This window comes from Chenopodium quinoa, unplaced genomic scaffold (assembly GCF_001683475.1).
Source record: "Chenopodium quinoa cultivar QQ74 unplaced genomic scaffold, ASM168347v1, whole genome shotgun sequence".
In the NCBI taxonomy this organism is placed as follows: domain Eukaryota; kingdom Viridiplantae; phylum Streptophyta; class Magnoliopsida; order Caryophyllales; family Amaranthaceae; genus Chenopodium; species Chenopodium quinoa.
In genome coordinates this window covers 934,788-1,006,251 of record NW_018742577.1, presented here as the reverse complement: position 1 = coordinate 1,006,251, position 71,464 = coordinate 934,788, and the positions used below count along the sequence as shown (strand labels likewise).

Genomic DNA, 71,464 nt, shown 5'->3' with positions numbered 1-71,464 from the left:
ATTAAATGCAGTCATATCATGTGTACACACACAAAACTTGTAAAAATTAAAGTATTACGATCTTAAAAAAATGAAACAAATCATTTACTGGTAAGGGTAGCCTTACTTTATCCATAATAATAATAACTCCAATTATCAAATACTTACAAAAAAAGTAACCTCATTTATTGGTAAGGGTAGCCTTACTTTATTCATAATAATAATAATAACTCCAATTATCAAATACTTACAAAAAAAGTAACCTCATTTAATCAACTAATGTTATGGCTGGCCATATATAGGAATTTGTGAAATTTTTATATAGTACGAAGTAATTTTATTTTTTATTTTTTTTTCTTTAGGCTAGATTTTTTTTTTTTTTTTTATTATTGGTTTTATTGATTAGATACATTTAACATACTACGTGGTATTATTTTAAAATACTTAATACTATACTTTGACCGGGTTAATAATACATAGTTAAGCAATATGAAATCTTGTTAGATTTGTCTTGATTTATACTTTCATATTATAATTAAAGTTTCACTTATAAATTTTACATATTTGTAATTAAGATATATATGGATAAAATAATGCATTGTTAAGCATGAAAATGAAAGGTGTTGCAAGTAAAAATAAACAGAGGAAGCAAAGTAAATTTTTTGTCGAGTAACTAGGTACCCAAATAGTTCCGATTTCAGGGATTTGTTTCAAAAAAAATAATAGGAATTGAAACCGAAATCGGTTGTAATCGGTTGCTAATTTTATTGCCTGAAATTGAAAACAAGGGGTCCAAATGTTCAATATTGATTTCGAACCCACCCGTTCCTAATCAATTCTAGTACCATACTAATTTAGTTGTGTAGAGTGGAATAAACAAAAATTGTAAAGTAGAAAGTAAATATATTATATTGATCAAACAAAAGTCAAACATAGACAAAATAATACACTATGTGATCAAGTGTACAAATACATTGATCTGACTTGCCACTTAGATCGAGTGCAGTACATGTAGAGGTGTCTAAGATGAAGTATTAGATTTTGTCATATAAGAATTATTCACGCATCTATATCTATGATATATCGTCATACAACCTCACATGATAAATTTACTCTCTTATGTATAACAATAAGAAAAAGAAATAATAGAGGACAATAGTTCAATACTTCAATTTAGAGTAAAAGAAAAGTCCATTGATATTCAGAGTCAACAAAAACGAAATATAAGTGACAACACAACAAACTCTGAGCTCAAATTCAAAAAGAAAGAAAAGAGTTTATTCGAAAAAAAACACACACACAAACATTAGGAAAAAGAAAAATGAAAAATGAAAAAAGAAACACAAACATTAGGAAAAAGAAAAATAAAAATTAAAGATGACGACGCTCTTCATGTAGTCCGCATCGAGCACACGTAAGCAATTGCGAAACACACATTCCGACCATAAGCTTCAATAGCATTAAGCACGTCCATATGGCCCGTACTTGTCAACCTTCTTGTACTGAAAAATATTGTTTAAAAATGATCTTAATTAGAAAGTTATACTAATTAATTTTACAATAATTATAGCTTGAATAATGTTGGATGGTAAGTTATTACCTTGTCAGAAATTCCAATTGAGTTAAGGTAAATTCCATAGGATCCATTAAAACCAGCAATAGTGCCATCTAATGGCACTGGAGTTGCGAAAGGCTTAGCTTCTGTGACCTGCTCATCACGTCCATATGGTCCATATGAACGACCTAAATTGGTATGGATCGTTATCGAACCAATTTTGATATCCTTCTCAAGGTACTTTCCATACTTCCCGCTTATTTGTGTTATAAACTCGTTTTCATCCAATTCAATCTGTATGTTTACCGGTTAGGAATATAATACTAATTAGATTAATTTCGTGTGATGCACGAATTAATCAAATAAAATTTTCTACATTTATTTATTTTTTCTTACTAAAACTAAATATAAAAATATTCCCAAAATAAATAAAACATCTAATATTCAAAAAAAAAAAAAAAAAAAAGAGCTCATAGAAAAATTGATTGATGAAAAGGGTACCCAAGGAACAAAAATTAAATTATTTTGTTAAAGAGAATATACCTTTTTTCAACATCTATTAACTTATACTAAAAGCAAATCCTTCCATGACACTTGACATTACCTTGTGAAAAATTTTACCGCCTTTTTCGTTTCTCACTCTCGTTTTTTTTTTTTTTTTTTTTTTTTGTGTAAAATCTTTAAGTAAACTAGTTATACCTCGTGATATCTTCTTTCCACTTTGACAATCATATTCCATATATACCCAAATGAAATATTTCTGAATATCTTTTAAATACTTTATTTAGTATTTTGTAATATTATTGTCAAAAATATTTAACAACCGTGCATTGCACGGGATTTTAACCTAGTTTGATACTAATAGTAACGTAATTGACCAGAATATTAATAAAATAAAATAAAAATCACAAAACAATGACATCAGTTATAGTTTTGGAGGGAAAATTTTTAATGACAATATGACATGTGTCTAATTTTAAAATAGAATGATGTCAGCGATTATTACTTGGAAAAATTAACAAAAATAATCCCAACTATTGACATCCTTCTCATTTTAATCATCCCAACTACAATTTAACTTAAAATAATCCCAACTATTATGTGATTCTTCTCAAAATACTCCCTTTTACCTATTACCTGACCTCTCTTACAGGTTAATTGTTGAGTTGACTCCCTTAGTATTTTGATGATTGACATAACAAAATAAACTTTGACTAATGATGTGTGTTAAGTCTTGGTAGAACAAAAGATTCAGGTACAAACAATATGTTCCGGAGTAGGACCAAAGGGATTGGAAGTCTTGACATTGATATGCAAGCTTTCAAGAAAAACAAGCAAACTCCAGTACTTAGGATTCTATGTAAGCACAAGAGAATTTAAGTGTGGGAAGGAACTTATATTATAATGAACTTAGTGTTGCAAAAGGAACTTAATGTTTTAATCAGAAAATGATTTCAACGTAAGTTTTCAAATCAGTTTTAAAGTCCTTGAAATAAGGATAGAATAAAATCAGTTTTGAAAAGATATGTTTTGCAAATAAATAAAAGATAAATAATTCTTTAATTTAAAAGATAAGTTTATTATTTTTAAAAATAATTATTTAAAAGTTTTATCTTTTTTTATTTTAATAATAATTATCTTTTTAATAAATATCTTTAACTGATTTTTGACCAAGTAAAATTGGTTGCCTGATTTTAAGGAATCACGTTGAAAGCCTTGAGAGAAAAGTCAGGGAAACCTTACTTCCAACTCTCTAATCAACGTTCAACAACTTCCTAGTTGAAGTGAACGTGGAATATGGGAAGAGTGAGGAACAAGGTTGAGACTTTCCATCTCACTATAAAAGGCTTGCAACGTACTCTGATTTTGGAAAGGAGCAACAACGAAAACATTCAGTTCATAGAGTTTCAGAGCTTTCACGTTTTAATATAAAAGAGTGATGAGTTCCTTCCTGCCTTAATCTTCTCTAGTGCATTAGGAAAAGTCTTGTAATTACTTTTGTAATTGGGATTGGGGTTTGTGAGAGTTGTACTTGTGAGGCTTGAGTGAGTCTATCACAAAGTATAAGTGATTCAGAGTCGAATCACTGAGAGAGATAAGTTACGGTTGAGGGACCGTAGTTGGGATACTTGAGTTCCTAGAGGAACTTAAGTGCGGGCTGAATATTCATAGTTGTAAATGAGTTTTTGCATAGTGAAATGATGGTCATCCGACTTTCCGGTGGCAGGGCTTGGCTAGCTGGTTGTTTTGGTGGCTGGGTTTGGCTAGAGTGGTGGATTTGGTGGCTGAGCTTAGCTAGAATGGTGGTTTCAGTGGTTTTTGGTGGCTAAGAAAGTGGTTTTGATGGCAGGGAATGAAAATGTTGACTTGTTGTCAAGAGGGTGTTTGTTGGCTTCCAAGAAAAATATGAAACAATACCTCATTTTTCTGTTTCTAAAAATTTTCAAATTTGCGTCCAAGAAAAACAAGTGACAAATTTTAATAATATGCCAAACTGCCGATGTAGGCAGTGATTAGAGAAGAAAAATGAAGGGATGTTTGTTTAATTTTTATTTATGAGTATTATTATTAAAAAAAAGCACTAACTAATAGTAGCTTTACACATCACTCTTTTTACTTGAACAATAGGTTAAAATATGAGTGAAATTATTTTGAGAAGGCTCACCTATATTATTCTAGGTTAAACGGTAGTTGGGATTAAAATGAGAAGCAACATAATACTTGGGATTAAACTTGTTAATTTTTCCTTACTACTTTAATATTATTTATGGATATATAGTATATTTGTATGGTCAAAATATAGTACACACGAGTAATATAATTGCCAATTTCTTGTAACAATAAAATTTTTACCTCTGTAGTTTCCCCGCCAGGCCCACTAAACATTTGGGTGTAGGTTTTTCCGGTAAGGCTTGATACTTCAAACCCAACTCCATCGACAATGAATCCATGTTTGATAAATACTTTGGAAAATCGCTGACCATCATTAAGCTCAATGTACCAGTTTGTTGAACTTTCTTTGTTACCATATGGCCCATATTCTTTGATCATTTTGCGCTGGAATTAAAAATAAGATAAATTATGTAAATATATACTTCTTTCATTTCTATTTATAAGTCTCATTTAGAATATTTTGACTATTAAAAAATAGAGGAAATCTTTTCTCTCTATATGTAAGAGCAAACATAATCATATGAGATTTAGTTTTATTCGTATACTCTTTCTGTTTCTATTTCTTAGGCCCTGTTCACTTCACCTTAAAAAAAAAATATTCAGTAAAAATAATTTCGGATCAGCAAATAATTTTAGTTCTGTAAAAATAATTTTAGTTCGGTAAAAATAGTTTCAGTTCAGTCAAAATCAGTAACTTTAAAGAAGAAATATAACAGAGAGTAAGCAAAATTAAATTCAGTTCAGTAAAATTAATTTCAGCTCAGTGAAAATAATTTCAATTCAACAGAAATAAGGTGAAGTAAACGGGGCCTTAGTCTATTAAAAAATAAAAGGAATCTTTAAATTTCTATATATATAAGAGAAAACATAATCATATGAGATTTAGTCTTATTCATCTCAATGATTATACATAATCTTGAGTTGGTTTGTTTGTTGCCTATATAAAGGCTTCTTTCATATTTAATTAATGCAATATAGTGAAATATTTTTTCTCATTATAATTTTAATATTATTTATATCTAATTTTTATAATTTTTAGTAGTGTAATATTAAAAATATTTGCGATTAAAATATATAGCCCTATACATAAATGGGAGTATGGGACTAACAATATGAAACGGAGGGAGTATTAGATTACAATACATACGAAGATTAGAATTTTATCTAATACAAATTCTTGATGTGGTATTGTGGGAAAGATCAAGGAGAAAGATGATACCAACATAGAGGGTTACTCCACCCAATTTCATATCATCAGTTAGTTATACGATGAAAATTCATTTAGATACCCCGTTATAAATCATCACATATGATCATATAATTGAAAATTGTATATTTTTTTACGTACCCCGTTATAAATTCCAATAGAATTTAAATATTCTCCATTGGATCCGAGAAACCCAACAATAGAACCATCCAGTGGAAGAGGAGTTGAAAAAGGTGTTACGTCATCGGCGTCCTTGGCCTCACCATATGGTCCATACCCCTCTGGGCATAAATTGGTGTGTATCCTCATCGCAGTGATGCATATCTCCTCTAAGTACATCCCGTATGTCCCGCTAATATGGGTCAACTTTTCACCAACACTTAACGGAATCTGCATTATATTATGTATATTTATTTCTATTATATCATAGTAAAATCAAATTAAATAATAGACCCTTTTATGAATGACTATAATTATCAAACAGAGATATGAAAGAAATGTTACAACAAAAGCGTTAAATTGCTCTTCTTTTTTTTTTTTTTTTTTTTTTTTTTTAAGAAAAACGTTAAATTGTATTCTTTGTTAAAGGATCAACTCAATCAAAAACTCAAGCTGATGGTTAAAGCTCAAAAAATGTTTTATACTGCCCCCTCATGCTGACTCTGATACCATATAAGAGGATCAATTCAATCAAAGGCTTAAGCTGATGATTGAAGGTCAGGAATTCGTTTTATACCCTATCACTCTTAATACCGATTAAGCTCGACTCTAAATTGTTATTATAAAGTTATAAACTATAATACCTCAGAAAGTGATCCACCGGGGCCTGTAAACCACTCTATAGTTTTCCCACATAGACCCATAATTTCAAAGCCAATTCCATCGACAATGTATCCATGATTTATCATAATTTTCGTGATGACTTGATCATCTTTAAGCTGAAAGGACCACTGCAATCCTCGCATAATAAACACTTGTTAAATCAAAGAAAACAAATTTAAAGGAAGAATTTAAAGGGACAGGGGAGTACTATATATATGTAATAAAACTTAATTTCAAAGTTAGTGACTAAAAATATGTACTTTTTTTATCTGAATTGCCATTGTGGTTGATAACTTGGTATTACTACCGCGTGAGCAAGAAATTAACTGGACGATTTTTGGTTGAGTATCAAATAGAGGATGATGGTTTAGTTGGAATGAGGATGAGGAAGATATTTGATACATATATAAAATCGAGGATATGATATGAGAACATTCAATATTTTACATAAATTTAATCGATCTGAACGTACGATATAATTAACAAAGAAGTCTTCATTCAATAAGTCTATGAAATATACATTGAAAATACTGCTTAGTAAACTAATAAGCTAACTTTTTTATTCAGAAATGCATGATAATGTCCAGGTTACCGATTAAGGCATTATATTTAATAACACAATGGTCATTTTTAATCATTACTTGATTGTACATGATCCATCACGATTTTATTAACCAAACTTGTCTTGGTCAACTCAACTATTGTGCTTTCTTCATGATTTTATATATGATGAAATCGAATGAGTTCATTGGAATGAGTTCAGGCCATTGATTAATGATAGCGAGAGGTTAGAACATTTACATGCTCAATAAGGTTAAAACTAATGACCAAGGATCAGACGAGCGAATAAGGGTGAGCTAGGCTTGTTTTTTTTTAAAAAAAACAAATGTAAAAGATACAAATTAATCTTAAAAAAGTGGAAATCTTAATATATCTTATTCAAAGATATAAATCAGATTTTCCTTTAACTAATATATTTCACGCAAGGAAGTAGTTATAAAACGTAACACTAATTCTATTAATTATGCGTAATTTTCGGATTGACACTCACAATTAATAGAGGACTCGAATAAATTTTGAAAGGTAAATATCAAAATAGCAGATGACTCTTCTCATGTATTCCGAATTGGGCACACGTAAGTAACTGAATAACGTCTAGTTCATTAATGAGTTCGAACACTGGTATTTTAGGAGAACAGTGGGAGTAATATAATTATTTATGCTTACATATAATTAATGTATACCAGATAACCTAGTAGTCCTTTGCTTAGGGTTTCGTGCTCTCGTCCCTGGTTAGGGTTTTTCCGTTTGTTGCATCGTTGTCACCCGATTCCTGTTCGTTTTCTGGTAATTTTTCTCATTCTTGACTCAATTTCTGGTTTCGATTGGTGTTAGTATGGACTCGAAGGTTTTAGAGGACTTAGGTAACCTAAAACTTACAGAGGACGAAAGCAAGATTATTGGGGAGAATTTTGAAGCTATTGATGAAGAGAACATGAAGGCGAAAATCTCCTTGACTCTAGCTGGAAAACTCTTGACAGTTCGCCCGTATAATGTAGAGGCGATGAAAAGGACGCTTCGGAATGTATGGAGGGTCAAAGATAATGTAGCGATACGTGTGGTCGAAACTAATCTGTTCGTTTTTTTCAGTTTTTCAGTGAAGAGGACAAAACTAAGGTTATGGAGGGTTGTCCTTGGTTCTTTGATAAGAAATTAATGTTGTTAACAGAGATAATGGGCGATGAACAACCTTCATCAGTTTGTTTCTCATCATCCCCCTTCTGGATTCGAATTAGGGATGTGCCCTTCAATAAGAGAAATGCGGATTTTGCATATGAAATTGGCGAACACCTGGGGGGATTTTTGGAGTATCATGATTCTGACCCTTTAGGCTGGGATGCTTTCCTCCGCATTAAAGTTTCGGTGGATATTAACAAACCGTTGAGAAGGGGACTAAGGATTGCTAATGGTTCTTCTTCCCCAAGATGGTGTGGGATTCAATATGAGAGATTAGCAGATTTCTGCTATTACTGTAGTCGGTTGAATCACACTGATGTTGAGTGCCAATTTGTCGAGAAGGATGTGGCAAGAAAAGAAGTGGTATACGAGTATGGTCCTTGGCTAGGGGCATCACCCAAAAAGCAAGATCGAGGATCAATGTTTGACAGGGAAAGGGAGAAGTCTTGGTTGTCAAAAATTAAAGAATCAAGCAAACCAAGATTGCCAGGTTACTCTGATCCTAAGGTCGTCCGCAAAGGCCCACCTGGTGTTTCACTTAAACTATCCTTTACTACTCCTGAGAGCCATAAAGAACAGGAGGCTGCTGCCAAGAAGGTGGGATTTGACAGTCCTCGTACCTTCTCTCTGCCAGAACACAAGTCAAGAAAGAATGAAGCCTTGCTGCATGATCCAGTTGCTCATAACCCGTACTCTGAGGTCACTGAAATTTCTACAGTGCAACATGCTCAATGCCCCCCTGCGAAAACTTGGAGAAGAATTGACAGAGACGTTGATGCATCGATGGTGGAGTATGAACCAATTGCTGGCAAACGCAAGTCTAATGCCCCTAACTCTCCAACAACTGTAGATGAGTCTTCGGTTGGGAAACGGCCCAGAGTTAGCCCTGAGTTGATTAATCAAGTTGTTTATCCGGCGGTGGTTGACATAGAGCAACCACGCCCTTCACAATGAGTACACTGTGCTGGAACTGTCGGGGGATTGGCAACCCCCGAACAGTTAGAATACTACAACAGTGGTGTTCTTCTATATGCCCTGATTTTCTGTTTTTGTGTGAAACTAAAGTTAATAAAAATATTATTGAGAATAATAAATTTCGCTTTGGTTTTTCCTATGCTTTTGGTGTTAGTAGTATTGGTAAGTCGGGTGGTCTGTGTATGTTTTGGAAGGATGGTACGGATTTTGACTTGATTTCTTTTTCTCAAAATCACATTTGTGGGAATGTTAAACCTAGCTCGGGTGAAGGGTGGAGGTTTGTTGGCATTTACGGTTGGCCGGAAGCAGAAAATAAACACAGGACGTGGGCTTTGATCAAACAATTGTGCGAGGGGTACGAGGGTCCGGTTCTGATGGCCGGTGATTTTAATGAAATTTTGAGCTATGAAGAGAAGGAAGGTGGAGCTGATAATATTCGTCGTTCAATCCCTGAGTTTAGAGAAGCCTTGCAGGAGTGTGGGTTACGTGACCTTGGCTATGAGGGGCAATGGTTTACATGGGAAAAGGGCCTGACGGTTCAAACTCACATCAGAGAAAGACTGGACAGATTTGTGGCTAATGCTGCGTGGTTTGCTACCCACCGCTGTTCAACTATTGAGAACTTAACCCGTATCAAATCCGACCATTCCCCAATTTTTCTCAGGCTAGGAGAACATAGAAAAAAGAAGAAAAAAAAGAAAAAGAGGGGTTTTCACTTTGAAACTTGCTGGTTGTTGGAGAAGGAATGTGAGGAAGTGGTGCGGTGTACTTGGAGAGAGGGAAGGGGATTGCTCACATACCGTATTAAGGAGGTAGCAGAAAGCTTGAAGATGTGGAGTGGGAAGAAATTTCAGAACTTAAACAAGCAGGTGTGTGACACAGAGGAGGAATTAAAAGCAGCGAGGGGGGAGGTTGTTACGGAGGAAGCTCTTGTGAGGTGCTTGGAGTTAGAAAGCAAGCTGGAAGATCTCCTTGACAAACAAGAATCCTACTGGCAATTACGCTCCAGAGCTAAGGATATTAAGGAAGGAGATCGAAACACTAAATACTTCCACCATAAAGCCACTCAACGCAAGAAGAAGAACGAGATTAAGGGTCTTTTTGATGAGAATGGGGACTGGAAAGAGGACGAAAGTCACTTGGAAAAAATTGTAGAAAAATTTTATCAGCATCTCTTCACTGCAGGTACCCCATCTGAAGAGGCGTGTGAGCTGGTCCTTGATGCTGTGAACCCTATCATTACTCCGGAGATGAATGACGAGCTGCTTAGGCCTTTCTCAAAGGATGAAATTTTTGCTGCTCTCAATCAAATGCATCCTTGCAAAGCCCCATGACCGGACGGTACGCATGCTATTTTTTATCAAAAATTCTTGCATATTGTTGGTGATGATGTGTCTCGATTTATTAGTAATATTTTACAGGGAAATAATTCTATTAGCCCTGTTAATAATACTAATATTGCCCTTATCCCGAAGGTTAGCTCCGCTACCTCTATGACCGATTTTAGACCTATTGCTCTTTGCAACGTACTGTATAAATTAGCTTCTAAAGCAATTGTCTTGCGCCTGAAAAATATTCTCCCGGGTGTAATTTCGGAAAATCAGAGTGCCTTTGTGCCGGGTAGACTTATTACAGACAATGCGTTAGTAGCTTTGGAACTTTTTCATACTATGAAAACGAGATGTAAAGGTAGAAAGGGTCTGATTTCTTTGAAGCTGGATATGAGTATGGCCTATGACAGAGTGGAGTGGAATTTTCTTGAGAAACTTCTGCAAAAAATGGGTTTTGCTGAGGCTTGGATCAGAATTGTGATGGACTTTGTCACTTCGGTCTCGTATTCATTTATTGTCAATGGTGGGGTGTGTGGTTCTGTGACTCCTTCCCGCGGTCTTCGACAGGGGGATCCCCTATCCCCGTATCTATTTATTCTTGTTGCTGATGCTTTTTCTGGTCTTTTGCGGAAAGCTATGGTTGAAGGCTCGATTCATGGAGCTAGAGCTAGTAGAAAAGGACCGGAAATTTCTCATTTACTTTTTGCAGATGACAGTCTTCTTTTTGCAAGAGCCAATCGAAGGGAATGCTCAAAAATAGTTGAAATTCTCAACATATAATGAGGCAGCTTCCGGACAGAAAATTAACTATGAAAAATCGGAGATCTCTTTTAGAAAAGGTGTCAGTACGTCATTGCAGGAGGAGTTGATTGAAATTTTGGCAATGAGACGAGTAGATACTCACGGGAAATATCTTGGTATTCCCACCATTATTGGAAGATCTAAAAGGACGGTATTCATGGCTCTCAATGACAAGATTTGGAAGAAATTAAATGGGTGGAAAGAAAAGCTTCTTTCTCGAGCAGGGAAGGAAATCCTCTTAAAATCTGTAATCCAAGCGATTCCCACGTATCTTATGGGTGTTTATAGATTGCCTTTTAGTGTTATCCAGGACATTCATTCCATGATGGCAAAGTTTTTATGGGGTAGCTCTAATGAAGAACGTAAGGTTCACTGGAAGAAATGGGATGATCTCTGCACTCCAAAATGTCTAGGTGGATTGGGTTTCAGGGACTTGCGAATTTTCAACGAGGCACTCCTTGGAAGACAGGCTTGGAGACTCACTAAATTTCCTAACTCTCTTCTAAGCAAGGTTGTGGGCGCTAAATATTACACAAATTGCAGCTTTCTGGAATCTCACTTGGGATATGCTGGCAGCTACTCATGGAAAAGTATTTGGTCCTCAAAAGCTTTGCTTAAGGAGGGTCTTCTCTGGCGAGTTGGTGATGGCTCTACAATCAATATTTGGTCTGACCCGTGGATTGACAGTGGCTCCAGTAGATTCATTTCTTCCCCAAAAATAGGCTCGATTGAGATGGTTGCAGATTTGATCGATCACGAGAGTAGAGAATGGAAGGAGAATATTATTTCTGAAAATTTTAATGCAATAGATGCTCGCAGCATCTTAGCTATCCCCTTGTGTTCAAGCTCTCCGCAAGATTCAATCTGCTGGGCATTCTCCATGGATGGTACATACTCGGTTAAAACGGCATATATGTTAGGAAAATCGTGTAACTTGGACGATTTTCACAGAACTTGGGTTGACATTTGGAAGCTTGATGTCACACCTAAAGTACGCCATTTCCTCTGGAGAATCTGCACAGGTACTCTCCCTGTTCGAGCATATTTGAAGTATCGTCATATGGCGGAGGTCGAGTCTTGCCCTTAGTGTCCAGATAGCCCTGAAACGATCAGACATGCCCTCTTCGAATGCCCTGCTGCCAAAGCTCTCTGGGTGGAATGTGAATGTCATGAACTTGCAGCCTGGCCGAGTGATTTGAGCTTCCTCGAATTGTTTGAGGGATGGAATAAGCAAAGCTCACGCAAGCAATGTAAGGGGGCCATCCTTATGTGGAACCTTTGGAGAAGACGCAATGAGAAGATCTTCCAGGGGTCCGAATCTTTCCTTCCTGTTCTTGTTGACAGAGTTCAGAGACTTGCAAATGAATGCATTTCAGCCTCGGAAAGGATTTATGGGGTAGCCAGAGTAAAGCAACGGAGCAGCCCAAAGACTTGGCAAGCGCCTCCTGATGGTGTTATCAAACTTAATTGCGACGCGTCTCTGTGCACGGAAGGCTGGGTTGGGCTAGGAGTGGTTGCTCGAAACAGCAGTGGTGAGGTCCTGTTGGCTGCGTGCAGAAGGTCCAGAGCTTTTTGGCCTCCAATTATAGCTGAATGCAAGGCTGTCTTGATGGCTGTTAGGCTGGCGAAGCGCTATGAGTTCAAAGATATTGTGATTGAATCTGATAGCCAAGTCTTGGTTGGAAGGTTAAACAAAGGCTCCATTTTTCTCACCGATCTTGATGGCTTACTTGAAGATGTGTTTAATTTTTGTAATTCCTTTAATTCTACTTCTTGGAGTCATATTAAAAGGGAGGGCAATAGTGTAGCTCATCACTTAGCCCGTATTGTGCCTTTTGGTTGTGAACAAATTTGGGAGCACCATAGCCCTTGTGAGGTTTCCCCGTATGTACTTATGGACAATCTATCAATCTAAGGCCTTCCTCCCGGTTTCCTCAAAAAAAAAAAATAAAAAAAATTAATGTATACCATATACTCGTATTTAACAAAGAATTCTTCATTCAATTAGTCTTTGAAAAATACGCTGAAAATACGGCGGGTTTGTAGTAATAAGTTGAAAATACATCGGCTTCGTGTTAAGTTTCATTTATTATTTAATATTGCATGATTGATAATGTCAGCGCTAACATGTTGAATATGCCTCCCTGAATACAATCTCAACCATTATTGACATTAAGTTTAATCAAGACCATAGACATTATATCATGAATGTACATGCTCTATATCATGATTTATAATCTTTTTATTAACCAACTTGCATATTGTCCTAGTCAACTCAACTATTGTTTCTTTCTCATGATCGATGATGAAAAGGAGAATTCAATGGAATGAATTCAGGCCATCAATAAATGATACCTAGAGTTTAGATAATTTACGAGCACAATCTCAAAGTTAATGACAAAGTGATGGGATTGGAGGAGCGAATAGGTTGTTTCTTTGTTTCTAGAATTAGATTATAAGTTGTATAATGTTGATAATTAAAAAAAAATTGTTAGATTAATGCACATGGCCTGGACCGATTGCCAAAAACTGTCGGAAGCATAATTTACAGACGGCCAACCGTCGGTATCCTTGAAACCTCCAACGGTTTAGTATAGCCAACAGTGGTAAACTGTGGTAAACTAGTAAGTTGAGCCTGAGGTACTACTGTTGGATGTTCTTGGTTCGTAGAGGAACTTCGAACTAGAGGCTATAACTTGTAGTAGGTTGTTGCCCTATTGTAGTGGGTGGTGGTTTTCTAACGCTTGATATGTGCACTCGATTAAACCAAAAAAACAAGGCGAAAAGAACAAACCTGTATTAGATAAAGATCATACATGCATTGTGTTTGACAAAAAACATACTTGTATTTGATAATGAACATACCATTACGAAGAACATAAAGTCTTTACAAAAAGAACGTAAAAAAAACTTTATTAAAATTTCCTTAAATATTACACATTAACTGAAAAAAATCTTAACCAAAATTTCATTTCTCCAAAAAAAGTTTTCTCTCTTTCTCTCCAAAAATTCAACTTCTCATAATAATTTTAGTTTTCACTCTCTAATATTATTTTCAACCAAAAATAATGCAAGATTTCTTTTTCAATTTTCAATTTTCAAGATTCAAAATTCAAAATTCAAGATTTAAAAATTCATTTTCAAAATTTTAGTTTTCAAATTCGTTCTTATTTTTTAGCCATTTTTAAAAAATATTAGTTAATGAATTAATATGATCTATTTTTCGCTAACAATTATATAAATAAAGTTTTAAACTATAGTTTCTGAAAAATGACCATTTAAAATATGAACATGATGACACTATTAGAATTTGAACATATAATTTTTAAAAATTAAAGAACCAAGTTTAAACTAGCAGTCCGGAAAATCGCCCGGAACACACACTAGTTTTTATTTAAAAGTGGATGTTTATCTTAGTTATAACCCATTTAATTATAAGTTCTCCTATCCTAAGAAAAAAATGAATAAACACCGTACCCAATTTGCTCCTCCAATCCCATCGCTAGCTACTTGATTGAGCTCATAAATAATGGTCTAAACTTGTTACTCTGATGAATACTAAAAGGGGGTGAATTGTAGTATGGCTACTTAACTAACTTTTTTAGAATAAACACTTGAAAGCTAAAGAAGCTCAAGTTAGTATACTACTCCGTACAGTACACAGAGAATTTTAGTGTGGAAAAAAATCTTGTGCACAAACAAGAAGGAAAATCACTGAAAATAGGATAGTACACTCGGCCCGATTAAATATAAAAAGGCGGAAAGAACATACTTGTATTTGACAAAGAACGTTAATTGAGTATAAAGAAGACGAGCTAAAAAGGAACATTACATCCATGTACAAAGAACGCGAACAAAATATGTTCTTTTAGTTTGATAAGTGTGTTCTTTGGATATGAACTATATGTTCTTTACATTATAACTTACGTTTGGTAACATATGTTGGTTAAACATGTTATTTGGGTTTCAATAATACAATGTATGAACTTTGAGGTAATGACTGACGCACAAATTCTATTTATTTTTCTTTAAATATTAATTATCGTTTACTAACTATGTATGTTTTTTTATTCTTTTTTTTTTTAAATCATAAAGGTTGATGACGATATTATTTGGGACCGTGATTGAATTTCAGGTTTAAAGAACATTCGTAATATTAAAAAAAATTGATAATATTATGTAATGTACATTATTTATCTATACACATCATAATCCAAAGACAAAATTCAAAGAATATTTCATAATAAGCAATGAACATTATCTCTAACAATAAAGTACATTAAAAATTACAATTAAAGAACATACATTTACTTTAAAAATAGCTTATTAATTAGAATATCTAATAAAGATAATTATATGATTTTGTAATGGGCATGTATGAAAAATTAGTTTCAATATTAATTATACATTACTGACAAATAAAAAGTGCATTATGTTTTCTAATTTATAAAATTATTAAATCATAGAAAGAACATCACAAGAAATACACATGGCCAATCATTAAGATGAATATTATAAGGGAAATTCTCAACGGTGACCCGCAACTTCTACTACGCACCAATGGTCACCTCCCTTTTTTATTATACAAAATGACCCTAATTAAGAAATTTATCTCACATATGACATTAATGAGTGTTATTTATTTAAAAAAAAAAAAACTAACTATGGTTAACTTTGAAAAAAATAAATAAAAAAAAAACTAAAAACCACCAACCCAGCCACCACCTTCACCCTCATCCCCACCAGATGTAGCCAGCCCCACCTGCCCAGTTAAGCTCCCCCCGCCGGCGGCACTACTCCAAGCTTACCCCGCCGGCGACGCTGCACAACCTCGACCACCGCCCAGCCAGAATACCCAACCCGCCAAAGACCCTCATTATCTCTCCTCACCGTAACCACCCTCTCTACCCTCTTCCTCACCTCAACCCGACATTCCCCACTAGACCAAGAACCGCACCGCCACCAGACTTAACCCACTGCTCATCCTCCCACCACAACCCACGAACCTCCTTTTCTCTCTCCTCTGACCTCTCCTACGCCCAGATCTAAACACGACCGTCGCTCCTACACTACAAGAAAACAGCTGAACTCCGATGGACGTTTCCGTCGGAAACAGGGTAAAATCCGTCGGAAAACGGCCTTCCGACGGGATTCCATCGGAAACTGTCTCTCGGAACAGCCCTTGTCGGAAATTCGACATTTTCCAAGGGAAATTCCGTCGGAAGCCACTTTTCTGAGGGAATTTCCGACGGAATACATTCTGTCGAAGCTAGTTTTGACTTTAACCGAAATTCCGTCGCAAAGTTCCGACGGCATTTTCCGTCGGAGCTGAAATAGATTCCGTCGGAATATTCCGTCGGAAAGGGAATATTCCGACGGAAATTTCCGTCAGAAATTTCAATAAAAAAAAAAAAAAAAAAACACCACCTCCCCACCAGCCCCCTACCACCAGCCAAACCATCACCCGTAGACCCCCCAGCAGCCACCCACCCCTAACCACCCACCCTATCCTGTCCAAACCTCCACCACGCCACCCACCCCTGACCAAGTGACCAGACCCCCACCCTTCCCCACCATGTCGAGCCACCACCACCCACCCACCCCTGACCAGACCTCCACCACCCCACCTAGCCCACCCACCTAGAAAAACGAAAAAAAAAAAAACCAAATCGAAAAATAAAACCGAAACAATTACAATTACAAAAATCCAAAAAAAAATCCAAAACACAAATTCCCACAAAAACAAGATTTAAACCAAGATCTAATAAAGTTACTAATATGAATTTCAATAATAATTCGAAACAAAAAAAACCAGAAATAATTCGAAACCAACAAATCCAGAAATAGATCTTGCAAAAACCAGAAATTTCAAAACAAAAATTTCAAAAAAAAACAAAAATAATTAAAATCATGAAACTTACCTCAAAATTTGAAATAAGTTCGAACTTCACTTCAAACTTGGTTAATAAGGCCAATTTCGACCAAGAAAACAGTAGATTTAGAGTTTTCTTGGTTGAAATTGACCTTAAAACCTTTAAAAATGACAATGGCGGACCTTAATGGCGGCTTCGTTTTTGGGCTGGTGGTAGTTGTGGTTGATGAGAGAAAAGAGAAAAGGAGAAGGAGAAGAGATCAGAGGAGGAAGGAGGAGAGAGAATAAGGAGAGAACGAAGAAGGAGGAAGGAGAAGAGATTACGGGGAGAACGAAGAAGGAGGACAGAGAAGAGGAGAGAGAAAGGGAAAAGCGGCAGAAGAGAGGAGAGAGAAAAGAGAAATGAAAGGGGAGGGGGATTAGGGTTTCCGAGTTTTTAAAAAAAAATTAAATTATTATTCCGACGGAAATTCCGTCGGAAATTTCCGACGGATTATTACTCCGTCGGAATGTTTGGGATTTCCGAGGGAAAATTCCGATGGACTTTAATTCCGCCGGAAAATTAATATTCCGACGGAATATTCCGTCGGAAAGTTCCGACGGATTTTAATTCCGCCAGAAAATTAATATTCCGACGGAAAATTCCGTCGGAAAGCCCATATATTCCAACGGGTTTAAATTCCGTAGGAAATCCGTCGGAAATATCCGACGGATTTATATTCCGTCGGAATATACGGGATTTCCGACGGAATATCTTGTCCATCGGAAGAAGTCCGTCGGAAATAAGCCTATTTCTTGTAGTGCTAGTTCGATCTACAAAATCTAAATCGTGTTTGGGTTAGGCGGTCTAGGGGTGGTCGGGGTTTTGAGTTCGGCGACCTAGTGGTGGTGACGGTGAGAAGGACGAGAGAGAGAGGGTTGTGGGCGGGGATTTGGGAATCTGGCTTGGCGGTAGTCGAGGTGGAGTTGGCGTAGTGTCACCGGCGATCGGGGGAGTCTGGGTAGTGTCTGCGGCGATCGATGGAACCTGGGCTAGTGTCGCCGGAAGGGAGATGGTGGCTGGGCAGGTGGTGGCTGGTTTTTGGTGGTTGGGGTTAATTTTTTTTATTTTTTTTAATAGAAATCTAACCATAGTTAATATTTAATGAAATAAGGTTATGAGTGAGATGAAATTTTTAACTAAGGTCATTTTGTATAATAAAAAAAAGGAGATGACCATTGATGCGTAGCAGAAGTTAAGGGTCAACCTTGAGAATTTCCTTTTTTTTCCTTATTTTAAGATTTTAAAATGAGCATAAAAATATAAATGAGCAGTAAACTCTTAAGTGCATCTTGTATATAAAAAAATTCCATTAGGGGAATAGGGGTCAGTATGCTTAATAACAAATTCTAAGCTATCCAAACTCAATCCTTATTTAATCAATATTGTTTTCAACATTCCAACTCAAAAGGCAGCATTAGTTGATGTCTTAGGAACAAATTATGTGGCACCTTTGAAAATCGTCAATGTTGTTATCAACATTAACAGATCAAAATTTTAATTTTCTCAATATGCGTGCTAAAAATGTTCTGTGAAAGGTTATGGGGTCTTTTAAGCCCTTTATTGTCCAAATAGAGCTCGGATTTGAAAAAAAAAAATGTAAATGTCTCGTTTTGCGATTTATAAAGAAAATCTTGATTTTTTACGGAAAATTTTTAATATGCAAATCAAGAAAAAGAAAATAAAAATTCAACCTCGTAAACGGCTACATAACGGCAAAATCAAAATAAAATATTAAATTAATGGCATAACGCCGTATGGATTCCATCAAGTATATGAAAATAGAGATTTGTTAATTAGAAATGATAATTCTTCATATTATTGTGATATAATATGGCTTACGCTAGCGGATTTGGGGGGATTTGAGGTGGGTATGGATATCCAAATGAGTAGTTGGACGGGGATGAGTAAAAAAAAAATTAGGCGGAAATGGGTGTGGAAATACCATCCTCTGCATCCGATCCGCCCCATTGCTGTCCCTAGTTATCTGTACAAAGTTTTGCACGTCAATAAAAAGTAAACATTCAAGATTCCCTCTCCCTTGCTCAAGCTTTGCTGTTCGTTTTCCCCTTCTTATTCACTGCTGTATTGGCTTTTCATTCTTCGGATGTTACTTTATAATTTTTTAAATTAATTTATAAAATAGAGAACATCAAAAAATAGTTGTCAGTAAAAGTTTTTCACACTAACGCGTGCAAACTACGCTTATACTCCGACAACGTAATAAAGGTAAATGTCGCAACTTGTTACTTTACATACCAATACGTCGTTAACTGCTAACTTTTATATCAATATGTCGCCGGTAATAATTTTTATATCAATCTGTCATAAGAATGTTAACTTCTATACCAATATGGTCAATTAGCTACATTAATATTACGTTTTGGGGAGCACATGATTGCGAAGTACGAACCTTATGGTTCTCAATGTCCTGAAAACTACAACTTTAAAGTTGAAGAAGGTGAAAGTATAATGGAAGTGATAGTAAGGTATGGTTTCATTGTGGATGCAATTGGATTCGTCGTAGCTAAGCCAAGTGGAAGTACCTACAATAAGATGTTTGGCAGGAATATATAGCCCTCGCGCAAAGGCGCTAGCCAAGGTTAATACATAGTAATTAGTACATACACCTATGAGGAATACATTCATGTTTTCAAACGTACTTGCGCTTGTTTTAGGTAATTGAAAAACAAAAATTAGTCTTCGTTATTAGGGGGCCCAAAACCTTTTAGATACACACATAAAATGTTTTTTTGCTCATTTGATTTTTTTTCCTTATTTTAAGATTTTAAAATGAGCAAAAAAATATAAATGAGCAGTAAACTCTTAAATGCATCTTGCACCCGATTGTATATAAAAAAATTCCATTAGGGGAATAGGGGTCAGTATGCTTAATAACAAATTCTAAGCTACCCAAACTCAATCCTTATTTACTCAAAATTGTTTTCAACATTTCCAACTCAAAAGGTAGCATTAGTTGATGCCTTAGGAACAAATTATGTGGCACCTTTGAAAATCGCCAATGTTGTTATCAACATTTACAGATCAAAAGGCAGCATCTTTGGAATAAATGCAAGGATTGAATCAACATACATCAACACCCTAGTTGATGAGCATATTGTATATATGCTCATCTGATTTGAAATATATTGAGCACCATCACTCCATGTGACGACAATGTAAATTATTATTGATGACAAAGTAATAATCTTGGGTAAACTTTTTACATTTTTAGCCCACCGTAAACAAATCGAGCACAAGTTGAATATTGGTTGGGCTTGTTTTAACTGTATTAACCTTTCATCACATGATTCACAAGTTATAACTGTTAAATTTCGGGAAAACTCCTCAAGTTATTGGAGTGTATGTCATAACTTCAACCTTTGCACAAGCTAGCAGATCCAACAATTTGAAGCAAACATCATGGAGATCACCCCTATCTCCACGATTTAGACCCCGATTGATTGTGACAATACTGGCAATTATAAAGTGGAAATCTGCCAACCATTGATCTGCAGTTATGGAGATTGTGCATGCAATTGTTGCGCCAGAAATCATTATTGAGAGGGGATGGTAAGGAGGAAGGGGAAAGAAGAAAGGGTAACTAGTATTCGTTGGTTGGTACACCGAGGTGTATCATGTGCATGATATACCCAAATCAAAACTAGTTTAAAGGCGGAAAGTGTAAAGGAATAAACTAATTATCATATTATTTAGCTTTATGTTTTGTATTTATTCAGTCAATGCTTATTATACTCTAGCTTTCCTAATAATAAGGATATATACTTATCCCTCTAGTTTATCTTGATAGTTGTTAGCTAGCTTTGTGGGATTATCTCGTTCATTATTAGCTATAAATATAGCTTTGTAATTCTGGTTTATTATTCAATTATATAAAACCTTCATAGCTTTTGCTAATCTAATATGGTATCATGAGCTATTGATCCAACTTTTTTTTCCGCTTCCGCTACTATCATGGCTACACCATCAAAACCCTTTGTCAACGCTGACAAATGATGGTGACCATATTCAACTTCCCTCTCGGATAGCTCCAAACTCCTTATGGACAAACAATCCCTCTTTGGCACCCTGTAGTCTATCTACCATGGAATGCCTGCAAAACTAATTTTTAACTCGACACCACGTAGTTTATCTACCACAGAATGCCAATTATCAAATTTTTTTTTTCTCTCCAAATCCCTTACGGAGAAACAAATCCATATTTAGGCACCTTGTAATCTCTCTACAAGGAAGCCAACTATCATTTTTTTTCTCCACACCCCTTACGGAGAAACAAAACCATTTTCGACAGCCCATAATTTATCTACCAAGTTTTGTCAAGCATAAACTTATTTCTCCAAACTCTTATGGAGAAACCCACTCACTACTCTCTTAGAATTCAACATATTTCTGGTGATGATCAACTTGCAAATGCTCTCACTACACCTCTTACAGTCACACGCTTCACTCCCTTGTGCTCCAAGATTGGCCTCGTCTACAGACCATCCGTCTTGCGCGGGCATGTTAAGGCATAATCGTCTTTCAAGATTGAACTTTCCCTTCGGCCGTCCATCTTGCGGGGGCGTGTAAAGGAATAAACTAATTATCATATTATTTAGCTTTATGTTTTGTATTTATTCAGTCAATGCTTATTATACTCTAGCTTTCCTAATAATAAGGATATATACTTATCCCTCTAGTTTATCTTGATAGTTGTTAGCTAGCTTTGTGGGATTATCTCGTTCATTATTAGCTATAAATATAGCTTTGTAATTCTGGTTTATTATTCAATTATATAAAACCTTCATAGCTTTTGCTAATCTAATAGAAAGAACATAATTTATATTTCTAATGAACATCATGACTTTATAAAAGAACAGAGCATTGAAATATAAAGAACGGGATAGTTTGGTGAAACAGTTCTTTAAAAAGGTAAAAAATAATTACCAATTTATATTTACCACGTATTTAATGTCAAATTATTTCAAAATATTCATAATTATTGTCATAATATGATTTTTAAATGTCCATATCCTTTTATCGTAATTTTAATGTACCTTTATTATATTGTCACACAATGTTCATATTGTGAAATTTTTTTTGAATTATGTTTTAACAAGTTGGGTAAATAATATAAATAATGCTCTTTAAATAATATTATCATGTTCTTTTTTAATATAGAGAATGTTCTTTAGATCTATCAGAAAATCAACCATCAATAGAAGAGGTCCCAAAAGTATGTCATCTTCGTCAACCTTTATGATCTTGATTTCAAAAAAATATACATATACACAACTAGATGTTTTTTTTTTTTTGAAAAGTACGCAAATAGATGAGCATAGTTTGTAACGTAAAGAACACATATTTCAAATCCAAAGAACATACTTTGTGACTATAAAGAACATATAGTTTAGACTCAAAGAGCATAATTAAACTCAATGAATATATTCATTACAATAAATATGGATAAAAAAAAAAAAAGAAACCGATAAAAGAACATTATCCTAATCCAAAAGAACTTCATCTTCAACCTCTAAAAATAACACAAATTTTTTAAAAAAAAAACTAAATAATAAAAAAAAAATTACATTTTCTTTCAATGATGATTTCGTTAACAATGATCCATGAACAAATATAATAATCTAAAAACATCATCAACAACAACAAAATTATGAAATATAAATTGAAAAAAATAATTAAAAACTACCTTCTCATTTGGTGAAAAAATCTAAAATTAAATATCAATTGTCAAAAACATCAATCTGCTGATCATCAAGTGAAAATCAACAATCATAGATCGTGACAAAATTCACGATAAGCCATCATTTTCTCTCTAAAAAATTTATTTCTTTCTCTTGAAATTTTATTTTCTCTCTAAAAACTCTCTATTTTTTGAAAACTAATTACGAACAATTATGGATATGGGAAGCTAAATTATGAAAAGAAAATAACAAAAATCCTTCAATTAAGGAGCATAATTTTAGGAAGCTGACTTTTTTTTTTTTTTTTGAATGACAATTTTCATCCAAATGTACCATGAGCATGGTACACCCTGGTGTACAATGTAAATTTCAATTTTTAATTTCCGCATACAAAGTATTAAATATGTATAGTTTGGTCAATGGAATGGATGGTATAGATTTAAAACCAAATATTAATGATCATGATCAAATTATAACGATGACATTACTAGTGTAGCCATTGCAATTTGTCCTACTATTATTAATTAATTAATAATAATCTAGGTATTTGAGTGTAATTCAGTTCGGGTCATTTTAGTTCACAGGGTCTTAATCTTTATATTTTTTGGTTTTATGCCTCATGTTTAAGGAATGTACATGAAACACTATGCATACACCTATACCATCATATTACGAAATATAACCCAATTCAACCCTAAACCAAAAAGAAATTAAATCTATAAATCGAGTACTAAGTTCCAAGTGTGGAACTCTGCGTAATTTAGACGCACCGAATAACTGGATATATAGCTTCGCATATTAATGGAGAATTCATCCATTCAATCAAAATCTATCACTATCCATGGAATATGTATACAAATGCATAAATAGATTAATTTTACACGATATATTTCACTTTCTATGCTCACATGCATGTATAATTGATATTGTATACAAAATCATAACATTACTACGTTAATAATCAAAACGAAAAAATAAATAAATGGCAGGCATGAAGAATTATGGACCACTAGAATATATTCAAAGTGATGATCTAAATGCGTGTATATATATAGATATCCTCTTCATCCATAACAAATCACAGCATACACTTATTAGTTACTACAACAACTTAAATTAATAGTAATTCCCAAGCTTCTTCCATCACCTCGCTTTCAAAATGGCTCAAGCAATCGCCCAGGTTCGTTAGTTTTTCTCTCTCTGATCTATGCGTAAATAATTCTAATCTATTTCTTAAAATGAGCATAAATTATTTGACTATTTATGTATGTTTTTAACAGAAGCACATGACTGAACAATACGGACCTTATGGTTCACAATGCCCTGAAAACTACAGCTTTAAACTTCAAGAAGGTGAAAGTATCAAGGAAGTGATTGTAAGGCATGGGTTCATTGTCGATGCCATTGGGTTCGTCGTAGCTAAGCCATGTGGTGGTACCTACACCAAGATGTTTGGTGGCACTTGTGGAAACGAATCCAAGGTTAGTAGTTAGTACACAATTAATGTAAAATACTTGCAAATTAAACAATTTTCATGTTTTCTAAAGTACGTACTAATTACACAATTATGCTTATTTTACAAACTAGGGTTCTAATATATTTTCCCTTAAATTCCACTTTCTATACATGAATGAATATAGATTGTGCTCAAGTGTGGTGAAAAAATAACTCGAATTAGCGGCACCTATGGTAACTACGTATACCAAGGTGGTCAATGCTTGATTGCCACAATGAAGATCCACACCAACTTATGTCCAAATGGATACGGACCATTCGGACAAGGAAAGGGTATTGAAGGCACCGCAAAGGATTTCTCTTCTCCATGTACACTCGATGGCCCTATTGTCGGAGTTTTTGGAAGGCACCACAACTATCTCGAGTCTGTTGGAATTTTCGTCGAGAAGAAGGTGAGACATGATTATATATTTGTAAACTCTTAAGAACACCAAGATTTTTATTTATTTATTTTTTTTTATTAAGATTTTGCTACAAAAATTTTGTACGCACCCTAATAATGCTTGAATTGGTTTCCATGGCAAATTGATCATACAGGACTGCCCATGCGCTTGAAGTGTTTGGCTACCGCGATGGCCTCATCTTTCGCGATTATGCTGTGGGATTTTCTTTGTTTCCAATAAGCCACATATCATGTTTATTACTAATCAAAGTGGCCTCTCAAGTGTGATGATTTGTACCCATTAATCAACTTGACTGATTATGTTGTATCAGTCTTTTTAATATATAATATTAACAAGCGTTGATATATCAATACTTGGAGTATCTCTTAACCCTTTAGTGCATACTTATCCAAAATTTTTATAAATATTTATATATAACTTAGACCACTCACAGCAGTGGGCAAAAAAACAATCTGCTCACTCTCTCTCTACCCACTTTTTCTCTCAACAAATATCATTTTGACCATGAGCAAAGTTTTTTCACAATAACTATCACACCAATGAGCAAAAAAATTGCTTGCCCACCAATCTCTCTCTTACTTTTTCAATACCCCACTATTATTTTCTCTCTCCTATACACCAATAACTAATTTATTATTTTGTTTTTAAATTTAACCATACTACTCCAAATAAAATAAAAGTAGACTAAATATTATGAATATTTTTTTAATTTAAGCCGTACATACGAAAAGTAGACTAAAATACGAAATTTAAGCCGTACATACGAAATTTAGAATATTTACAAAAATAAAAGTAGACTAAATATTATGAATATAGAGGATTTTTGTGTTTTTGGAAATTATTCCAAAAAATATGAAAATGGATGTCTATTTGTAGAGAAAAATATTTTATGACCGTTGGTGATTTTTTTTTTTTTTCAATTTTATAAAGCACGAAAAGAATTTACATAAAATAGCCGTTGCAAAATGGCTACAAAAATCTGATTGGTTCTTATACCTGACTGGGACGCGTGGCAGCATTAGATTTGCTCAATTTTTTTTTTTCTGAGTTTGCTCGGACAAGTGTCAGCATATAAATGGTCCTTTTTTATTTTTTTTCTGATTTTGCTTGGACATGTGGCGGCTTTTGGTTGTTCTTCTGGATGGGTCCCACGTGCACTATTCATCAGCAAATTTGCCCAAGTCTTGGGCATTTTAAGAAATGCTCATGGGCATATTTTTGCATTTCTTCATTTGATCACCATTGTAATGCATGAGCATATTTTTGGCCCACCCAAAATGCCCATGAGCATATTTTTTTATCACCATTGGGAGTGCTCTTAGTAATGACCTTATAAAATATGAAGATAAGAATATAATGGCCTAGACCATATATGCAAACATACTTTTAACAATTCAATTGCCTATGTTGTACAGTGTTTTTAATGTTTTTAAAACTATTGAGGAACAATAGGTCATAGATTCAAATCCCCTCATTCTCATTTGTATTTTATTTTTCTCTTGTGGATCATCCGCACCCAAAAAACTTGGTTGTTAAAAACTAAACCAACTTAGTAGAAAAAGTTTATCCGCCTGAAAATGACTCATATCAACATATACTTGAATGATGGATTGTGACCCACTACCCAAACCAAATTGTACTCAATACTAATCAAAAGCTAGCACATTTGACCCAATATCAGACTAGAACCCGAAACCAATTATAATGTGTTACTAATTCGATGTGTGGTGACCCTTAAGTTCTTAACCAAATTTTATCCAATACATATCCTATTGGTAACTCACTTTTACTTGTCTACTTGAACATCAGAAAATATATAGTCATAAACAAAATTGCTAAAGGTAAAAATTAAATAGTATAGAGGATTTTAAGTCAAAATTATAAAGAATATTAAAAATAAATAAATAGATCTAGTCCAAAACCCGTTGGATCGAATTGGACCAAAAACTTAAATTTTAAATTTTGCAACCTACTAGTCAGACCGGTCCAAATCGGTTTTTTAATACCCTTAAAATAACAACAAAAAATTGTAGGGTTGGGAATCTTGGGATTATGTGAGGGAAGGGAAATAAATTACAATATGTTTGTGGGGACTAATGTAGGAAATATATACCTTACATACATGTAGTGAAATGTTTCCAAATAAATAAGTTTAGCTCAAAAAAAAAAAAAATGGAAAATTGGAAATAGTCTCTTAAATAATACTCTCTCTGTATTTGATTGAGTAAAACATTTCTCTTTTGCACATATGTCAATGCAAAACTTTGACTGATAGCAACTCCAATGGTTGTAGTTAGGGACTTGCATGCAATTTTCAAAAGTCTCTAACTACTACCTTGACCATTGGAGCTAAAAAATACAATTAGCTTGGCCAAACAAATTAGCTTGCCAAACTAATTTGCTTGAGAAAAAGTTTCCGAAATTTTTGGCCTGGAGATTAATATATTAAAATAATTAAATTTATAAAGCTAATTGAGAAAATCAAACTTAATTATTAATTAGTAAGCTAGTAGCCAACCATTGGGGCACAAATATAGCTACAAACAGAATTAGCTTGAAATCATATGTGGCATGGCAAACTAATTAACAATTAGCTTACCATTAGAGATGCTCTAATATATCTAAGTATCAATAAGTAAAAACTATAACAATATAATATTAATAAACTATTCATTAAGATTCCAACGTACCCACCAAAATTATGAACTCGGATATGAACTTATAAAATATAAACAAGTTTAGATAATTTCAAATAAAATAAGTTTAGAAAAAAAATTATTGTATTTTAACTTATCTAAACTAAACCTATTTAATCCGAATTTATATGAACTTATTGTATTTTATCTAAACATGTCATCTCGAATATGAACTTATCTGAAATTGTTATCCCTAAAATGAGTGGAATCAATGTGAATAGATTAGAATAGGGTTTGAACTTATCTTCTAAAAATCTAAACTAAACCTATCTTATTGGAATTAATATGAACTTATTATGTAGATCTTATCTAAACTTATTAGAACTTATTACCTCGAATTTAAACTTATCTGAAATTATTTCTCTTACAATAAATGAAGTAATTGATAATGATTAAACGTGAATGTCATTACATGAACTGTTAACAAACTGACCCAAAAAATGTATCCGAACCTGATTTTGACCCGACCTGAAATCAACCCGATACCCAGATTAACCCAATATTTGAGACCCGAACCTAAACATGACCTGACTTGGAAATGATCCGACCTGATTATAACCTGTAATTTTTTGACTTGAACCAAACCCGACTTGAACCTGAACATGACCCGACTTGTAAATGACCCGACCTGATTGTAACCCGCAAATTATTGACTTGAACCGAACCCGACTTGAACCCGAGAATGACCCGACTTGGAAATGACCCGACCTGATTATAACCCGCAAATTATTGACTTGAACCGAACCCGACTCAAACCCGAGAATAACCTGACCTGATTATAACCCGCAAATTATTGATTTGAACCGAACCCAACTCGAACTCGAGAATGACCCTAACCCGTTTAAACCCGTGAAAACCCGAATTAAACCCGACCTATTATTCACCCGACCCGAATGTAACCCGACCTGTTATTAACCCGACCTAAACCCGACCCAAACCCGATTAGATGTATGACCCGACATTACCCGACTCAAGCATGACCCAACCCGACCCCGACCCATATAGGTTACGACATTAACCAGAAATTACCCGACCCGAGTTGACCCGACCCACACTTACCCGACCCGTTTACCCGAAATGACAGCTCTACATACATGTAGTGAAATGTTTCCAAATAAATAAGTGTAGCTCAAAAAAAAAAAATGGAAAATTGGAAATAGTCTCTTAAATAGTACTCTCTCTGTATTTGAATGAGTAAAACATTTTTCTTTTGCACATATGTCAATGCAAAACTTTGGGTAGCAACTCCAATGGTTGTAGTTAGGGACTTGCTTGCAATTTTCAAAAGTCTCTACCTACTACCTTACCATTGGAGCTAAAAAATACAATTAGCTTGGCCAAACAAATTAGCTTGCCAAGCTAATTTGCTTGAGAAAAAGTTTCCGAAATTTTTGAAGATTAATATATTAAAATAATTAAATTTATAAAGCTAATTGAGAAAGTCAAACTTATTAATTAGTAAGCTAGTAGCCAACCATTGGGGCACAAATATAGCTACAAACAGAATTAGCTTGAAATCATATGTGGCATGGCAAGCTAATTTAACAATTAGCTTATCATTGGAGATGCTCTAATATATCTAAGTATCAATAAGTAAAAACTATAACAATAGAATATTAATAAAATATTCATTAAGCTTCCAACAAGTACCCACAAAAGTATATTTATTTTTATATATAAATATTAATCAAAATGAATTAAATGAATAGTGTGAGAAGTCAAAACATTTCAATTATTAAATACGGAGGAAGTACTCCCTCTACTAGCAAAATAATCTTTATATTCAAATCATGCCAAATCAAATCATATAATTTCTTTTTTTTTTTTTTTGACAGGCAAATCATATAATTTCATTTACTAACCAAGTTTAATTCTGATAATCACGTGTTAAAGTATTAATTATTTACCCGTCCAAAAGTATCAATTATTTAAATACTCTCCTATCAAACACGTCGGTTACCTTTCTCTCCACGCATAATCCTTGCTCGCCAAGCAAATAAAAAAACCCACAAAAAAAAAAAAAAAAAAAAAAAAAAAAAAGCCTCTTTAAAAGTCAAACTCTCTCCTTTTATAAATAACACCAAAACTCGCACCCCAAAAAATACACTCATTGCGCTTTAAACGTTCACATCTTTTAATCCCTTCATTTTTTATTTTTTTTTCATCCCATTTCTCTCTCAAAAAACCCAAAAAACTAACCCTAGAGAAATTCTCTGAAAATCATTTTTTTTTTTTTTTGTAATCCCATTTCTCCCCTAAAAAACCCAAAAAATTAACCCTAGAGAAATTGTTTGAAAATCAAAATGAGAAGAGAAGGGCGTCCACATGGAATGGTCCGTACATACCATATATTACCTTCACCATTGAACCCGAGACCCACCTCTCGAATCGTAAACCCGGTTAATACACCCCCTACTGCTGGCCTTTTCACCAAGGTCAATAACAAACCCACCAACCACTCTAAATTCACTGGAAAATGTGAAAAATCGCGGTGTGCCGGGTGCCATCTACACCCATCTTGGAAGTCTAAGGTTAAGTCTAAGGGTGCTTTAAAACTTAAAAACGCTGATGCTGAACTGGATTACCGCCATGTTACTTTTCGCGTTATGGGTTCCAATAAATTACGTGATAATGGGTATTCTGCTTCGGGTATTCTTGATGAGTTGAATATTCATTATCATCATAATCATGATCTTCGTTATGATGATCATGGTAATTATTATGATGATGATGGCGACGATGATGGTGATGATGATGAGAAGGTAGGGATAAGACAGGTTTTAATTGAAACAACGTCGACTCATAGTGATGTTAATGATGATGTTCATGTTCATGATGTTGTTAAGAATGATGATGATGATGATGTTATGGTGGATAAAGATGATGATGATGTTATTATACATGCGGGTGTAACGGATGATGGGGATGATGGGTATATGGGATTTTATGATGTTGCATATGTGCTTAATCATGTGGATGAAGATGAAGGTTGGTCTATTGTTGGAGATGATAAGATTTGATTATGTTGATTATTTTTTAATTAACTTATTGTAATTACTCATTCTCCTATATTCCCTTTTTTGAAGGGAAAAAAAAAAAAGATATGTCTATATTCCCCGAAATTATCATTTAGTTTGTTTTATATTCTATAATAAATAATAATATTCAAGATGAATAATTTATATTTTGTGAATTTTGTAGAATTGATTTGGTTGCTTTCATTGATTTGGTGGTTATAATTAAGGTCAATACGTGAGGAATTGGTAATGTTATATCTAAAATAACAGTTGTGCAGAATTGGCTATGGAATTTAAGATAGAGACAGCTGGGTGATTTGTTGTGTTACGTTACAATCTTTTAATACGAAGTATATTGATTTTGAAATGGCCACTATTACTTAGTTTACAATGTCTTTACCAATTACCATGTTCTTAGACAAGCACAATTACCACACTAGCCCGCAGTGTACTAAGAAACGAAGTTTTCTTTGCTTATTTCAGCTCTAAAGAATGGTTATTGCCTTGCTTCTTAAGAATGGGATTCACTTCCAACTGTGACAGATCCAGTGAGAGTCAGAGTCTAAGAGTCTTGACTGTACTCGTAATATTTATGTGTACATATATATATCGAGTATACTCAAATATAGTTGGAGTAGGGTGATGAAACAGCACCCAGTTCTGAAATCATGTAGACAATAAGACTGTAAAAAACGACTATGGCCACTGGCCAGCCAGTACAGCAGAAGAAATAGAATATGGATGTACAGTACAGTAACAAAATATCAGCACATGCATTAGAAAAAAGATACCATAGTTGCAAAGTAATATAACCTTGATCACAGTATAAATTGAAATACAAGTGCAACACAGGCTGCTAGCCTACTTCAGTTGCCAGTATTATTTTACATAATCTGATAGCTTCCACCGGTCCACTCGTCACTTGGCTTATTCAAATTTGAAAATGGTCCCTTCCTCGGTTTGAGAAGAAAATAGCAATCCCTCAGATTAGAAGTGGAAGCCATTATTGCAAGACGTGCAAACACACACACACACACATAATTATACATTATTAAAGCCTAAAGGCCATTACAACACGAAGAAGACATTAGAGGATTACCAGGGCCAAACAGATTATTTGGTTCATTGATCGAGTGCAGGAACCATATTTTTTTGGTCAATCAGTCGTCAGAAATCCGACCTTTCCATGCTACTGTCACTCGAACAAGTCCAAATTTTCCCTTGATGTCTTTCACAGTTTTACCATCCAACTGAGGAGGAAATTCAGCTGTCCCCTTGGCAATTTCTTTATTAGAACTAACAAAAATGTTAGCTTCAGTTATAAGGGATCCCGTAGTAGGCACACTGATCACAGCTCTCGACAATGGAATGGGTTTACCAGGGTACACCTTCACAAACTCTTTGCTTGGCTTGTTAAACAGAGTACTTTGGTATTTAGCTTGCTCATCACCAGTGGAAAACTTATAGTTGCTATAACGAGCAACCATGCTTCCATACACTTCAGCTGGGTTTTTACCATCCCCATTGATGAGCACAACTTCCACATTAGCCTGCACTGCATCACGAAACGGAGTGTAGTACACTGTTGCAGACCCACTTCTGCCATTCACAACATTAGATAGACGCTTGTCATAGTAATCATCGTTGCTGAGTTGACAAATATCCCATGAGAAGATGTCATTGCTTACTTCAACATCTGAAGTAGGGTTATTACCCCGCTTCTTGAGATCAAGACTCACTTTAAAGTATTGACTAACCGATGTGCTGCGATAGGGCCCAGTGAGAGTCAGAGCCTCGTTCATTTTAATGGACTCGTAATCAGTCCTCTGTCGGTTGTAGAGATGGAGGGTACCTAAGCCATCATCGACTTGAATTGTTCCATAGATTTCACCAGCAACGTTGTTGATATGAACAGAGAACACCTGGAGAAGAGGTAACCCTTTGCCCTGAATGGAGGTACCTGCATTAGCTGCGGCAGGAAGTCCAATGAGTTGCAATTTAAGAGTTGGATAGTTTCCTTTCAAGACAGCGATACACTTGGCTGCATCTGCTGAAGTGACTATTCCCAACTCCTTTGTCCTCGTAAGGATATTAGGCTGATTAGTCTCTTTATCTCGAGGTAGGCGGAAGTAAATGGCGAATTGGTCCTCACGTAGTAACATGTCTGAAAGATCACCCCAATTCTTAATCAGAGGCTCCATCCAAGTCTCATCGAATTTAATATCTTTTAGTCCCTGCATCACTGGGGCGAAAGTATCAGACAGCTTCTGAAATCGAACTGTCTCCGATATCATAACAGCTAAAGCACGCAATGAGGACTTCCTGGTTTTGCTGTCTGTGGTTAAAGCAAGGTCAATGATGGTTTGTTTGAGTGTGCTGTAGCCGACCTTCTCAAGATTCTCTAGCTTACCAAGGTTATCATAGTTCTCACCAAAGCCAAGAGATACAGAATCAGGAATTAACTTTAATTTGGCATTGTCCCACTTGAACTCAAGCCAGTTGGTAGCTCCATCCATCCGATAGCCAATAATGTATAGGTCATGCCGTCTTATTTTCACAGTCAGAACTCGTTCTATTTGTTTAGCATCTTTTGCTCGTAATTCAATGTCCATATATTGTGCTTCTTTCATAGTTGGAGGTGGATGCGGAAGGACAGGACGACCATGGGAAAACCTATTTGGATCCTTTGCCCAGTTTCGTACTTGTTGGATGAATGTCATGTAATTGTCAGTTGATATGTTGAATTGGATCATCCTTGTCAAGCCCCTGTAAGAAGGAAGTTTATGGAGATTTTACAATAACAGAAGTTTTTACCCATAAATACACCATAATAGTAAGAGCTTTTCACAAAAGTTAATATGAAAGAAAAACAGTATCTTTTGATCTCACATAGTCACATTTGGTTCAGATAAATATAAGTAAAGGAGAAGTAAATTTAAGAACAATTGAAAACACATTTTTACATTGTTCTACCAAATCAGTAATTTCAGTTCCAAACAATAAAAGTAAAGATACAAAGTTATCATAATTTTCCTTCATCTTCTTCCCTATCACCTTATTGAAGAGGTTTATAAAAAGGATAAAAGAATACTCCCACATAAAGCCGGCCATCTAGTTATTAAATTGGTTGTGTGTGTAAATCACAAGCATGCATAAGCTTTTTCAACAGCTTAACGGCATTACCGGATGTTACATTTAGCAGCAATGTGAACTGAACAGATGGTCATCCAACCTGTTTTTCTCATCTTCTCATGAAATATTTAGGCAGGTGTTACAAGGCGGCTCAATACTCAAAAGCCTAAGAGCAATGCCAACAGTGATCATTTTTTTCCTCATGAGGAAAATCATGAGAAAATTTGATCATTATGGACATCACAACAATGAAGAAATTGGTTTTTCTTCATGAGGAAAACTGATTTTCCTCACCCCATGAGGAAAATTAAAAATGAACAGTAACAAGTGGGGCCCAGCACCATTTGCTACTTATTTAATTTTTTTTACTTGCTTGCTATTCTTTTATTATATAATACTTCTTTCGTTTCTTTTTAGTTGACACGTTTCTTTATTCACGTTTGTAATGCACAACTTCAACCATTAATATATTTAATCACCAATAAACAAAAAATATAGAAAGTTGATATTTTGAAAATTTATATCGTGACAAATTTAACAAGATCCTACATGACTATATTTTTCATTACGTATAAAGCAAAAACATGGTCAAAGGGGAGTGAGTGAATAGTGTTAAAGTCAAAATAGTGTTTAAGTGTGAATATGGTGATTTGTAGGAGAGAGAAAATGTTTGTGGGGTATGGAAAGAAAGAGAGAGTGGTGAGGATTTTTTTTTTTTATCACTGGTGGGATAAAATTTCCTCACCAAATTTCCTCATGAGAAAAATGAGAATTTTAGAGAGAGAAAGTGAGTAGAGAGAGAAAGAGGAAACCATTTTTTCCTCATTGTTGAGAGTGCTCTAAGTATTTCGGGAATGAGTAGCCATCTATATGACAAGGTGAGTGAATTTTACTCTTTAACTGGATAGGAATGCAAAATCAAGCCTAAACCCAGATGTCCAAACATGATTTCACGCGTTACTCAAACTTCATGTACTGGCAGCACCCTTGTGGAGCTCAACAGTCTGACATGGGCTTGGACAGCTTGGCATCTTATATGAAATGGTCCAGTTCGAGACATGGACACTTCTGTCAACACTAGTAGGCTTTCATCACACCTCACACCTAACCAAGGCTTAAAGCGTACTTTTACAAACCTGGCTCAATTGTCAGGCATAAAATCTACACAGCTACCTTACAAAAAGTTAAATCTTAAAGTTTCTGCCACCATTTTCTGATGTTTACAGAAGGGCTCAGTGCCACATGAATGACAGGCGCTGAGGCCCTTGTGATAACTGATAGGTGTTGAGAAAGAGTAAATAGTGAGGGTAATTTGTAAAAATAAATGAGAAGGGTTTTTAAAGCAATTTCAGTTTGACATTTAGAGAATCAAAGAAGAATCCAAAAATTGTTAGAGCAGATCACCATTTCTAGCTATGTTCACGATTTTGGAGGGAAAGAAATTCAATCATTAATAATTATAGGATGAAGATAAAACCAACATGCACTTCCTAGGCAAAAATTATGTGTTCTACTAGATTCTTAAAAAGGTTTGGTTGCTATGAAGTATAAACTGCTAGCAAATTTAACTGTGCCTAGGCTCCAGGAATCCAGGTGATCTGGTTTTAGGAAGGTGGTGTCAGGATTGGGAGAGTTTGAGATCTAATTGAGTTTTTTGCATCTCTCATTTTTAGATTCAAAGATTTACTGACCAGAGAAGCAAACCTGTTAGATTGGGTTGATGACCGAAACCCAATCCACAAGAAAACCCAACCATTTGGATGGGTAAACACTAATGACCCAGCTATGAAATTGAGGTGATAAGAATTGAACCCCCAATTCCCAAACCTCATGGTTGAGATTTGTGAGGTGGGAGCTCAACCATTCAGCTCCCACTCAATTTTTCTTTGAAATTTTAACAATAATTTAAATAATTACATAGTATATTCTTATAATCTTAGTAGAAGAATTTGAACTGATTCAGGGGAAAAAGTTGAAAAATAATGCTTCTGGGACAAATGACATATGTATAGGATAGCAAACAAGAAACAATAAACTAAACCATCACAACATCATACACAAACCAAGGTAAGGATCAGCCAATCACCCCAGAGCCCAACTACTTTGGCTTTGCAGCTACACCTTGCTAACACCCCATTAACTCATACACTCATGACAACCAACAATAACTTTGAAACTAGTGGCCACAATGGGCATGGTAATGGAGATCAGTGGTAGCCAAATAGTAATGTTTGTTCTTCATCACTCTAAAATTATATATTCATTGCAATGAAGATAAATAAATAGAAGGGATTACATACCTTAAGTAGAATTGTAGCTTCAAGAGTTGGTTTTCCTCTGGTCTCTAGCTCAGGTCTTTCCACACATGCAGTAGATAAACCCACTGCCCTCTTTTTATAGGCCAAGTATTTCCACACGCGCAGAAATAAACCCAAGTATGGATATTATATTCTCACCCCCCACCCTCCTTTCTGATTCATATAACAGTACAAGATCATAAACTAGTATAATCATATTATTCCCTTTGTCCCACAATACATTAAATGTTAAAAATTGCAAGTCACAGATTTAAAAAGTACAAAAAAAATGTAGGACATGAGAGCAAATTATTGCATTTTTATTCATAAACAAGTAAACACTTAAAATTATACCTACAAGTTTTATGCAAGAATATAATTTGCAATCTTAAATTTCTAGTACTTCCTCCGTTTTTTATTATATGCATCACTTTTGAAATTGAGGACTCCTAGGCAATTTTTGGAGTAGAGAGAGATAGAGAGAAAAAATAAAGAGGATCCATATAATATGAGAGAGATGGAGAATTTACTGACTAATAGGGAAAGTGATGCATCTAACTAAAAACTTCCATATATAGAAAGTGATGCATCTAATAAAATGCGGAGGAAGTATATTATTTGATAACAAAATGAAAAATAGTAGCATTAAGAAAATAAGAAGAAAAAAAATCAGATGTATCATTATTATGATAGGCATAATAATGCAGATTTGTAAGCTGCTATTGATCACCTTCTATGTTCTACATGATTAGTTTCTTGTTACTCAGTACAGGTTCTAAATAGAGATTAATCTTTTCTCAAAAAAAAAAAAAGATTAACCTCATCTAATCATTAGTGTTTGCCCTTGATATTCAAATTTGAATTATATACATATATAAAATCGAGGATATGATATGAGAACACTCAATATTTTACATAAATTTAATCGATCTGAACGTACGATATAATTAACAAAGAAGTCTTCATTCAATAAGTCTATGAAATATACATTGAAAATACTGCTTAGTAAACTAATAAGCTAACTTTTTTATTCAGAGATGCATGATAATGTCCAGGTTACCGATTAAGTTGAATATGCCGCCTTGAATATAATTTAAACATCCTCAACCATTATTGATATATTTATTTTAATTAAGGCATTATATTTAATAATATAATGGTCATTTTTAATCACTACTTGATTGTACATGATCCATCACGATTTTATTAACCAACTTGTCTTGGTCAACTCAACTACAAGAATACAGTTCAAGGACTGAAATGATAAATATATATGTATATTTTAAGATGCATATTGAATTGGTTACCATGAAAATTCAAGTGGAGCGAAATGATAAATATATTGGAAGTATTAATATATCAAGAAAAGACAAAATAGTTTGGAAGAACGCTAGGACCGTTGGAGTAACAATGTTTACATTATGATTGAAAACCTTCTTATAAAAGCGCTTTTTTGTTAACAACCTCCGTATAATATTTTCTTACGAAGTCATACCTTAATCAAAATTACTTTTGTGAATTCGTACCTTATGCTGGAAAATAGAGTTTGACCCTGTTTCCCAGCGTTGACTTATAAAAGAACTTTTATTTTTAGTTTACGTAAATAAGAACATCATCGATATAGAAAAATTGAATTTGATAAATTAAAGTTTTGATATTTTTGATGCAAATAAGAAGAAAAGCAACTATTAGAAATCAATCAACTAACCCACAATTTTCATATTTACTTAAACTCAATAACATAATTTTATTAATGAAAATAATCCTATCAATAAGCATGCAAATTCATGCGCAATAATAGGCTTAACAAATGTAAAAGATACAAATTAATCTTAAAAAAGTGGAAATCTTAATATATCTTATTAAAAGATATAAATCAGATTTTCCTTTAACTAATATATTTCACGCAAGGAAGTAATTATAAAACGTAACACTAATTCTATTAATAATGTGTAATTTTCGGATTGAGGACACTCAATCTCACAATTAATAGAGGACTCAAATAAAATTTGAAAGGTAAATATCAAAACAACAGATGACTCTTCTCATGTATTCCGCATTGGGCACACGTAAGTAACTGAAAAACGTGTAGTTTTCATTTTCTGATCGAGCAAAAGCATCAGCAGCATCATTCTTTAATTACATTTACGTCCATATGGCCCATACGTGGTATCCTTCGTGAATTGAAAAATATAGATAAATAGAATGATTTAAGAAATTAAAGTAATACTAAATATTAGAATATAAATAATTAAACATCACAAATTCTTATATATGGTTAGTGGTTAGTCATATGGTGTGACCGTTTAACAGGTAAAATAATAAATCGAATATTAAGGGTTGTGGTGATAAGCAAATTGGATTACATTGAAACTGTGATACATGTGGGTTATTTAATAGAAAAATAGAATTACTTTAAAAAAATAAGTGAATTTTTTTTTTTTTCATTATTCAAAATAAAAGAATATGGGTTACTCGAAATGAACATATGAAGTTGCTTACTTCTTTAATGACTTGATAGTTTATATTACTCGTATAATGAATTTATGTTACTTTTATTAACAAAATAGAGTTACTCTTATTAATCTAAAATTGAAGTTAGTCATGCAAATAAATAAATATTATTCTTTTAAACTAATGTGTCACTTTTAAAATTGAGGACTCCTAGGCAATTTTTGGAGTAGAGAGAGATAGAGAAAAAAAATAAAGAAGGCCCATATAATATGAGAGAGATGGAGAATTTACTGACTAATAGGGAAAGTGATGCATCTAACTAAAAACTTCCATATATAGAAAGTGATGCATCTAATAAAATGCGGAGGAAGTATATTATTTGATAACAAAATGAAAAATAGTAGCATTAAGAAAATAAGAAGAAAAAAAATCAGATGTATCATTATTATGATAGGCATAATAATGCAGATCTGTAAGCTGCTATTGATCACCTTCTATGTTCTACATGATTAGTTTCTTGTTACTCAGTACATGTTCTAAATAGAGATTAACCTTTTCTCAAAAAAAAAAAAAGATTAACCTCATCTAATCATTAGTGTTTGCCCTTGATATTCAAATTTGAATTATATACATGCTATTTTTGCATCCCTAAACAAGAGTAATTATCAAAGCTTTCTTTTGGTCCAAATTACTTACTGCTCTGCAAGTCCAATTCCACAGTAGAATACTTTTCCTATTTTACTGTAACTGTCGATAATGCAAGATGCAACTACAGTGTTTCAAAATAAATGCGGTAAATTCGTAATAAACTTCACACTTTGTTGTCACACAAACACACAGTGTTTCAAAATAAATGCAGTTAGTAAATACGTAATAAACTTCACACTTTGTTGTCACACACGCGCACACACATACACGCACGCACACACACAGACACACACAAGTAAATGCTTCGGAAAAAAAAGACATAAGTAAAACTCCAAAGTAGATAAAACTATTTAATTTAATTCCCCAAGTTGAGTTGATTGTATATTGAACCTCATGTGATGAGAAATAGAAGAGAGAGAAACAAAAGGTAAACATGTGGGTTTTGGCAAAGGGTAAAGTTTTAACTTTTTGGGCATGCTTGGATTGAGAGTGATGTATTAGTAGAGTAATAAAAGTCAAACCATATAAAATGAAACAGAATTTAAGGAAGGATGAGATAGTGATGATGTGATTGTAAGAGAATTTATGTAGTAATGATGTGGTGAAAGGTGAAGAAAAGAGAATTATAACCCCTCATTGTGGGAGTAATAGTTATACTAGGGGGAGGGTGGAGAACTATTACCATCATTACGAGGATAATGATTCCCCATCTATCTCTTTTATTCATGACACAACTACCGTATTTCATTTGTAAACATCTTATTCCTACAATACCACCTCTAATCACTTATGTTTTTTTTAGTTGGACTTTTATTATCCCCTTAATTTATGATCCCCAAAATAGAATTGTTGCAATTATTGTGAAACTTCCCAAAATAGCATTGTTGTTAATTGTTACTCCTATATTAATTAAGAACAAAGGAAGTATAATTTTATTTTTATTTTTAAATGATTTAAGATTAGTCTAAACATATCAAACTTTTGTAATTGATCATTAAAGATATCAATGTTCAAAGTTTTGCATTAGAAAACGTAAAAGTCAAACTTTTAATACACAGCTTGCAAATTACGCAGAATCTCAACATTTTGAGGTTGGCAGTACAATACACAAGAATCCACCTTTTTATCTTCTTTCTGTTTTCCTTTTTATTCTTATCAAAAATAAATAAATAAAAAAAAAAAAATTAAATAATTAGAATGCTCTCCTATCCAGAATCAATTCTCGTAGTGCATATCAATTCATGAAATTTGCCTTTGCATTCTAAAAAATAATTTTAGCATAAGTTATAAAAATTTGTGTCATTCTAAAGAGTCATTCTAGCATAAGCTCTCTTTCAGTTTAGGGGAGGATTTAAACTTCTAGACAAAAGTAACTACTGCTTAGGTTAGCAGCAGAGCTGCAGGCCTGCAGCACATTATAGACCAAATTTCACGGGACTTGACTACTCATCAGAAAATAGAAACCTGGCTTACATGAGTTGGCTAGAAATTACACTATGTACAAGTTCATAACTTCATATAAATAATATGTACTACGAAATATTCTCAGTATGTTCAATAAAAGTGCATAATACAGAAAGAAGTAAACAAAACTTATCTGAATGAAAGATGGCTCCACATAACCAAGTCATCATACAAGGGGAACACTTTAAGTCCGACGCAAACTATTAGACCGGTTGGTTGCTATCCAGGATTAACACAGCTTTCACCAAGTCGAGTCTATTCAAAGCCAGTTTGAGTGGAGTGATAGAAACAATGCAAAGTTCTGAAATCCTGTAGACAATAAAATCACAATAAACTACAGATGGCTTCAAGAGCCTGTAAGTCAATATCTTGAACCAAAACAGCAGAAACAAATGTATATGGAATACAGTATCGAAATTTCAGCATAAACAGCATGATGCCTCAGTTGCACAGAAATATATCCATGGTTTATAGTTTAAACTAAAACATTAAAGCAACACAAACTGAAACTGAAGATCAATAACTGATGTACTATATCACAGTAATCAGACAAAGGCCTTGGTTTGCAGTTTGTTAATTTTTGGCAGTTGGCTTGCTTGACCAGCTGTTAGTAGGCTAGTAGCTATATATTCTTTCAGTCAGCCGGTAGTTTTAGCTATAATTGTGTTTGATGAAGCCAGCTATTAGATGTTAGCCGATTACAACTTTAAAAATTATACACAAAAGAATTTACTTATTTACAGCTCATCCAATCAGTTTAAAAAGCTAGCTCTAAAGCAACTGGGGAAACATAAAAATTACTAAACATCATTTTAGGCTGCTTGCTCACATGAAGTCATGAAGAAACAAAAGAATCAAAGCCAGCCACCAAACAATGCCAAACTAGATGTTTCATAAATTAGGTTGAAAGTTGAAACACCGTAAAACTGTTACCCTGCCTCCCCCTTTGGAAAAAACATGCACCCACACAAAGATGCATCTACAATTTTTGTGTTAAACAGACGAACAATACATATTAAAAAGAAATAGAAAAAAAAAAGAGGGTGCAGCAGCAACAACTAGAATCCTATTATCCCAACACAGCCCCTGCCACCAGCAGGGCTTAAAAAAGTTGAACTGTATGCAGACTCACCCCTATAGCCCTAACCATTCAAAACGAGTACAGAGTATATTACGTTGAGAAAAAAAAAAAGTTCTCATAGATCCAACTTAGCAATTGTTCTTTCAGTATGCCATGATCAATTAAAATTAAATGGCACGTTGCTGGGTATATCAAAAATCAAAACTACCAATTTCTTTTAGGGGTAAGGAGCATAAGAGATAAATTACCACTCATCATGCATAATGCATTTCAATTCAGCATTACCAATTTCTTCTAAAGCAAGATCATGAACTATAAAAAATCATGAAAAGTTTAAACAACTTCTATACCTACTTGAAAAGGTACAGTTTTGTATAAATAAAATGGGAAAAAAAAAATATATGAAGCCATCATTTTTCTATGTGGTATAGAAAGTTAGAAAATAGAAACCATGAATCTATCTTCAGATCTTATCCGAATACCCCATGATAAGGAAATTAAGCTCCTATTAAACTATTAGTTACATTCAGTTATTAGCAATCAACTGAACATCAGCAAAACAACATAGAAACTTCACAGAAAATACCTGAAGACTTTGAAGGCTACAGAAATCGTGCTCAGAGGGGAATAGAGGACTGAAGTACAATCAATAAAAGCAGAGAATTTTTTAGGCACAATAAGCAATCAAACGATATGACAGCAGAACCAATGCGTACAAACCTGAAGGACTTTGATGGCGGTAAACAGGTTTTAACAGGGGGAAAATTAAGTTTAATCTCCAAGCCCTTAGAATAAAAGAGCATTAATTTTTTATTATAATGCTATTGCAGCATGCCAGTATAAGTAAGGTGTACAGGATATACAAAGGTAATTTTTCAGGTTCTAGGTACATCTTTCAACAAAAAACAGCCTCAAAGAATGGAAAAGCAAGAAAATATATCTAATCCTGGATATACAAAGGTAACTTTCAAGTACTACTGTTTTACGTACATCTTCCAAAAAAAAAAAAAAAAAACAGTATCAAAGAATGGAAATGCAATAAAATAATATCTATTCCCAACAGTTAAACCTGTAAATTCCATGAAGCTGGGAACAGCATTCCTTTGGTGACCTCATCAATACCAAGCTGCTCGCAGAGCATATCCCAAATGATAGCTCGAGTACAAAATAGTATGTTATGCCCCAAGCTATCTGCTCCTCTCAATATGAATCAAATTAAGATTTCCAATCATACCAGCAATCAGTATACCAAGAATCATGTGCACCAATCATGGAATGTCTGTTCAAGAACAGTGTGGCAAGACATTCAGCATGTGACATGATTGGAACCATAGCTAATAGCTTGAAGGCTTGTGTCTGACATATTTGTCAGCCACTTTCTTGGACCACCAAAGTCCCCCATTATATTGTAGGCATATGAAGGCCACCTTATGCTGTTGTTACAAGAACTTGAAACTCCCATACGGATCATCTTCTGTGTCCTCTCAAGTGCTATGAGACTAGAGAAAGTAGAAAAGCTGTTCCCCACAAAAACATCTGCTCTTAAGCATACTTCATAGTCAATTGCTGACTTGATAAGATATGGGTATTTGTCATAAATCTGACTAACACCTAGCTTCTTTTTCTCGAAAGGAAGCAACCCTTCTTGCCAGCCATTCAATATTGTCTTGTCTTCCAACAGACTATCTGCAACAGCTAGGTAAATGACTGTTGGTTTACTCAGCTCCTTAATGTTCCCCACTCGTTCAATAATTTCTTCCTTGCTGCTACAAATTTCATTGATGTTGGATCTTTGCTCTAGCTTCTTACAATGAATCATCCAGTCTTTCTCTATCCTCATATGAACAGCCATATAAGGCATAGGCTGCAACTTGGATCTGACGCCATTAGCACCCTGACCTAGCTCAGGCGCCAATTTTTCACCTATCGCTTCTCCCCCTACAGCTCTAATCTTAGAAACAACTCGATCTGCTTCTTTCGCAAACTCATCAACTAAAGCTAAGCACTCAAACACCTTAGCATAGTCCTTCACAGGCCAATGATCATGCCAGAGAAATGGGTTCTTCCCTACAATGCGTATGACTTCATACTGATCATACGGGTCTCTGCTGAATTCCTTTAATTGATCAAAGTCTCTCACCAATGTCCACTTTCTTCCACTCCCTTTCTGCAGCTCCAGAACTTCAGTCTGATTCAATAGCTCCGAGTACTGGCCCAACCGAACAAACCCATTGCAGAGAGAATTAAACTTCCTAAATTGGAACAACTTATCGAAAGAAATGGGCTGCAACTGATCTATTTCCTTATAGAACAATGAAGCACTCAGACTCGGCATCAGAAGGGTCCGGTTCAGCATTCGAGCAGTGAGGCACGCCCTGGCAAATGCTATCTTTTGATTGTTTAACCCCCAAACAATTTGTGGAACCTCCACATACTTGCCTTGACGAATCCCATAATCCGAATCCTTTTCTAATGGCCGAGCACGAATATCACTCACAACCAGCTTCCCTCTCACATCAACCCCAGAGAAATTGGGGAACAGAACAGCTCTCAACACCAGAGCAGCAACAACCAAAGCAAGACACTTACAAATCAAGGAATTAAAAGGGGAATGAGATAATTTCCAAATCTTGAAATTCCACAAACTCATGAGGTAAGTCAAAAAATCCAAATCACTCTCTCAAAAGCATCAACTAAAGACAAATCCCAGGTCTCAAAAAAACCCTAACATCAAACATTATTAAAACCCCAAAACACATGCATATGATCTCCAAGTTTTTTTCATCTAAACCACAAAAACCCCAGAAAATTCTACAAACAACAATAACAAAAATCAACTTTCCAGCAAATAATAATCAAGAAACCCACTTCAATCTTGCTTCCAATTGACCAATTTAGCAACAATTAACCAATACCCAGATCTCAAAAGACCCCAAATTGAACAAATATAGAAAGATTTAACAAGAAAATTGCCAAAAGTTTGGGGCTTGGAATAGGTAAAGACTGACCTCAAATAGAAAAATATTAATGAAGTGTATTAACCTTGAATTAGAAGTAAGATGGAGTGCAAATATTCTTTTTGAAAAAGCAAACCAAAATTCATATCTCCGGCTTCTCGTGATGTTTCCTGGTCGTGGCCAGAAGAGCATTCACGTGCATTTTTCACTAATTTTAACGACACTTCTCTTTTACTGGCGTTCTGGTTGGGAATGTTGGGATGTTTGAATTATGGGGTCCAGATTTATGGCTTTCTTAGTTGTAAAACTATTTTCTGTTTAGACTGTGATTGTTGTGGCTCATGGGTACAAGACTACAAAGTTAATTTTCCCTATTTCTTTGGATATTTTCACTAGTAGAGAAGGTCATATAGTCTATTGGTGGTTGTCTGGTTGATTATTATATGGCTCACTCGCCTTTAATGAATGTAGTACTTAATTGTGGGTCAATGGATGTTTAGAAAGTGTGATGAGCATTACATTATTTTGCAATTAATTAGAAAGATATATGGTTTATGATTGACATTGCTTCTCATCCTAAAGGATTTTTTGTTGGATTTCATTTCTATCAAGAATTTGATTGGCAAATATGCTAAAGTGGCATTAGTTAATTAGGTGGATAACATAGTTCATTCGTAACAACATTATTTTTCGAGCAAATTATTTTACTCATGATTAAATTATTTTTATCATTGTATAAGGTCATTTCTATCAGACTGGATGTATTCAAAGAAAGTGAATATTGAAAATCTAAACGCTCTCATCTTTACTCCTAATCAACGAGTATTTGTCACAACATACAAGATACTAACGTTAGTTGGGACTTGGGAGTCACCTGCTCACCTCCCCACAGCCCACACATAGTTAAAACTCAACTATGTCAATTCTAGACTCCGGTTAGTAAAAAGTTGCTTTACTTTATTTCATTAGAGATAACTTTGGCAAGATATGCATGGTTGCATTACTTGCGTATGAACAGAGTATTTTCATTTCGGTAAATAGTCAGATTTTTTAATTGACACAACATTCTTTTACTAATTACCATGCATAGCACAACTAGAAAAGAATTTCTGGTGTATGATATATTGCAAGAGCAGTAAACTCGACATCATCAATGCTTCGTGGTTCATTTCTTATAAGCTGCAAATATAATGCGCAGTATAAGTTATAACATGAATAAAACCCTCGCCTGTCAAAACCCAAACTCTAGAGCATGGGGGGGAGAAAAGGGATCCACCCTCAAGAGCCACAGGTGGGAGTCAACCCCGTGACCAGGGTCACAAAGCCAATCTCTTACCACCGAACATACTTGATCAGTAAAAATTCTCATAGATGCAGGGTCTGAGGACATTAAAATGTTCAGATGTAGGTCAATTTACCATTGTAAAAGATGAATTGGTTATAAAAGGTATAGCAGAAATGAATAATGCATTTCGTTGTACTGCCAATTTGATTCAAATGCTTTCCCAAAACAATCAAAAATGACATTGGAAATTGCTGTGAAATTTTCCACCTAAGTATCTCAATGAAGCCTATTTCAAACTATAAATCATTCACACACCATAACCACCACCCCTCCTCTTTACCAAGTTGCGGATTTACAGGAGTTGGGCAACTCCATATTTGATTCCACAGTACATAACTACTAGTACATGCGATAACTGACAGACAGTAAAGTTGCAGAATAGGCTCCAAGTACTGCCCAAAATTCGCACGTGACCCAGGTTGACAGCTCAGCTCCTTCAAAAAGCCGAATCATTGTTTCATTCGCTTTGTATGTACCAGCTTCACAACCACAATTAAATAATCGCTGATTGACCAGAGTATACCATGACCTGCAACATCTTCAGAGAAAGTAATCCGGTGCAGGCTTTTTAGCAGGAGTTCCTCTTGCTTCCTGTATCAAAGCACAAAACAGTGAGATACACTTCGTATCATTTCTTCAAAAAGATGTTAAAGATCGCAAATTTTTAAAGCTTATTTTATTGGGACTAACAAGGCTATGTTTATCAGGCACTCCTGGACAGTACTACAAGGCACAGTAAGAGGGGCAATTTATTTTGTCACAGCAGTTTAGTGTGACCTTACTTAGTACCAAAAGGTGTTGAGGCTTAGCACCCAAGAAAAGCTTGCTAAACTAGTCCTTGTAGAGCATACATGTTCAAAAAAGCGTGTAAGACTTTCACTTTGACTAGAAGTACATCTAGTTTCCGGTTTCAATCAGAACTTTTTACTCTATTTAATTTGCAAAAGTACTTTGTGGGTGAAATCACAAGTGTTTCTCTCAACTTTGGTTGCTATAATCTGTCTGTAAGGACAATTGAGTCTTGCTTATCACAATTTGCACCCATTCATCTTTTTGACCTACAACCCACATTCCCTATCGACTTTTTCTCTTTTGGTGACTTCAGGTGTGATTGTTAAAGGGCTTTTGCATCTAAAATATATTTAAAGAACTGTCCTATACACCAAACATTTTCACTTGGCCAAAATCTTGTTAATGTCTAATCAATCCAGCCATCCATACAGACTACACAGTGGCTCAGTGCCTAGAACTGTACCTAGCATTCTCAGAATTTGATGCATCCAAGTGTATAACTCTACTTTGATAAGGTCACGAGGAAGTAGTTTCAGAAACTAAAGGACCAAGACATCATAACATGGTTGCAACTTTCAAGGTTAAGTTTTCTCATAGCTAAATCCTTAACCAGCAAAGGTTCATCAAATCCATCAGTACATCTTTTTGCTCAGCTAATTACCACATACGAAGTATTAAAGAACAAACTCCCAGCAAAAAAGCTCAGCAAGTTGTGAAGAATAATATATACTGCATTATGTTTGATACAAAAATTAAGCTCACATATAACTTTTCTAGCATCGGCATTAATGAAAATGAAACATGAGAAGTGAGCTTAAAGGTCTGCAAGCTATCTTCTCATGATTAGTTTCAACCGGTGCTCTTCCCCGTGAGAGCCAGAATATATAGCTCTTTTGTGCTGAAGCTAAAGTTCAAAACACGGCCTAAAAGTCAAACTCAAGTCACTGGCTTCCGGCCAGGAGTGAACAGTAGCAACTACCGTCACCAAACAGCCTATAGTATACACTGAACAAGAAACATCAGGATCAGATATTCAGATGTACAAACCTGTGGAGCAGCTTGAAAAACTCGGAATTCTTTATTAAGATTCTCATCAAGCTCAAGTATTGCAGCAACATTACCACATCTAGAATGTCCCCGCCAAAGAACAAAGTGTTAGTTATCTATATCATGGCCTGAATGGTTATCTATAAATCTCAAAATTACCTATAACAATAATTTGGAGCAGACCAAACTGTAACAATCTGATGGTTAAACATCCATTTGAAACCTTCCATAACCAATTGATGCGCACGACATATATAATCAATGTTATTAGTGTGGTTGAATGAGGTAACCACACTGCCACCAAAAAGGTAACCAGCCCCACGAGGACTCATTCCCCAACCATCAACTGCATCTTCAGGGTCAGACCACAGGAGGTCGCACATGGCACCATCATGTGGTACTTCTTGCTTTCTGTCAATTGTCCGTATCTGAACAATACATCAATGAGAAGATCCAGCAGGAGCCAAAATAAATGAAAAATAATATGAATATATTTTCTAACCTGGTCTAACGTTGTTATGGATGGAGATAGACCACCATGAACACCAAAGATCTTATTCTCAATGAGAGCTGATAGACTGTCATAGAGTGAAGTTACTCAGAAATACAAGTGGATGCCAAAACCACAGCTAAAAGAAAGACAGGCGGAAATAAAATAATAAACAACACTTTGACTCTTGACAATTAACATCAATACATCATTGCACATTCTCAATTGACTCAGAAATCATTGTGCAATCTTAATTTACATATAAATTTAACAAAGAAATCAAACCTTAAATAATCGAATATATCAGTGCAATATCTCCAAACGTTCACAGAGCCATATTTACGGAGGCACTCATCGTAGAAACCATAAACCTGGGAAGCAAAGGATAATCAGTCACCAAACAGCACTTCTGAAATGAACCAGAAATAAGGTGTGACACAAAAAACAACCTGAGTAATTTGACGACTTTCATGGTTCCCTCTAATTAGAGTGATCCGATCTGGATATCTCACCTATAATTACACAAACGATTAGTTTCCAAACTAATCAGTAAGAAAATGATAGAAGAAACCTTACTTCATAAACAATTAATTTATATGATGAAATTTAGAGGCACGATAGAAATAAAAGCACATTCCTGTTTTCCTGGCTTCCACTAAATAACTATAATCCTCCAAACAAGTTTATAATCATTGAGAGTTGAGACATTAGGAGATAAGAGGATCCAATACTCTTCAGTGAAGAAGCCTTATTTCTCCCCTAAAAGCACAACATCTTTATTGAGTCTCCTTTGGTGTTATATTCCACGTTCTATTCAATATACTTTCGTCATTAGAAAATTATTTTGATTCAAATCAAAGTCCTGCTTCTAGCAATCTCAAGTTTCAAACGAAGAAAAATTGCCATATTGGCCAAATATTAGTTAACATCACTATTACTCTGTGGCCTCTAAAGGTAGGGAAAGGACCGTTATCTGATACGGAGTACATAACAGCTGTGTTGCTATTTTATAACAAGAAGCTTAAGCATTTTTTAATAACCTGTTTTAATCAAGTACACTAAACCAGAGTTGGTGAATCTTTGGTTCCCCTGAATATAGACGCTGACATAGTATCAACAATTTTTTCCAAGTCCTTGTTTCTATGGGTCAAATCACTCGCCTATGAGGGCTATGACTACGAAGTCATATTCTTGACTGAAGACTTTAATTATTGAGCAAAACAAAACATCATTTTCTGTTACACCATAATAAAATAATCTAAAAAAAAAAGATGGGAATAGGATTTGATATAATAGTCAGGAATGAAGTTGAAAGAAATTTCCATTAATATGTTACAGTTGCATGAAAGACACATTGTCAACTCAAACTCAGGTTGCAGGTCTAGGCAGGAGAAGGTTTGTATTTTGGGACACAAAAGCAGTTCAGAGGTATGATCTAATAGGATGCTGAAGCCTAAGACAACAATCTTAGCATGAACCCCTAAAATCATTCGATGAATAATTATTTTTTGTAGCAGACAGCTTCTTCTAATCCTACAGGACATTTTTCCAAGGCTTTTCAATCACAACATACAAAATGCTTCATATCTAGCTTGATTTGGTCAAGGATGGATAACAGGCTATCACCATGGAAAATTCTGAATCTTTAAAAAAATCTCACAATCTGACTTGAATCTCAACCAAGACATTAGTTTCTTGCTCGTCAAACAAATGCATAGAAAGCAGCTTCTTCTTGGATGCTTGTGCTTCCTAATATGGATTTTCTCAGCCACATGACCCATAAAAATAACACTCATTCATTTTCATCATGTATTGCATTGAGCAGTTCTTCAAAGGCTTTATATATAAATGATGCTAACTACATACAAATAAAGAGAACTAAAACACAGAGCATGTCTATAAAACCAAGCCAGTTATCACACAAAAATAGATGACATACTGCAGAAGTTGTTTGTTTTTAATTTTTAGTGCAGACCTATTACTCATATTAGTGGCCATGTAGCTTTTTCTTGAGGAGACATAAGAACAATGAGTGAAAAGAAAGTATCCAGCATAGCACCCTGTTCCCTTTGCTTTCTAGGAGTGCAAATCATCCAGAAGAACCATGGTTTGAAAATGCGGTTTCGGGCACGGTTTCGGTCGCGATCACGATAATGGTCACGTGTCGCGGTAACGGAATTGATGCGGTTATCGCGGATGTGGCGACCGAATTTTAGTTATATAATTTTATATGTTTTATCAATATTATAACTCATAAATTTTAAAAATTAAATTTTTATCATTTTCTAATAATTAAAATTAGTATTATTTTAATTAGTTTCAATTATTAGTTCAATTCCTCTAAAATAAATTGTCTTATACCGTATTTGTATTGGGTAACACATAAATAAAGAGTAAAAAGAAAACAGCTTGTTAAGTTAGTACGTACTGGAGTAGTCAAAAGGTCAAAAGCAAAAAATAAAGGTATATAAAATGACACTTGTCCAATACCCACTTCCCACCCCTCACCTATCTGACAGCTCACTAGTAACACCCTACTCAAATATCAGAGCACCCCTCTCTCTCCTCTTCCGGCCTCTCTCTCTCCTCTTTCTCTTTCCTTTTCTTTCTGTTTTTCAATGGAGTCGAAGAAAAAATCGCGAATTTATGCGATTTTTCGGGCGATTCACAATGATATCGGTGTATTGGCCGATTCGGTCCAAAATTGCGGTGTATTTTAATAACTCGCATCAAAGCGCTAAATATCGGTTCGGTAAAACTGAAAACCGCTACAACTCACCCGATACGTTATGGTACGGCCGCATTTTGGAATACAAAGAAGAACTGAACAATGGCTTACATTGGAGAATAACCATTTTTACTCACTGCAACATCAATCCTAACATAAAAAGGGTCACACCTAAGGCCACGTCTCAACAGATTCAAGAATCACCACCTCTGCAATCGCATATACAGATATGCTAAACATGATTGGACCTTTGATCATTGTTGGAAGCGCATCAGATTGGTCAGCGCTGTAATTTTAGTTTTAGTACATAATTAAATAGGAGTGCAAAACTCCTTATGGCAGGTGGGGGACCAAGGTGGCCAGCCTGGATTTATTTTAATATAATATGAATAATATACTACCCTATAAAACATAAGAAAGAAAACAAGTACTCATGATAAATCTAACTTTGTCAAAATCAAGAGGTCAAGCACTCAAAACCACACACTCACACACCCACCCCAATGTAAAAATTAATAATTTACTTCCCCCAGTTCTACCATTGCATAGGAGGTATCAAATCCTGTCTAACTGTTTTCTAATAATATTTAAGTAATTTGTAAAATCACAGCACCAGTTGTTGCTGGGTTTTACCATCTTGAATTGGCTCACTAACAGCATAAAACTAAACTTACATCATGAAGTAAGAAGCAATTGAAGTATGTGTACTTTTCCCAAGGCATTTGTTAAACTGGACTATTTGGAATGTTGATTTGCATATACTATGAAAAAAAAATATCAATGGGTATCAGCTCATCATCACCATCATGTACATTCAAAAAAAGAGCTAACATCTCGCACATTTTAGCTAAGAAATAATACTCATCTGACTACTAAGCTAGCAAAAAAAAACTAAGGCCAAAAAAACAAGGTTATAACATACCTTAAGGGCAAGAAGGAGTAGAAAAGTCTCCACGGAGTAAAATCCTCTGTCCACAAAATCTCCAAGAAATAAGTAGTTTGTCTTTGGACAATCACCACCCACCTTGAACAGTTCTTTCATATCATAAAACTGTCCATGAATGTCACCACATATCTGTGAAAGCATTGAAGGAGACATCACCGATTATTCTAAAGTACTTCCCATGCTAACAAATCATATAAAAAATGAAGAACCAAATTGTTATAACGGATGCAAGAAAGAACAAATATTGAATGCAAAAATAACAAGAAAAACAGACACAGATTTACATGGTTCACCAACAATGCGTTGGCTACGTCCACGGGCAAGAGTAATACTTTTATTGATCTTGGGGAATACATATTACAGAGTCAGACCAAGACCAATTACAGAAAGCAAATTGATTGTCTCTTGGATTTCTAATGTTATCTCTCTACACAAAAGACTCTAAGATTTCCGACTGATCACTCAATGACACATCATCCGGCTACGAATAACCCTAGGGAGGTATATATAGCACTCCGGAATAAGATAGATAGACGAGCAGAAAAACGCTGACCGCCTCAGCATTAAATTGCCGCGCGCAACTCTCATAATTGCGCTGACCCTCCACGCGCAACTTCCAAACTTCTTGTGTTGTGCGCGACCGAGCTCTCGCTAGCTGTCGAGTGAGCTCTCGCTCGTCCCAGCCACACCTAAATACCTCTGCGAGCTATAGCTCGCTCGCCTAGGAGCTATAGCTCCACTTTCGTCGCAACTTCACAATTGCCTACGAAACACTAAGCTACCTCGCGAGCTATCCCTCACTACTCCAAGACCCGAAATCAGATTCAAGGCATATTTCTTACACAAATACAGGCTGCTAACTAATGAATAAGAAGAATATATATACTAGAAAACTTATTTCAAATTACATACCCCTACAAATGACTTGGTATAGAACAACAGCATAGACACTTGTTGTAGTCCAAATAAAGCTTCATAACCTCAATTAGCTCATCTGAGCTCTTCTCATAAATCAAGATGATTACAAGTTACACTAATCATGCTTGACTATAAATCGCAAAGTGTAATTTACTGGTCACAACAGCACAGCAATAACGTGTAATAAATCATGTTAATAGCCTTGTTGTAGACCATGGAGGGTCCAATAGGGCTTTATGAGATTCATAACGAGATGAATAAAGAGGACATGGAAGGAATCCTAATTTACATCATAATAGGATTAAGGCTTAGGACACCTAAAGCACTGTCAAATATTAGGACATTACAACTTTGATTCTAATTCCTATAGTGCTACTGAATTGATCTCAAGTCAAAGAAAGATTTCCAGGTTGATAAAGTGTCCAACACACCAACTAGAAATCCTCATTAGGTAGAAATATTATAATTCAAGTAATCACACAAATGGATTCAATTTGAACAACCCCATAATTCTTAATTTAGCCAAACCCGTTTACAATTTAATTGAAAGTACCAAAAGTACAAATGTTAAGACAAGTTAAATTACATGGCAAGGAGCTAATTATATAATCCGTTTCACAATACAAACAAAATCATTAAGCGACCACAATACTATGTACACATAATTTTTTAAATACAACCAAACTATAATTAGAATTGACTTTTATTAAAAGAAGGATAGTAGAGGGGAATGAAGTTGGACATGGGCCTAGGTCTACCTCCATCCTGTGAAGACTGTTGTTAATAGGTCACATATCTAATTCTTAAGCTTTTGCAATTGATTGTACCTTATGTGGTGTAATTATGGTGTTTTAGGGGAAATTTTCAAGGAATTTTTAAAGGATTGATTGAATGGTGCAAATGACTGCCATTAACGAGGCTACATTATCATCAGATGAAGGGCATGTATATTATGGCTCACAGTGTGGAAAATGAGATAAGGCAATAAGTCAGCACCGTGATGCTGCTTGGCCTGCTTCTAGCACTGACCTAGAGCTGAATAAATCAGCCTCCAGCCTCACAATTATGCTGCCCTTAGCAAATCGGACGGTGGGTGACTAGTGTCTATCACTGGACGGCTTGTTTTCCAGTTGTTCACAATATGCATTCTTAACAGAAGAGCTATATCTTTGGGTATTCAGGCTTTGGATTTTGAGCACAAGATTTAAGCAAGCTTCATTTGCACAAACAATGTACTAGAAGTAACAAAGCATAGGTGCCAGAAAGGCAGAACTTTAATCTTCATGCAGCAAAGCTTCGCATGCATCAGACTTTGCATGCGTCATAATATGTGTGAGCTTGTCAGCAAGAACAGTAACTAGCCTCGCCATCATGTGCTTGACATAAATCAATGCCCTTACTCATCTTAGCTTGTTTTGACACTAGCCATGAGCTACACTAATGATGGTATTGGCCATAGGGCCATCCAAAGTTTGTTGCTACATTCTAGGCATGCTACACAATGTTGACCTCAGCATAGACTAACTACTCAATGTGTGCAAGCTACCTGAACTAAATGCTGACTTGGTTTGGGCCACTTCATGATTTTTGGGCTCCAGGTTCAAAGTCCCAATTCCAAATTTCCAACCAGTTGGACTACCTCCAAGTGTTATGGAGGAAATTCAGATTCTTTGGATAAAAGGATTTTTTCAAGTAATTGACCCCTAAGATGGTATCTACAAAACAACTTCTTCCTGATTGGGGCTTATATGCAAGACTTGTGAATTTTAATTACAACCATCAACTGAAGTTTCATTTATCTTGTCATAAAGCTATTACTATAAGAAAAAAGATTGAGGCCTTCGTAGATGTCTATAGGTACTTCTATCCTCTAAAGCTATAGGATGTGTGCCGCCAATCTATAATAGACACAAAAAACGATGGACAAACACAAAAAAGTATCAACATCCCGAGAGCTTAATGTAACCAAACCTCAATCTAAACTACCAAGCCAAGATCTTATTGGACCAAAACCCATCCTACTAAGACCCCCTGAGAGATACTTATAGGAACATTAACCGCTTTAAATCAACTTCTACCGAAATCCAGCTCAAACTTCTATACAATTTAAGAGCATCAGGATTTGTCTAATTTTCTTCTTCCAGCCTTTCCCATCAAGTTCAAATACTAAACCTAAGCTTCGAATTCCATCTCAATACACTATTACTTTCTATCTCCTACATTCCCCTAACTCTAACTTTTGCAGTAGAAAACAAATGACACTATATACATTAGCTTTGTATGATCTCTATCACAACCTCGCAGTCCAAGCCCAAGGAGGAAAACAAAAACCAGGCCAAGAGTCAAACCAAAATATTCAGTCCCCAATAGACTATTATCACTTCACTATGTTATCAGTCAAAAGACTCAACCATTAAAATTTCTCACTATAAATTTTGCACATCATCATATATCAACTCAAACAAGAAAGTAAGCTTAACCCCACTGAAACCCTTAATTTAGACTGAAAAATCAGCTCTTTTCTCTCTTATTTTCCCTAAATTAATCATCAAATAAAGCTTCCACTCAAAATTACAACCATGCTTATAAAATTCCAATCATATAAAATTCACCCAATATGAGCTAAAATAAACAAAACCCAGAAAAATTGAGTGGCAAAACAACTAGAATTACAGCCATAAATATACAAATCCAATAAATACACAAAAAAAAAAAAAAAAAAAAAAAAAAAAAAAAAAAAACACCAGAAATCCACCCCAGAAAAGATGAGCAAAAAACAATAAAACCCAGAAAAATTGAACCTTTAATATAGAAATTGAAATAAGGAGAAAGACTAACAGTGACAGGAGCATCAACCCTTTGAACATTACTTTCTTCGACTAAAATTTCCATGGCTTTAAGGCAAAGTGCTTTCACTTCAGATTCTTTCAAGGGTTCGCACCTTTTTAGCTGCTCAATTTGCCTGTCAAGGTCTGACATCTTCCCATCCACCTCTTCACTTTCTCTCTCTAAAAACTCTCTATTTTCTCTCTCCTCTGTGTAACAATGGAGGAGAGGAAGAGCAGATTTGGGAAGAGTAGAAGGAGGAGAGAGAAAATACGCTCTTTTTTAGTGAAACAAGCACTCTCTTTTATTTGTATTTTAATTTATTTTTAATTTTTCTTGATTATTTTATTATGTTTTTTGTTTTCTTTTTATTGGATTTGTTTCTTCTTCTTCCTTTTTATATTTTCAAGGGATTTAATTTAGATCTCTTTAACATCACTAATTCAATTCCTAAAAAAAAAAAAAAAAAAAACTAAATCACTAATTCAATTAATCATCATTCTACTCGTCACTTTTTGAAATCATTTTTTAATTTTTTTGACATTTAATGTGACAAAAATGCCCTTTTTTAAAGTGGAATATTAAGCGTTGGACAAAGTAAAATTATGTTATATAAGTAGTTGTGATAGAGATGATCTTATAATATTTCTCCCAAATCAAGATGATGCACAATTCATCACGCATAATAATGTGTCATACCATGCTCTTTTCAAGCTAGGTTGTGTTGTGCCTTAGGTTGGTTCAGCTAGTGTCATCTTTTCTAAGATTGATACTCAAGGTCATGTATAATTTTATTAGGTAAAACTACTATATTAAGTATGTTATCACCCAAATTCAATAATTTCTAATTAAATTAAGGTATCAAAAAGTTGATTTTGTACTTAAACTATTGAGAATAGACCAAACTTTCAAATATGTCAATGGAGAATAAAACTTTGGTAACACATTAGAGATTGGTAATCGGTTATGTTTTCATTCCAAGTAAAATTGCTAATTGAGATACAAGTTTTTACTTGCATTAACCGACACTTAAGATAAATAATTGCTATCTTAAGTAACAATTTTCCCATGCAAAAAAGATATAGTTGATTGTTGGAAAAACATTCCTCAAAAACTCATATAAGACAAGCTTCTTTCATTGATTCACATACCACATCATCCACATACATTTAGAATGTTAGAATGCGATTTGTAAAATACTTGAACCTATGATCTCAAGTCTCAATGTTATAATTTTACCATTAAATTCTGCTAAATTACTATTTTTATTTGTAAATAAAGTTAATAAATACCAATATAATGGAAAGAAACTTAATAAATATAGAATTAGATCATAACTTTTTATCTTAATTCCTTGTTATTGCATATTGAAATGAACATTCTTTTAGGTTAAATCATCATTTGTATGTTATTTGAATTGTATAATATGCATCATGTTTCGGGTGAGTTCCGGCAACTCATATCTGTGGTCGATAAAGGTTTATCGTCCAACTGAGCACCTACACAATCAACGTAGATTAGCTAACCTTGTGGTTTGTCTGGGAATAACCGCTCCGATGATGAAGCCAGTGTTAGGATGATATGAGTAAGAAAGGTGATAAGAGAGAGGTTTAGGTTAAAAGAAATTGTATCTTAGAAGTGAAATGTGCTTGGGTATTTATAGAAATCCCCAAATTGATGCCACATCTCGTTCCACGTAGCAGGCTTGTCAAGTGGGCGGCGGGTATCCACGTGGACTTAAGCAACTTTCCACGTGGATGATGTGATATGCTGATATGAATGACTTTGGCCGGTATCAAAGGTGTCCCATGTGTCAAAACCCGATCTTATTTACCTGCTTTATTCCGATGGTGAAATCATGCATCTCATACACATCATACACTCAAATTTAACATCTAAGCTTTGAGCCTTTGTCAACATCCGTTGACCTTGTGTGACCAACTTAGGGCCTGTTTTGTTCAGCTTAATTTCAGTTCAGTTCAGTTCAGTTTCAATCAGTTCAGTTCACTTCCTAATTTCCTTCTCTCATAAACAATTCATTTCATCTCAGTTCAGTTCAGTTCAGTTGTTTTCAGAAAATCGGAGAGCTTTGATTATCTTCCAACTAAAAAAAAAAAATTAAAAAAACCTCATACGACGTCGTTTAAGGCAGCCAAGACTCGAGTCACTAAACTCATTGACTATTAAACAAAAATTAAAGAAAACTGTGCTCAAAGCGGTGGCGACGACGTGCCTCGCTTTCTCGCTCCCCCACCACCCTTTCTCTCTCCTTCAAACTCCTTTCATCATCATCTTCTTCTTCTTCTTCTTCGAAGACGCTGTCTCCACTTTCTCTCTCTTCAATTAATCACTCAATTCCCCAAATTCAATCTATAAGAAGGTAAACCCCTTTTTAAAAATTCCAACTTTTTAAAAATTTTTGTTAATAATTTGTTGTTACTCTGTTGTTGTTTGATCCCAGTTCATTTTTTCTTTTGATTGTCGTAATTTTATTGTATTGTATCAATTTAATTTCTAGCAGTTCGATTCTGTTAGCTCAATTTCAACTTGCATTGTTCAAGATTTCATTTTTATTTTATTGCCATTTTTTTTTTGTATTGTGATCATTATATTTTTTCTGGGTTGATTTGAATTGTTACTAGTTACTACTGCTGGAAAACCATTTTTGATTATGGATTTTTGGGTAGGATTGCGAAGTTGAATTCATGATGATTGTTTTTTTTTTTTTCAAATTCATGAGGTTGTGTTTTTTTGGGAGTGTAGCTATGGTAACTTTAGTCAACTAATGCCTATCTTATTACAATATACTCAATAACCTTCTGTTTTCTTATAAGGTTTGATGGCTTCGACATCTGGGGACTCTTGGATGAAGGAGTACAATGAAGCGACTAAATTAGCTGATGATATTAATGGTATGATATCAGAGAAAACAGCAATGTCAGGTTCAGGACCAGATTCACAGCGTCACTTTTCATCTGTACGGCGAAAGATCACAATCCTGGGGACTAGACTTGATAGTTTAGAATCCCTGTTATCTAAACTTCCTAGTAAGAAGACTATGTGAGTCTTTAATCTTTATCTTAGGATCTATATGATCAACTTATCTTAAAGCTTAAATTAGTGCTTTAGATGTGTGAAATTGCTGAATTTTGTATACGAAGTACTTAATATGTGGCATGTAGCTCATTTAATTAATTAATTAATTTTTTTTTTCCCTCTGTATCTGATCTGTCTCGGTTCATCCGGAGTCTCTGGCATTTTCAAGCTGATAAGTTATGGATTTGTTGTCCTTTTTTGCTGTAGGAGATAGAGATTAGTTTTTTGTTGCGGAATATGTCGTCTTAACTTGTAGGTTTACCTGAAGGGGTGAAAATATACTGTTTTGGTGAAGCCCTTGCCCCCCCTCTCCTCTGGTAATATATGATAATGCTCTTTTGCCCTTACCTTCTATCAATCTCTCTGTTACCACTTACCAGCTATCAACCTTGTATTTTGTTGTATCCTTTTGTGTTGTTAACTCTCATTGAGCTCGAACTTAAGTTGACATCTCTCCCTTTAAGATATTGGCTTCCTCAAATTCAAATGCCTTACAATATAGTGTTATTGGTGGAGGGAGAATGGTTTCTGGCTCCTGTAAGTCTTGTGGCTATGTTTTAATAGGGAGTAGGGTCTGAAAGGAAGTGTGATTTAGCCGGTATAAACAACAGCTGGGATTTCGTTTGATAGTGTTTCTCTTATTGTCTTGTATAAGCTAATCATGTCTTTTATTGTCAATTCATGGTTGGAGCTGGGGTTTATCTATCCGAAGGCATCATCCTTGCCTTTTCACCTAATCATGCCTCACCTACCACAATGTCTCTCAACATTGTTAAACAAGGGAGTAGTACAAACACTCAAAAAAAAAGTGTCCACATTATAATTTGTAATGGGCTAAGTCATCATGCCAATGATTTGAATAATTGAATGTGGTGATTTGAGGTAAGGAAATTTATATTTTTATGAATTTGTTCTTTGTCTGTTTGACAAATGAGATATTAGTCTGAGTTTCTTAGTTATTTGATCTCTGTTAAGATATCTTGACTGTAAAGGTTCTACTTTGGGTAAGTTTCCCATGTTACTTATTGGTTTTGTAATTTGTATGTTCTGATTTTATTAGTTTTTCTCATGTGGCTTTTGTCTTATATCATGTAATGAAATGTTTTGTTTATCCAAAAAATAAGTCTGAATCAAATATGGCAAGGAAGAGCTAGAAGCCATTTCCCATCATTATATATGATTTTGCAAAGAAGCCTTCATTCAGAAAATTACAAATATGTGAGCATAATATGCTTAACATGTATGTAATCAAGATACTCAAGAAACATAGTTTCTTTGAGAGAATTTGTGAGGAACAAAATTAAAACCATGCAGGTCTTCAGTCAATACAAGTGGACATATGGTTTAGGACCTCGTAAATTTGAGTCACAAATGAGGTTTGTTGGTGGCTTGGTGCATTCCTCCTGTAATGTGCTGTTTTCCCCTGTGACAGTGAGAGGCATTACGATATAAATGCTGGAATTATTTGATTCGTGCCCCTCAGCGCCTATTCGCCTATGGCCCCTGTAGGTGGAGCTATTGTATTTTAAAAATGACAAATTGCATGGTGGGTGACTGGGTTCTGCTTTACACATTGATATTCAAGAGATTTTCTCATGGAGATTGTGCTTTCTTGTGACATTGCAGAACAGAGAAAGAGTTTAATCGCCGCAAGGACATGCTTTCAAACTTGAGAACGAAGACGAATCAAATGGCAACCACTTTGAACATGTCAAATTTTGCCAACAGAGACAGCTTACTTGGGCCGGAGACAAAGTCTGTTGATGCCGTGACTAGAGCTTCTGAGATGGATAATCAAGGCATTGTTAGTCTTCAAAGACAAATCATGAAGGGTGAGTTGCTTAATCTTGTCCAACTGGGAACTTGTTTTAGTTATTTCATTTTTTTTCCTGCTTCCATTGGTTCCCTGGACAAGTTTTGTTACTGCGTTTTTTTTTTTTTTTTTTTTTTTTTTTTTTTTTTTTTTTTAAATGTTGAATTTGCATTTGGACAGAGCAAGATGAAGGGCTTGAACAGTTGGAGGAGACTGTTATAAGTACAAAACATATTGCACTCGCTGTGAATGAAGAACTTGAGCTACACACAAGACTCATTGTACAGTTTCTACCTTTGAGTTAGATTGTTGTAGTCTGTAGACCCCCTATTTAATGTTTCTTGAACTCCAAATGTTCAACTGTGGACTATGGAGTATGTGCTAATGCTAGCATAATTTGATTATTTATGTGATGGTCTTCTTGGCAGGATAACCTGGATCAACATGTTGAATTTACAGGCTCTCGAATGCAGGTAGTGTTCTCCCCTTACTTTAAATTCCTGTTCCCTTTTCTGATTTGAATGATGTTTAGCATCAAATTAAGTTGGTGCCACCGAGTTGTGTTTGAGGGTTCAGGCAGTGTTTGTCCTTGGTCATTCATTCATTCATTGACACATTTCAGATATCTTCCGCACTCCACGTAGGACATCCATGTATATGCTTGTTCTGAACACTGTAAACTTAAACCAATTGTTGTTAAGCTTTCGCTTCTCTTTCCAGCTTAGCTACTGTGATTCTCTATAGGTTAGATCCAATCCATGTGCCCTAGTGCAGAGGTATAATTATTTCTTTGTGTCTGAACTCCGAATACAGTTTTACCTTGTCTTACATACGGATTAATAATTGCAGAAACTTTCTTATATTTAGATTATGTCTCCTATGTGTTCCAAAAAAAAAAAAAGAAGATTATGTCTCCTATAGTCCTATGTTTGCCTTGATGTCTATTTTTTATTCATTTGTTTCAACAAAATTTCCTACATTCAGAGTATATTTAAATTGTGAAATTAATTCTTTGTGGGACGGGACTTACAGCTCATTAGGTTACCTGTAGTTTGCTGGGTCAGCATTGTGTGTTAACTGAGACTACATTAGTATTCCTTTATAGCGTTATTCTTGCCCAATCCATTTTATTTGTGGAGACACAAGAGTTGGGATCTGTTGGGAAACCCCATGTTACATCTCACTGTCTCAGGTTCATTCAGCCAATTTTTTGTGGCAAATTGGGTTATTTAATGCGCCTTTGGTTTGAAATTGTTGTCACATTATCTCAATCCCTTGTAAATAAAAATCTGCCTCAAATTTTCTAAAGACCCTTTATACTTGATCTTTATATATTTTGTGAAAGCCAATGACAAATGTTACTATACTTAAAACACTTACAATTTGTTCTAGACATCCAAAGATAGTATATGTGACTTATTTTTTTGGATGTAGGGAGTAATAAAAAGTTAGATTTAAGCGTTTTGGATAAGAAACGAAGAGGTGTTAGTTTCCATGACTATGTCATTAACTTTGTAATGAGCATGATTGCAGTCTTCTATGAATGTTTTAAATTCTTTGGTTTCATTGCTAGCTTTAACCCCTGTTTTGTTTTGATGGTTTGTTATTACGGAAACAGCGTATATCGAGGAGTCTCGCTATTCTGAACAAGAAAACCAAGGGTAGCTGTTCCTGCTTGTGCCTACTGCTGTCAGTTGCTGGGATTATAGTTTTAATCCTTGCTATCTTTGTGTTGATAAAGTATTTATAATTGTACGTATTAAGTGTGTGTGTGTGAAATGTAATGTTGTGAGACTTCTTCTATTTTCTTCTTTTTGTTTTCCCTTTTTGTTGCCTGCTTCTTGTGAAGTCAAGTCATGGATTGGTTTGCCCTGCTGTATGCGATGCTTAAACTACACGATTAAAGCAATTTGAGTGTTCGAAAACCTTAAAAGAATGCAAGGGAAACAAGATAAGTGGGGAGAAAATATTATATTCAAGTTCCCATTAATAGTGGATTAAGGTGATTCTGTTTCTGGGTAAGAAAATGTCAATAATCTAATTTTAGTCGCACAATTTGACCCGAGATTTGACACGAGAGGCTGGATCAGAGAGCCAATATGAGTGTTGCCTTTCCTTAGTAAGGTAATGATCACACGAATTAGGATCGCTACATTCTTATGGTCTTTACCTATTAGAAGAAAGATCGAAGGCAGGACATGAAATGAGTAGAGAGCCAACATGAGCTATACAAGTATACAACTGATGGCTTTATAGATCCACCAATGGCCACAACACAGTGCTCATTCTCACACTCCCTTAAGGGAGAATTTACTATGAAGTAATTATGTGGGTGCTAACCAAGGTAATTATCACAATGAGTGAAGTTTGAAACACGAAACTTTAATGAAGTAACGATACTCAAACTATTGAAGGGCTAGTACACAAAAGATACCAATTTGTAGTCTACTTAAATTGTGCCATTTAATAGTGAATGTTGTTCGTAATATGGATTCATAAGTGACTAAGTGAGATGATTTCATGCCATTGTGTGTAGTGAGGTTCGTTGCGCATGCAATGTATACACCATATAGCCGCCTAGCAAGCCCTCGTAACAAAAGAGGTGCTTGTCGAGAGGTTCTCAGCCTCGGCCAACTAGAGGCTTTCATTAGTCACTAAATAGTCATTAGTAAGTTTGTAAGGACATTAGGTGCATGGTTCATTTAGTAAGGGCAGCCAAGTAAATTTAGCTGCTTTCACTTTTGGATATACCAACAATGTCCTCACTAAATGAACCATGCACGTTATGTCCTTACAAACTAACTAATGACCACTTCGCCCTTACTAAAGTTCTAAAGCTTCCATGCCTCTAGTTGCTCTATGCGGAGAAGTTACCGTGCTTGTTACTTGTTAGTTAGTTTTAGGTCTTTTATTTTGGCTTGGTGTGATACTATGGTCTTTGAAGACAAGGCTACATATGATGCAATTATACTTAACAGAGGAACATGTTTAACACAATCATACAAGGACGATAATGGGTGATTTATAGACTCATAACAGTGCTAGGTCAGAAAGAGCCTGAGGCTCCTAAGTCATATAGTTGGAGCTTGGGGAATATTGTTTAAGTAGGTTAGGGTGCAATGGCTAGAGGTTGTTACGATAAAATCATAGTGTGGCATGTGGAGAGCATGAGCATTAAGGCATTCAACCTTTGTTTTACGGAGTATTAGGTTTAAAACTAGTCTAAAGGCCATATTTCTACACATCTTCGAATTGGATTGTCAAGTACTAGTTACTTTGGCAGCACAAGGATGATACGAAAATGGTTATGGACACAAAACAAATAAGTATTCGTGAATTAAAAATAAAGGATATAAAAACTGTGAGGGTTAAATTTCGGTCAGGATCTTCTCCTTAACATAAAAAAAAAAAAGATTTGACAAACGCTATATATATATATATATATATATATATATATATATATATATATATATATATATATATATATATATATATATATATTGAAAGATCATAAAGTATAGATGTTATACTCTTTATCAGGCAAGGGAAGGACACATTAATTAACACTTTAAAAGTTCAAAGAGTTCAATCCCTGGTATACATGTATTAGTAATTAGCAAAATTATACTCATTGACATGAATTATGATCCAACTACAACCATTGACATGAACTTGTCTTTAAAATGAAACTACAACCATTGACATGAACTTGTAACATTAAAGACTAAAACCCACAATAACATACAATTAGTACAATATACTCAATACATTCAATGACAGGAGCTATGTTATTGAAAACCATTATGATGATGTTTTTAGCGTTCCTTCATAAGTTCATGTCAATTTATTTAAGAGCAAGTACAAATACAAAATAAAATATGGAGTAATATTACGAGTATTTATAAATCACAAAATAAAATACGAAGTGATACTACGAGTATTTATTAATTACAAAATTAACCCAATATTTTTTTCCTAAATACGTGACAAAAATAAACCCTATAATTAATAACACATTAATTAACACTTTAAAAGTTCAAAGAGTTCAATCCCTAGTAGGTTGGTATAAATAAATTACTCCGTATAAGGTATAACTTCTTCATCTCCTCTTACACCCGAAATCTTGTTAATTCCCGCTAACAAGTCAAGCTTCAATCTTCACTTATGCCCACGAACTACAATTCGAAAAATCCTGGATAATATTTATTTCCATCTTTCTCTCTCCTCAATTGCTGAAAACCCAGCGAAATAAAGAGAGAAAATTGAGGTTTTTGGGGTTAATTTGAAGTGGGGTTTTGTGATACAAGTAAATTAATCCAAAATTGACTATACCCATTAATTATTTTTCCCATTAATTTCTTTAAAATCACCCAAAAATTGTTTCTTTTGATTGATTAAAATAAGGGATGAGCGTAATTCAAAAGGAGACGATTGAGGTGATAGCTCAAAGCATTGGCATCAATAATTTATCCCCAGATGTTGCTCTTGCTCTTGCCCCTGATGTTGAATATCGCGTTCGAGAAATTATGCAGGTAATTATTAATTAAACCCTTAATTTATTTTTGTTTGTGTTTTAATTTAGTATTATATTTTATGCAAATTAAACTCTTTTGGGAATTTTGGATTACTGTTGATTTTGAAGAAAATTTAGGAAGTTCTATGGATAGTTTGTGAGCAATGTTTAACTTTTTAGGTACGAGATTCGATCCGAGGTCTTGGATTTTACTCCAAGATTTTAAAGAACTAAGCTAGTTGGCCTCCAATGTCAGCAATGATTAGCTTGTAGGGTGTATTGTGGGTTATACTGTGTAAATGAGTTTAATTTGAGGAGCATTTATTTGGGTTTTGTTGTTGGTTCAGTCAGTGGTTCAAAATTGAGGTCTCATATGAGATTAGGATGTCGAATTGGATAGATGGGCTATACTACAATGTAATCGAGATTGATTCGAGTCTTGTTTGGTATTTCGGCTGGATTGGAGTGATGGGTGGTGGAGTTTGTCAAAGAGATGATCAAGAAGCATAAAGTATTGGCTTGTGTACTCAATTGATCGGTTCGGTGTTGCTGATGATCTTATTGGTTTGTGTTTAGCTATTGGGCCACAAAGTTTATGTATTTATCTAATTGCAGCATAAAGTGGAATGTCTGAATTTTGATTAAGTTTTTGGGTGGTTAGTGCTAATCTAGTCGATTTAGAGTAACTAGATGCCCTGCGATCTTGCTGAAAATGATTCATTGGATAGCTTTGTGTCTTTCTTATTTGAAATGTATGATTTTTTTTTTCCCTCATATCGCAATACTGTGGAATGTATGGTTAGAAGTAACTGAATTGAAATTTCTAATTTTATAGGAGGCAATCAAATGCATGCGACACTCTAAGCGCACAATTTTAACAGCAGATGATGTTGATGCTGCTCTGAACTTGAGAAATGTAGAGGTAAGAGTAAGACTATATTTCTTAGTTCTATTGAGCTTAAAGGTACTTTGATGACATAATGAAGCTTGTTTCTTTTAAATATATGTGTGGTTTGGCTATTGGATGATTATTTTGCAATTCATTCCAACGGAGCCAAAGTTAACTCTTTTGTTTTGGGTTACCATGGGTGTAGCTTATCAAACTATCTGTGCTTGTTATTATGAAGTAGCAAACAGTTATAGCATTTTGAATCAAGGTGCTTTTGGAAACAATCCATATAGCCTTTTTTTTAGGTACGGTTGTGCATACATGGTCTCCTCTATGCTACCCGTTACCCGAAGTAGGAGCCTGCTTACAATCATAGCTATTGATGTTATCGGTTATTCTGATTTTTGTGTGCTTAAGCTATTGACCTATATTGATTCTTGTTGTCTGTGCATCAGCCGATCTATGGCTTTGCCTCCAATGATCCTTTGCGTTTCAAGAGAGCTGCTGGACAGAAGGATTTGTTTTATGTTAATGACCTTGATCTAGATTTGAAAAATGTAAGATCTTACTAATTCTAATGTTAATCAATTTTCAGTTTTCATCCTATTTATATCCATAATCTTCCTAATCAACATAGGTAACTGAAGTACCCGTGCCAAGAGCACCCCTTGATACCTCTCTTTCGGTGCACTGGCTGGCTATTGAAGGCGTACAGCCTTCCATTCCTGAGAATCCTCCAGTTGAAGGTATCAAACCTTGACATTGCAATATTGCATGGTGTTTAGTGATTTGATTTTTGCAACATATGCCTATGAATTTATATATGGGTTATTGATGCAAAATTCTGATGCTGATCTATGTTTACAGCTCTTGTAGCTTCATCTGATGGAAATAAATTAGAGTTTAAAGAAGAAGGAATCCCTATTGACATTAAACTACCAGTCAAACATGTCTTATCTAGAGAGCTTCAGGTTTATAAATTCACTGTTTTATACCCTTAAGCCTTAACTTTCACTGATTTATGAATTGCCTAACATTGACCCAAGCCTTTCTTCCATTCTGAATGTAGCTTTATTTTGACAAAGTTATTGAGCTTACTACATGCAAGTCTGATACAGTTCTCTTCAAAGAAGCTTTGCGGAGCTTGGCAACTGATTCTGGACTTCATCCTTTGGTACCTTACTTCGCATGCTTCATTGGTGATGAGGTAATTTGTGATGCTCTTTTGCTTACAATCCTTGATTTAATTTGCATCATACATTTTCTATTTTTTCTTAGGTAATTGACGATCTGAACTGAGTCAAATGACTACAGGTTTCTCGGAATCTGAATAAATTAAGTCTCTTAACTGGATTGATGCGTCTTGTTTGGAGCCTTCTTCAGAACCCACATATACATGTGGAGCCTTATGTAAGTCCAACTCTGCTTTATACTGCTATGGTTGAGCATAAGCTTACTTGTCCCTTTCATTTGCTAAAATGTTCCAGTTGCTGAATCTATTGGCTTTGATAAGCTTTTTAAGTTTCTTATGTCACAAACTAAGGTGCTATAACTAGCATTTGTTGTCTTTAATATATGTTATGATTGATTGTCCCGAAGACTTTAACTGACATAGCTAGTTGGCAATTACTTATTTTTGGTACATGTTCTTGTCCTGAAATGAAATTGTCATGGCATTTTTTCGACTTGAACATTATCCTATCTTGTATTCTGTTTTCTGGTGTAAATCCCATCTGTGTACTTTGTCTACCAATTATAAAGATCTGGTTTGGTCAACGTAATTGTTGCCTAAGACTTGCTGACTTTATAATCATCTGAATGTTTTCTTCTAATTGCATCTGAACTTGTGATCATGGCCTTTTTGTAGGTGCACCAGCTTATGCCTTCTGTCATTACCTGTTTGGTAGCGAAGAGGCTAGGGAACAGATATTCTGACAATCATTGGGAGCTGAGAAACCTTAGCGCAAACCTGGTTGCCCGAGTATGTCAAAGGTATGGTCTGTGTTACAGGATGAATGATCCTAAAGAAAAATAATGTAGATACTATGCTATTTTTTGTTGTGGCTATGCAGTTATGGTGTATAACTGTATATTAACTTAGGTGAACAAGCAATGCAATCTGCAGTAGGTTTTCAAATCACATACTGTTATCTTGCTGTACTCTTGGCTGCCAGTTAACCTGAAATTTGTCTCTCTTCTTGCCTGTTTGTCTAATTGGTTAAAAAACCTTCAACAGATTTGGGCATGTTTATCACAACCTCCAGCCTCGAGTCACCAGGACACTGCTCCATGCTTTCTTGGACCCAAAAAAAGCACTGCCTCAACATTATGGTGCTATTCAAGGGCTTGCTGCCCTTGGACCTAGTGTGGTATGTTTCATAAGCATAGAGTTAAAAGGAAATAAAAGTAACATTATTATATTTAATTACCTATGCTGCTATTCAATTTTTAATTTTTGTATACCAATTATCAATTTTAGTGGTAATCCTATGAAATCGAGGCAGAAAGAGAGGAGATTATTTTTTTTTTCTTCAGCTAGGCTTCAATGAGAAAGCTTAATCAATGTCTTATGACTTTAGGTTCGTCTGCTGATACTTCCAAATCTAGAGCCATATATGCAGCTTCTGGGGCCAGAAATGCAACTAGAAGGGCAGAAGAATGAGATTAGAAGGCAAGAAGCTTGGCGGGTCTATGGGGCCTTATTGGTGAGCTTTTAGTACCAAATTATCTAGTATTGTTATGTTCTTCAGTTTGTTTTGAACTGACACAATATTACAAGTTCCAGTTTGCGTCTGGCAAATGCATGCATGATCAGTTGAAGAAATATCCAAGCTTACCACTTCCATTGGCAAGACCTATCTTGAAGTCCAATAAGAAGATTGTGACCGTGCTACCTAGTAAGAGTTTAATTTCTTTTGCGTTCTTTCTTTGTTTTTTAGAAGGGGGTGAGGGGTTGATTTGGTGCCCCACCCCCTCAATAGAATGTATGAAGTCTTAAAATCCTTGTGAGAAGATTGCACCTCTTCCTTTGGATTTGTGTCAATTGCTGGGTTCTGCCTTCATCTTTTTGTTACTTTTCCAGGCAAGCGAAAAGCTAGTGCGGACAACATGCTACAACAGCCACCCCTGAAGAAATTATCAACCAATGGTGCGATGGGAGTGATACCAGTGAACTCCATGCAAGCCAACATACAAGGGATTGCTGGAGGATTTGCTGCAGTCGTTGGGGGATCTGATGCTGGCCTTTCAGCAATTAGCCAGCAATTGCAAAATGAAAATGTCTCAGGAAGCAGTGGTAGACGAGAGAAAACAGATGTTCATGCTAAAAAGGCATCAGCCCTTGCTCTGGCCTGGAAGGAAGAGACAGACGGTGGTCGTTTGTTATCCTCTCTCTTTGAACATTTTGGTATTAGCATGTTTTCTTTCACTCCAGCCCCTGAACTATCCTTATTTTTGTAGTTGCTCAATGCGATACTTCAAAGATTGTATTCTAATAGTGTAAATTAATTGATATTAGACATTCAATGCATATTATTTCAAATGTCAAAATCACAAAAACAATCATAGTTTACAGTCCCCTTATTTCAAAATTCTTCCCCTCGTCACCAATTGTGATAAGTAATTAACAAGATATAATACAAATGTTTTTTGAAAGACAAAATGGTCTAATATGCATTTATTCTTGATAACATCGTATGATTTCGAAAAAAGTGGTAAACACTCTAAATGATTAAAGCCAAAATCTTTTTTCTAATAACACTAAGGTAAACCGAAAGTGCCATACATACTAATGTGTACTACGTATCTTTACTCTTTAGTTGTTTGCTGCTGGGATTTGGCTACTTATCAGGATCATATATGCTAGCTTCACTTGCTTGCTGCATAGATTTGTCTACTTCCGGGAATGGCGACAAGGCTTTCTTCGCATACATGAGCTTGTAACAACAAATTAGGAGTGCCTCCATGAAGTTGAACCTCGGTATAGGATTTATCTCTAATGTTATACCAATATAACCTTGAGTGATTATTGGAAAAACACATCACTTTAATATTACAAATAGCAATAGGAGTAATCCTACCAATTGCCCAACGATAAGGAAAGCTCGAAATGCAACATAATTTCACCCAAGAATGTTTCACTCCGTACTCTTTCATGATCCATATATCGTCCAAAAAGTAACCCCCTCATTCAACCAACAAACACAAACACCCGTCAAGAATCTCCAAATCTAGACGGGCACACCTAGTACCGTACTTCCTAGGCAATGGCACTCGAGTCCATTGCTCCGTCCAGAGATCAAAGCAATCAATCCGATTATAAGGATCCAAAGAAAGGTCTTGGGAGATCCAATGCAGTAAATGGTTGTTTACGACGACACACCTAGTTCCCATCCTCTCCCTCGAGATAGAGAGACTATATGCATTACTTTCGACATGTTTCCATGTATCGCCCTTCAAACTATAAACCATAACATTGTTTTTTGGTACACCATCGACGATAGACAATCCCATAACACTAATGATCTTATAGTCTCGACAAACCTCGTCAAACCCGAACCCTAAACACAATTTACCATCTTTATATTCCTTGGGTATCTCTTTGAAAAATCTAGTAAAAGGGTTGAGCAATATGATGTTTTCAAAGTCTCCCAATATAAGACATACCAACCATTGCATGACCCAACCACAGAAATATTGCCCTTCTTCCAGTTAAAAACCCGGGAAAGCGAAAACTTCACTTGGGGGAGTTCAGGGGCATTAAGGTTTAAGGAGTTAAGGAAACAATCATTCCCGGACATAAAGAGGTAGCGTTTGCCTTCATCGAAAGCTAGAGAATGTCGAAGATGGAGATCGACAAATTCCGGGGAGGAAATTAGAGCTAAAAATGATTTGGAAACGCATTTGAAACGAAAAAGAGACTTAACAGGTAATCTTGGGAGTATGTTTGTTTCTATAATATCATAGGAAGTGTAACTATGGAAAAAGGTAAGCTTTGGAGAGTTTTTCTCTTCATGATCATACAAGGAAGTCTGAATTTTGAGTAGCCGAATAACACTATAAAATTATGCGCGTATAAAAGTAAGAGAAATTGAATTCAAGCCAAATTCATACAAAAACCCTAATAACACTTAACAAAGGATCGATCTAAAATAATATCTCTAACTCGATCTAAACTAGTTATAGGAATCTAATGTATTACCTCCGTTTTTTTAGTTTTCACGTTTTGACTCTAGCACTATTTATACACTCTCCTTTAACCGGTTGTGTGCTTTATATGTAAATGAAAAATATAGTCATGTAAGATCTTATTAGATTCGTCATGATATATATTTTCAAATTATCAACTTCTTATAATTTAAAGATATTAATGATTTAATTTGTGCATTTGCAAACGTAATTAAAAAAAGGTGTCAACTAAAAAGAAACGAAAGAAGTATATATCTAATGAATATGTGCTATTGTATGGACTTAAATCTAGTAAAATTGCTAGAATCCTAATTCAAGCTAAATTCACACAAATAAAATCCTAATAACAATAAAGAAAATTAATACAGTAGTAACAGTATCATAAATTCATAATTCATACTCCGTAATACAAAGAATATTTTCTAAAAATTTACAAAAATGAACCACCTTCCATAGTTAATTAAAACTTAAAAGGATTCACATCAATAACTACCAATTAATCTCCAGCAACACTT

The 71,464-nt window shown here is 34.8% G+C and overlaps 8 protein-coding genes across 8 annotated transcripts; 4 read left to right on the top strand and 4 right to left on the bottom strand.

Moving 5' to 3' along the window:
* Positions 1-1,033: 1,033 nt before the first annotated feature.
* Positions 1,034-6,701, bottom strand: LOC110720740 (mannose/glucose-specific lectin-like). Its single transcript, XM_021899783.1, has 6 exons — positions 6,497-6,701; positions 6,218-6,364; positions 5,556-5,804; positions 4,388-4,591; positions 1,580-1,828; positions 1,034-1,481 (listed from the first exon to the last, which is right to left on the bottom strand). Exons 1-6 carry the CDS (start codon positions 6,638-6,640, stop codon positions 1,440-1,442), a joined length of 1,035 nt encoding a protein of 344 aa, XP_021755475.1. The 5' UTR covers positions 6,641-6,701; the 3' UTR covers positions 1,034-1,439.
* A 17,046-nt stretch (positions 6,702-23,747) lies between these two features.
* On the top strand, positions 23,748-24,963 carry LOC110720870 (protein GOS9-like). The gene is made up of 4 exons (XM_021899948.1): positions 23,748-23,874; positions 23,975-24,175; positions 24,335-24,601; positions 24,747-24,963. Exons 1-4 carry the CDS (start codon positions 23,854-23,856, stop codon positions 24,762-24,764), a joined length of 507 nt encoding a protein of 168 aa, XP_021755640.1. The 5' UTR covers positions 23,748-23,853; the 3' UTR covers positions 24,765-24,963.
* A 4,031-nt stretch (positions 24,964-28,994) lies between these two features.
* On the top strand, positions 28,995-30,502 carry LOC110720868. Its single transcript, XM_021899947.1, has one exon. The coding sequence runs from the start codon at positions 29,613-29,615 to the stop codon at positions 30,327-30,329; it is 717 nt and encodes a 238-aa protein (XP_021755639.1). The 5' UTR covers positions 28,995-29,612; the 3' UTR covers positions 30,330-30,502.
* Positions 30,503-31,070: 568 nt separating this feature from the next.
* LOC110720867 (60 kDa jasmonate-induced protein-like) lies at positions 31,071-35,935 on the bottom strand. Its single transcript, XM_021899946.1, has 2 exons — positions 35,759-35,935; positions 31,071-33,092 (listed from the first exon to the last, which is right to left on the bottom strand). Exon 2 carries the CDS (start codon positions 33,077-33,079, stop codon positions 31,487-31,489), a length of 1,593 nt encoding a protein of 530 aa, XP_021755638.1. The 5' UTR covers positions 33,080-33,092; positions 35,759-35,935; the 3' UTR covers positions 31,071-31,486.
* Positions 35,936-42,388: 6,453 nt separating this feature from the next.
* On the bottom strand, positions 42,389-44,871 carry LOC110720866. Its single transcript, XM_021899945.1, has one exon. The coding sequence runs from the start codon at positions 44,050-44,052 to the stop codon at positions 42,709-42,711; it is 1,344 nt and encodes a 447-aa protein (XP_021755637.1). The 5' UTR covers positions 44,053-44,871; the 3' UTR covers positions 42,389-42,708.
* A 901-nt stretch (positions 44,872-45,772) lies between these two features.
* LOC110720865 (serine/threonine-protein phosphatase PP-X isozyme 2) lies at positions 45,773-55,838 on the bottom strand. Its single transcript, XM_021899944.1, has 8 exons — positions 55,464-55,838; positions 51,684-51,836; positions 48,483-48,545; positions 48,319-48,404; positions 48,046-48,121; positions 47,703-47,971; positions 47,544-47,622; positions 45,773-46,295 (listed from the first exon to the last, which is right to left on the bottom strand). The coding sequence occupies exons 1-8, from the start codon at positions 55,602-55,604 to the stop codon at positions 46,245-46,247; spliced, it is 918 nt and encodes a 305-aa protein (XP_021755636.1). The 5' UTR covers positions 55,605-55,838; the 3' UTR covers positions 45,773-46,244.
* Positions 55,839-57,650: 1,812 nt separating this feature from the next.
* LOC110720864 (syntaxin-52-like) lies at positions 57,651-62,296 on the top strand. The gene is made up of 6 exons (XM_021899943.1): positions 57,651-57,831; positions 58,286-58,511; positions 60,174-60,379; positions 60,541-60,641; positions 60,789-60,833; positions 61,979-62,296. The coding sequence occupies exons 2-6, from the start codon at positions 58,291-58,293 to the stop codon at positions 62,108-62,110; spliced, it is 705 nt and encodes a 234-aa protein (XP_021755635.1). The 5' UTR covers positions 57,651-57,831; positions 58,286-58,290; the 3' UTR covers positions 62,111-62,296.
* A 2,111-nt stretch (positions 62,297-64,407) lies between these two features.
* Positions 64,408-69,296, top strand: LOC110720863 (transcription initiation factor TFIID subunit 6-like). The gene is made up of 12 exons (XM_021899942.1): positions 64,408-64,892; positions 65,709-65,795; positions 66,218-66,319; positions 66,400-66,508; positions 66,630-66,733; positions 66,832-66,969; positions 67,077-67,172; positions 67,630-67,754; positions 67,999-68,131; positions 68,342-68,467; positions 68,548-68,659; positions 68,845-69,296. Exons 1-12 carry the CDS (start codon positions 64,767-64,769, stop codon positions 69,219-69,221), a joined length of 1,635 nt encoding a protein of 544 aa, XP_021755634.1. The 5' UTR covers positions 64,408-64,766; the 3' UTR covers positions 69,222-69,296.
* The last annotated feature ends 2,168 nt before the right edge of the window (positions 69,297-71,464 follow it).

Coding starts and splice junctions, on each gene's coding strand:
- LOC110720740 (XM_021899783.1), bottom strand. CDS start 6,640: ATGTATCAAATATCTTCCTCATCCTCATTCCAACTAAACCATCATCCT. Junction 5,805..6,217: donor CCGGTGGATCACTTTCTGAG/GTATTATAGTTT, acceptor AATATAATGCAG/ATTCCGTTAAGTGTTGGTGA. Junction 4,592..5,555: donor CTATTGGAATTTATAACGGG/GTACGTAAAAAA, acceptor TTTTAATTCCAG/CGCAAAATGATCAAAGAATA.
- LOC110720870 (XM_021899948.1), top strand. CDS start 23,854: ATGGCTCAAGCAATCGCCCAG. Junction 23,875..23,974: donor TGGCTCAAGCAATCGCCCAG/GTTCGTTAGTTT, acceptor TGTTTTTAACAG/AAGCACATGACTGAACAATA. Junction 24,176..24,334: donor CTTGTGGAAACGAATCCAAG/GTTAGTAGTTAG, acceptor GAATGAATATAG/ATTGTGCTCAAGTGTGGTGA.
- LOC110720868 (XM_021899947.1), top strand. CDS start 29,613: ATGAGAAGAGAAGGGCGTCCACATGGAATGGTCCGTACATACCATATA.
- LOC110720867 (XM_021899946.1), bottom strand. CDS start 33,079: ATGATCCAATTCAACATATCAACTGACAATTACATGACATTCATCCAA.
- LOC110720866 (XM_021899945.1), bottom strand. CDS start 44,052: ATGAGTTTGTGGAATTTCAAGATTTGGAAATTATCTCATTCCCCTTTT.
- LOC110720865 (XM_021899944.1), bottom strand. CDS start 55,604: ATGTCAGACCTTGACAGGCAAATTGAGCAGCTAAAAAGGTGCGAACCC. Junction 47,623..47,702: donor GCTCCAAATTATTGTTATAG/GTAATTTTGAGA, acceptor GGGACATTCTAG/ATGTGGTAATGTTGCTGCAA. Junction 46,296..47,543: donor TTTTTCAAGCTGCTCCACAG/GTTTGTACATCT, acceptor GCTTTGATACAG/GAAGCAAGAGGAACTCCTGC.
- LOC110720864 (XM_021899943.1), top strand. CDS start 58,291: ATGGCTTCGACATCTGGGGACTCTTGGATGAAGGAGTACAATGAAGCG. Junction 58,512..60,173: donor CTTCCTAGTAAGAAGACTAT/GTGAGTCTTTAA, acceptor GTGACATTGCAG/AACAGAGAAAGAGTTTAATC. Junction 60,834..61,978: donor TTACAGGCTCTCGAATGCAG/GTAGTGTTCTCC, acceptor TTACGGAAACAG/CGTATATCGAGGAGTCTCGC.
- LOC110720863 (XM_021899942.1), top strand. CDS start 64,767: ATGAGCGTAATTCAAAAGGAGACGATTGAGGTGATAGCTCAAAGCATT. Junction 67,173..67,629: donor ATATACATGTGGAGCCTTAT/GTAAGTCCAACT, acceptor GCCTTTTTGTAG/GTGCACCAGCTTATGCCTTC. Junction 67,755..67,998: donor GTTGCCCGAGTATGTCAAAG/GTATGGTCTGTG, acceptor AACCTTCAACAG/ATTTGGGCATGTTTATCACA.